The sequence below is a fragment of the Erythranthe guttata genome, chromosome 3 (genome assembly GCF_056151865.1).
Source record: "Erythranthe guttata isolate IM_541 chromosome 3, IM_541, whole genome shotgun sequence".
Taxonomy (NCBI): domain Eukaryota; kingdom Viridiplantae; phylum Streptophyta; class Magnoliopsida; order Lamiales; family Phrymaceae; genus Erythranthe; species Erythranthe guttata.
Window position 1 is genome coordinate 13092895 of NC_142535.1, and position 60948 is coordinate 13153842.

Here is a 60948-nt window from a genome sequence, read left to right on the forward strand (position 1 = left end):
AAAATATTTGTTTAGAAGTTACCTTCTTTTTAGGTGCCGCCAAATCGCGTGAAGATAGAGAGAGGGTGAGAGAGAGATTGCTGATCAATGGTGGAATTCTATGGGAACTTGGAAAGCGGCGGTAAACAGACTTTTAACCTAGCCTATTAATTTCTGGGCCGGACTTCATCAACCAAAAACGGTGAGTGCTTATATTCCGTAATTACTTGGCCATTAAAATAAAAAATAAAAAATAAAAAATAAAAAATAAAAAATAAAAAATAAAAAATAAAAAAATTTCTCGGATCGTATTCCAATTAGAACCATTGAAAAAAAATACCGATTATTTTCAAAAGTGAAAATTTAATTCCAATAACATTATAAATTATAAAACTTCGAAACCAAAATTTAGGAAATTCGATTAAAAAAACTTGTTCCAAATTGAAAATTCCGGATCCACTTTTATCACGAGTTTCACCTCTAGCCTACCTTGCTTCCGCCACTGTACCAATAGCATCTTCTGCTACGGTTTGAGCAATCATTTGTTATGCCTCACATCCGAAATAAGATTTTTCTTAGGTCGGCAAAATTCAAAATTTCTATTTCTTTTATTCATCTATGACATAAAATACGTAATAATATTCATATTATATAAGTGTAATTTCGTTTAGAAGAAGAAAAAAATAAATTTTTTTTAAATAATTAAAATTGAATCCAAAATTGGAATCTGATGTGTATTACAATCTCGTTCCGGGCAAATCACAAAAATGAGAAAGCGGAACTGTGGAATTCGGAACGGAAATATTTTTCCAAAATAAAAAAAAAATACTCGTATCGAAATGGGTGGGATTCGGTAATTATGTTTAAATTTCCAAACCTAGTCGCAATGGTGTTCGACTGTAGCGACGTTTACAAAAAGAATGAAACTAATATTTATTTACGATCAACCTTCTACGAATTCACCATATTCATCGCAACAATGAAGTGGAATTAAAATAAATAAAAATGCAACGATTGTTCATTTTTCGTCACTACGTGAATTATACAAATAATTGTATTGTAAATACTTTAGTATTTCACAAAATTTTAATTAAAAAAACTCTAGTATTTCATCGCAAGTAAGATAAATTGATTTTTTTAGTCAATATTTTTTGCGCATATATTAGACATTCATAGCAAGAGTTAATAACACAAAAAAAATAATGATAATAACAATGCAAAAACATAGAAGCGTTTGCGACGATAAAAAAATATTTTGTCGCAATATCGTTCTAACTATTACGACGAATATAATCAATCATTGCAATAATTTGTCTCTATATCGTTTACATACAGAAAATTGTGTAATTGCACATCATGCAACGATATTTTTATACGAAGTACACAAAATTAAATGGAGACGTTTTCGTCGCAACTTAAAATATGGGCAATATTGATATTTGGCCTAGTGAGGGTGAATGGTTTGGTTACGAAATGGTACTAATTAGGGGTGAATTTACGCAAATCCGAGGTGGATTTTACTCCACAACATATGCAATGCTACACCCGAGTATAGGTTGTTTGATGCTACACTCGGTAAAATACACTGGGTGATTATTAACCATTGATCTGCACACAATCACATACACACCCATGTATATGTGTACTTAATTAGTGAAAAGTTATTTCACCACATCAACGATTAATAATTACCCGGTGTATTTCACCAGGAGTAGTGTCACAGGGGTTTCTTTACTCAAGAAATTTTCGCCCGTGCGGCCTGATTTGCCCACCAAATCAGTCTGTCTTCCTTACGATTTTCTTCGCACAAAACGTACAACACCGAGTCTTTTAAGCCAACGTAAACGAGAACAAGAGTATGCAGCAGAAATCGAACAACACAAGCACGTTTACGGGCAATGCCCAACCTTTATATTAATTCCCACAAAGAATACAAAGGAGACTAAGGTGCATACACAAAATCCTCACTCAGAATGCCCAACAATTGCAATCTGAACTCTCATATGCTAGATAATGCTAGATAATTCGGATTTGTGCACTCATAGCCCAATAAATACAAGGAAAAGGTAATTTTCACATAAAACTACCTAAGGACACATGGCAGCATACATACATGACACTTGGCCAACTATTACAAGTAATAAGGGGCAGTTTTTATGCATTTCCAGGCCTCAACCGCTCCGTAACTTCCCTCAAATCCGCCCCTAAGGCTGATTTTCGAAGCCCATCTTGATCGGGCCAGCCGGCGCGCGCCAAACGGCCCAAACAGCCCGGCCGGTTGCTAGGCAGCCCATCTGCCTTGCCTTTTCCGCACGTTTGCTTGCCTTTACCGATTACTTGCCAGTTCCTTGCCCACACGGTCATTAGCACGCCCGCTCATCGGGCTGCCTTGCTTGACTTCCCAATTTGCCCACACTTGTCAAGTCGTGGTCGATTTCCTTCGAACGTTCGTTTGCCCACGTTATCGGCCCCATGCCGATTATTGCTCACGCTTGTCCGCATTCGCTGCCGAGCAACGCCCGTGCCAGCCACTTAGTACTTTCGATCACCGTTCCCACTTGAATCAAGCCGATCCTTGCTTTCTCGGCCAAACACCCCAAATGCTTGCCGAACACTCGACCACTCATTGGCCGATTGTGTGGCTGTCTTATGCCAACCCTTGCTTGGCACCCATTCTCGGCCATGACTCGGCCACACTCGAGTCATAACCGATATCACCGACTAAGGGGGTAACAGACCTCCCCCACCAACGGTGTTCGACGCCCTCGTCGAACCAACACCATCGGCTTCAGCTTTCCACTTGTCTTGCTACCGTCTTCGATTGTGCTTGAGCACCAGCACCACATCAAAACCCAAAATATCCCAAGTCTGATCCCACGAACATCCCACATATTCTCTCAGCCCTCGGAAAAACGCACGCCAACCACGTTCAAACGGCAGCACCCAACCACAAGTGAAAATGCTAGTTTTTGGCACAACTAGCATTTTATCTCGATTATCTCTCCAATCAAGAAAGGAGACCTCCAACTCATAGAAATCACCCGAACACGGCTTCCATTTCATCAACAACCGAAACCAGCCCAACAAAAACCCAACATGCCACATAAATTCAGAAAATACCACATTTCGAACACACGAGTTATGCCACACACGGCAGCAACTTGGAACAAAAGTAAGGCCATAATGCCCATTCATAAGCCCAAATGAATACCTTAACTTGCATTCGGCCCTCGTCTCATTTCTCGGCAACGCACGTACAAGCAAACCAGCCCGAGAATTCACCATCTTGTTTCCAACAGCTGCAATTAGGCTCGATGACTCCTCGTCGTTCGATTCTGCCTCCAATTGCACCGCAGCCAACAATCCCACCGGTTTCTTTCCCGCCTTTGCTTTCATCACGTACGAGCATTCAACGAAGCATGGACGCTCTTCGTCCATAATCATCAACCCACCGAGAAACGGAATCACCGCAGCCTTGGCAGCAAGTAGGAACTCTTGCCCCAATATCACGTCGTAATCATCTAGTGGTACGGCAGTCAATCCGCACTGCCCTTTCCAAGAACCGATCACTAGATCGACATCGGTTCTGCCTCTCACCGGCCCCGCTTATGAATTTACAGCCTTTACTTGACTTGCATGTTTTGAGAGAGTCAAGTCCAGCTTCTTGACTTCTCTCTCGGCAACGAAGTTGTGAGTTGCTCCCGAATCAACCATCGCTTTCACTTATTTGCCATTGATCAGCACCGAAGCATACATCAAGCCCTTGGTGTCGTTGGGTGCCTTGTCCACGACCAAAGCACTCAACAATTGAATCGGATTCGCTCTCCTCGTCTCGTCCGACTCTTCCTCACTATCCGACTCCCGCATCAAAGCATTCAACTTGCTCCTCTTCGGACAGTCCCTCATTCGGTGGTTGTCATCACATAGAAAGCAGCCCCGGTTTTGTTTGTTGACGACGGGCTGTTCACCGGTCTTGGCATGCGCCGGGGGTCCCTCGCCATCACCGCTCTCTTTTTGCTTCCAATTACGGCCACCCTTGCCACCAAACTTCTTTCCCTTGGACTTATCCTTCTTCGAGCCTTCCTTATCGCAATCATCGGCCCCCATCACCTTGTAATCGACAAGTCGGTCTGCTGCCGAGATGGCACTTGGCAGATCCTTCGCTTCTGCTCGCCGCTGGCGCACCTCTCCACCTTGTCTTCGCAACTCGGTTTGGGCCCATGGCTGCAATCCAGCCATGAAGTTGAACAGCTTATCTTCATCAGACATATCACGTATGTCAAGGAGCAGAGAACTGAATTCCTTGACATACTCCCTCACGGTTCCCTTGTGCTTCAATTGCCGAAGGGATTCCCTTGGGATCCAGCCCACGTTGCAAGGTAGGAATTGCTCTTTCAATTCCCTTTTCAGCACCTCCCAAGTCTCGATCTTGACTCGGTTGGCACTTGCATCGTCTGACAAACGAGCACGCCACCACAACTTTGCATCACCCACAAGATACATACTTGTAATGGTCACTTTCTCGCGATCCGGAACCTTGGCTGCCTCGAAGTAATTCTCCATATCCCACATGAAGTTTTCGACTTCTTTGGCGCTGCGCACACCATCAAACGCAGTCGGTTCCGGAACACGAACTTTGGATCCCGATGTTCTGCCCTCAGAACTTGATCCTTCATTTCGAACTGCCCTCTTAAGCATCGTCAAATCGGTAAGCATTCCCTCAAGCTTCGTCTCAACGGCATCAATGAGGAGTCCCATCTCCTCGGCAACGGACGTGAATCTTCCCTCCACAAATTGGGGCAGATCGTCCAACGATCTTGACAAGCGATCGATTTCTCGCTTCCCATCAGCGAGCTTTTGTAAGATCGGTGGATCCGTTAGATCTACGGGCGGCCCAACCAAGGCTTCAAGACGTTGCAGCCTTGATTCCATATCTAGAATCATCACACGAGTAGGATTTGGATTTGTCGAAGACCCAAAATCTTCAGCCATGCCGAACAGCAACACGTTCAGAACCCTTGAACCGGGCTTTGATACCAACTGTCACAGGGGTTTCTTTACTCAAGAAATTTTCGCCCGTGCGGCCTGATTTGCCCACCAAATCAGTCAGCCTTCCTCACGATTTTTTTCGCACAAAACGTACAACACCGAGTCTTTTAAGCCAACGTAAACGAGAACAAGAGCATGCAGCAGAAATCGAACAACACAAGCACGTTTACGGGCAATGCCCAACCTTTATATTAATTCCCACAAAGAATACAAAGGAGACTAAGGTGCACACACAAAATCCTCACTCAGAATGCCCAACAATTGCAATCTGTACTCTCATATGCTAGATAATGCTAGATAATTCGGATTTGTGCACTCATAGCCCAATAAATACAAGGAAAATGTAGTTTTCACATAAAACTACCCAAGGACACATGGCAGCATACATACATGACACTTGGCCAACTATTACAAGTGATAAGGGGCAGTTTTTATGCATTTCCAGGCCTCAACCGCTCCATAACTTCCCTCAAATCCGCCCCTAAGGCTGATTTTCGAAGCCCATCTTGATCGGGCCAGCCGGCGCGCGCCAAACGGCCCAAACAGCCCGGCCGGTTGCTAGGCAGCCCATCTGCCTTGCCTTTTCCGCACGTTTGCTTGCCTTTACCGATTACTTGCCAGTTCCTTGCCCACACGGTCATTAGCACGCCCGTTCATCGGGCTGCCTTGCTTGACTTGCCAATTTGCCCACACTTGTCAAGTCGTGGTCGATTTCCTTCAAACGTTCGTTTGCCCACGTTATCGGCCCCATGCCGATTATTGCCCATGCTTGTCCGCATTCGCTGCCGAGCAACGCCCGTGCCAGCCACTTAGCACTTTCGATCACCGTTCCCACTTGAATCAAGCCGATCATTGTTTTCTCGGCCAAACACCCCAAATGCTTGCCGAACACTCGACCACTCATTGGCCGATTGTGTGGCTGTCTTGTGCCAACCCTTGCTTGGCACCCATGACTCGGCCACACTCGAGTCATAACCGATATCACCGACTAAGGGGGTAACAAGTAGCATCTCAAAGACCTCCGATTATATTTTACCGGGTGTCTCCTTGTGACACGTGCCTAATTGTTGAGTTTATTTTTTTTTTCGAAAACAAACTTCTCTTTTATACGAAAGTTAGATTTATTTTCTCTCTCTTTATTCATTAATTATTCAAACTTTCACTCCATTTTTGTTAATTTTCTATTTTGTCCTACGTGTGTCTGATGATCCACGTCCGGTTGGATTTTATTTTTTTTTCATCCTCCAAGCTTATATTGTTTCCAAATTTATACTGTTACGTCCACATTTGTTCTTAACTAAATTATTCTTATTAATTAATTTTGGGCCTTTTGAGAAAAATCCCTCAAAATTATTATTAATAGAGAGAAGTTCAATCCATATTTCACTCTTTGAGATATATGTATACTTCTTTCACCTTCTCTCTAATTCTAAAATCGTTTTTCCACTGTCTTCTTCCCACTACTCCCATCCCAACTAGGCCAAAACAGGACACTGTCGACAAAATCTATCGTCGAAAACATAATATTCGCGACGAAAAATCAAAAATTACGACGAAACACAATCCTCGCAAAGGCTGCCAACAAATCGTCGCCAAAGCGGACGAATCTATTGTTTCGTCGCAACATATGGCGACGAATGCATGTTGAGTCGCAATAATTCGTTTTTCTTGGTTATTCATTTTGTAGCAAATAGCAACGATAACATTTTTCGTCGCAACTATTTATCCCTCAATTCGCTACGTTTTTAATATTTTTGTCGCAACTATATATTTATTCATTAATTTACCACTATAAAAACAACCAGACGAATAGTACTCATGAGCTCGCTCATGAATCATGTCATGTTTCGGTGATCTGGCGTCGTTTCGCCACTTAAAAATGAAATTTTGCTATTTTAGGAAAGTTTTAGAAAATTCATATCAATTCATTGAAACATCAAATGAGGATTCCGTCAATTGTGTTATTTCTGGAATTGTGAGTTCTATTAAAATTAGGTTTTAACTATTTTTCTATTTTTCCTTCAAAATGATCGTTTTTCCAGGTTTGTTAAGGTTTTTTGAGTTTTAATAGCAATTAAAAAACTCTACCCCTATAACAGCCAGACGAACAATACTCATGAACTTGCTCATGAACCACGTCAGGTTTCGATGATCTGATGTCGTTTCGCCACTTACAAATGAAATTTGAAAAGTTTTAAATTCATATCAATTCATTGAAACATTAGATGAGGATTCCGTCAGTTGCGTTGTTTATGGAATTGCGAATTCTATTAAAATCATTATTGACTCATTTTCTATTTTTCCTTCAAAATAATCGTTTTTCCAGGTTTATTAAGAGTACTTACTACGTAACTTTATATAATAAATACATATAAAAGTGAGAGATTTTTTTTTATTAGTTAGATATGGACGGTAAAATGCATAAACTTGAAATATTAAAAAAAAAAAAGCATAAACTGTTAAATACTTGAAAATTTGATTTGGGGATTGTATGAATGGTAATAACAAAAACAATTACGAAAAAAATTAGAATGTGGATTGTGATCCCTTGTGTATTATACGAAATGTGTATAATATAGATAGTGTACACTCCTATTTTTAGAGAAAACAGAAATATTTATCGAACAAATAACATGAATCGAGAAAACTAAATTAAATATATCATAAACAATAGTAAAAAAAATTGAAAAACGAATTATGAAAAAGAAAAATTGAGAGGAGACCGCCAATATTCTACCGATGTTGTCTCATATGCACAATTCATGTTAGCCATGAATCTATAAAAAAACATATATTAGATTTTTTTATATAAACAAATATTACAAAAAATTATAAACCGAAACTATAAACCAAACAACATACATAGAACGATATAAATGGTATGTTTTACAAACAATATCTCATAGCTAGATTACGAAAAGAAAAATACTATAACGTGCAGCAAGAATGTTCGTGTGTAAGTTAAAAAAATGTGTGGAGTAAAAATGTTATGGAACTGGTGAAATGGTAGGGGTATTTATACTTAATTTTTTAGGCTTTAAAAGGCACATAACATGTTGATAGGAAAAAATATAATTATTGTATTAATGACTGAAATTAAGTGATTTGATTTAATTTGATTTTGATTAGATGGATATTAAGTAGGCTAACATATAAATATTTGATTTGATTTGATTTTTTGATTATTAAATATGTTAATAATATAAAAACTAATAAAGTGGCATAAACCATTTAATTGGACTATTAACTTAAATATTGTATTCAAAATTAATGTAGCACCAAAACAACCAAATAATTAGAGAATTTAGATTCAAATATTAAATGCATTTCGGTTTTGGAAAATGAATGAAAAAAGGAATAGTTAATGCCACGTAGATGATGAGTAGGATGATATATAAGCGTGACACGTGTCGGATTTTAAAGGCACGAGGGTTTCAGTTTATCTATTATATAGATTAATTTGAATATAATAATGGGGAAATATGCAATACACCCCTCATTTAGAAAATATTTGGAACTAAACCCAATTGACTTTAAAGACTTTTCCCATAACCCAAACCTAATCCATACCGCAATCTAAATTAGTGAGACCCCCCTTACCAGCCATGATAAGACTAAAGTGCCCCTATGTTTTAGGTTTTTAAGTAATACAATTTTATTTATCTCTTTTATTCTCTCGCTTATTTCTTTCTCTCACCGCTTTCTCTCTCTCTTTCATTCTCTGGCCTCTTTCTCTCGTTCACAGTTCTTTCTTCTTTTTTTTTTTTTCCTTCTTCTTCAGATGTATAAACCGCCGCCGTCGGAGCCAACAATAGCCTTCTGATACGAACCCCGTAGAACTTGTTACGGGACCCAATAATCTTATGCAGAAGCAAGAACGGAACGTCCAAAAAATAAAAGATTCGATTGGCGGAATTCGGAATATTGACCCCGTAGCTAGAGAGAGCTAGAAACCAATATTATCAAGGTGGAAGTATTGACACTGTGATTATAATGAATCAGAAACCAATACTATATTGCTAAGAATAATTCACAAGAATCCACTCGCAAAATATCCCGAAGAGTTGTTGAAGAACAACGAAGGAGAATTTTAATCTCTCAAAATAATACTTAAAAACGTCCAAATAATAATGACCCTAAAACAACCTATTTATAAGTGTCAAAAGACCTAATCTAACAAGGAAAATAAATCCTAACTTATCTATTATAAAGAAATAACGAAATAAACTAAATCTAGTCCAAATAGGACTCTAAATAACAAGAAATAAATTGTCCAATAATAAAATACGAAAATTAATAATAATCATCTTTTCCAAGTCACGTCTTCTTGGCTGGATGACTAGTCAGGCTCAAGTCCTTGAGCTCGGCTTGCTTCACAATCTGGCCCGATAATTCGCTCCAATTAAGCTCAGCTGGGATCGAACTAGACTTCGTCAATTCTTCCTTTTGGAGCTCGTGTTCTACTTAAGCATGGCTGCTTCAATGCGCTTGCCCGAGCTCGGGTAATCGGTCCTCTTGGCACATGCAGCTCGTCCAAGTCATCAACTCCTTCATCCAGCTCGGAACTAACTCGCGTAATTGGCTGGATCGTATCACCTTCAAACGCCACCGGCCGAAACCCGCTGCAGGAGGCCCTCCTCCGCCGATGTTGGAGATCGTCTTCCCCATCGTCCAACACCACCACGGCGCCCGGTACAATTGGCGGCGGCGTCTCCCCCACCTTGTCGCCGCCTCCGTTGGGTGCGTGTTTCTACATGGAGACTCCCCTTCTCTCAACGCGGAATACCAATATATACTGTATTAATTGGTAATTTTTTTTATTGTGTGAGATTAGATCTATTGTCGCCGTTCAATCCTTGTGTGTTCATTGTCGGAGTTAAGCTTTGTATGAAGGTCAGAGGCTGTGCTTTAATTTTGTTGGTTTCGTAATTGGGGATGGGTTGTAGTGTGTATATTCACATATGTGCGTATGGGTATTTAGAACCGAATTTTTATTGTTTCTTTTTGGGTCGTCCAAATTGGATGTAAAAGATTGTTGTTGATTGAAAATTTTATATCGATTTACAGAGTCCCGTTGTAACTACTAAGTCGGTGATTGATTTAGTTAGCCTCTGAACATAAATATGTATATACGTTTGAAGAACACCAACTGAAAAGTTAGCCTCAAAGGGTTGTTTAAATTATTTTAATATTTACTTCATGGAACAACTTTTATCTCGACTATTTTAATTTCGAAGTGCTGCGGTTTTCATTCTTCTCGATGAATATTTGAACAAATTAATCCGCGTTTAACTTGCAGGGAGTGTTGAGAATGAAAATTATACCAGAATAGATGGATAATGCGTGATTCCTGGGCTACTGAATATTTAATTTGATTTAGATTTTAAATTGATCTGTGTGACTGATGTGTAAATCTTTTGTTCTTTTTGCATGAGTTGATATGTTAGTGTAATTTTATTGTATTTTTTTTTTTTTTGCGTTGCTTGATATGTTAGTGTAAGTTTCAATGTGTTTGTTGTGGCTGAATTGAATTCAAATAATATCATGTGAATTGTATTTACAAAATAGTGCAGATTCATACAGCAGAATTATTCACATAGTAGTCACATTCTCATGTTTTTTTGTAGTGCTGCACATCATATCGTCAACCTTGATGATTGTGTTGAAGTATGGAGGGTCGTTTGGGGTGAAGATATGCCAGGGTGATTTTGGTGTATGGAGACCTCGTCAACTCCCATCCCTCTCTCTCGTTATTTTTCTATCTTTATTTATGTATTTTTCGATTTTTTTTCCAGATCTGAACAGCAGTAGTAACATGACTATAGTCATATTCGAATATGACTATAGTCATATTTATGTATTTTTCGAATATGACTATTCAAATTGACTTCTAATAACAAGATTCAAATTGTGATTTTTTGTGTGGATGTTGATTGAATTATTTTCCTAAACAATAGGGAATCTTCGTTGTTTTATATGATTTGGTAAACATGACTATGTCATATAATCGGAATTTTTAAGTTCAAAACGTAAAAAAAACAATATAAAGAAAGAATATGACTACAGTTTATAGTCACATATAGTCATATTCAACTAGAGTCATATTCGGCGTTGCAAACCTGTTGAGAAAAAAAAATTCATTTTTTTGTTTAAAAAAAATAAAAAAAAATTAAATAATATTTTTATTAAAATATATTAAAAATAAAAATAAATAAAAAATGGCTAAATAAAATCCGAAAATAATATAAAAGATAAAATAAAAATAAAGTTCGAAAATTCCTTCTTTTTTTTTTGGTAGCAATTTTTTAGGAATGTGGAAGCAGATTTTTAGGAATTAAATTATTGTTATGGAAAGAGAGAGAAAAGGAATAATTGAGATAAATTATACTAATTAATCATAATTAGCGGAATTTAGGTGCCTCATTAATACGAATTTTGTAAATAGTGGATAATTATTAAAAAAAACCTAATGGGTAGTATAAGGGTAAGATTGGAAATAAATATTTTATGGGGTTTTCACAAAGGAAGAATTATGGTATAGACATATCACCATTTTTTATCTATAGGAGGGGTGTATTGCTAATGACCCCTATAATAATATAGGAAAATTATTAATATTGCATTTACCTCTTTACGTTTTTTTTATCAAACTATTGATTATAAAAAGGAAACTCATTAACGAATAAAAAGACACTATTTTGACATGTAGGAGAGATAAAATTTGAAAATCAATAATGTGAAACTAATTCATTAATAATATGGGTGACTATGGAAGTTAGGGTTTTTTTGAATTATTGAAACAATGTGGACTCAATCTCCTAATTAGAAAATTTTGATTTTGTATCTTAGTTTTATATATAATATAGTAAATTCGAACATCTATATTTCTTTCATACAGATAATATTAATATACAATATTAAATTAGTTTAAAATAAAAACATATTGTCTGGTGTAAATTTATAATATCAAATGGTTTAATATACAATATTTTTTAATACAAGTCCAAGTTTATGTATTAAAAAACACAATTTCCGTAACACCACCAATCATCCAATTATAATAAGAGAAAATTTTAAATTGAATTTAACTAAATTCAGACTAAATTAATTACTTTTAAAATTAAATTCAAAAATAAATATATTTACAGTTTCCAAGAAAGTTGATATATTTAGAGCATTTTTATTAATGGTGGGATATAATTTCAGTTTCAGTCAAAATCTTGTTAATGGCCGTTCCAACCTGCGACTAGCGCGACGACATCGCGGGCATTCAACGTAAAACGATTTTTGCTTCGATTATTTAAATATTAAATAACAAGAAAAAAAAAAGTTTACAATCTCAAAGCTGGGAAAACAATTCCCTCATAATTGAACGCGGCCTAATGTTGGCCGCAAGTGGTTGAGCCTTGCACATTGCAAGACCCGAACCTTCGCTCATATCCACCATCTCTCCGCCGAACAAGCGACCCCACCGTCAATCCAACCACCTGCATAGCCAAATTCTCTCCGGGGCACCTTCTCCTTCCGTACCCAAACGGCAAAAACCCGAAACCCCCTCGGTTTTCTTGATCAGCATCCACAAACCTTTCGGGCCTAAACTTTTCAGGTTGGTCCCACAATTTGGGATCGTTTTGTATGGCCCATGCGTTCACTAGCAGCATTGTCCCTCGAGGGACACTGTATCCCTCGACGGTGCAGTGCGCTGATGACTCGTGCGGGACCAGCATGGGGCCCGCCGGGTACATCCGGAGGGTTTCGTTTATGATCCCTTGGAGATACGGTAGCTTCGGGAGATCGGAATCTTCGACTAGTCTTGAGTTTCCTACAACGCTGTCGATTTAATTCGTTTTGCGCCTTGGTTAGTGTCTCCGGATTGTTGGGTAGGCTTGACATTGCCCATTCCATGGTTGTTACTGAAGTGTCTGTCCCTGCTGATAACATCACCTACGTATACAAATTTAGGGTAAATTACACCTATACCCTTGAGGTATGTTAAAATAAATTTAAGGTCCCTGTAATATTGGTAATTATATCCACACCCCTGAATCAATTGCCGAATCAGTTACCGGAGCCGATTTCATGTCCCGGGACCGTATTCACTATATTTGTTTTCCACGGGGCCGAGCATCTCCGACCGGTCACTATATCGCCGTTTTTCATCTAATTTAGGTGTTTTTAGCTCCCACCCAAAATTCATAGGGCATCTTCCACCCATCACTATTTTCTATTTTTTTCATCTAATTCAGGTGTTTTTAACCTCCCAACTTAAATCACTAAATCACCATTACACCTAAAATTATGATGATTTAGTTTTAGTCTCCCATTGTGGTCAACCCACATATCACCATATTACCAAATCCTATATTTTCACCAAATTTTTTGGTGAAGAAATTTGCAACTCCCACCCTATCACTATTTTACCAATTTTTTCACCAAATCCTATTTTTTCTATCAAATATAGAAATTAAAATAGGATTTGGAGTAATTAACACCATTTTATAATTAGTATATAAAATTATTATATTAACTAATTTCATGTGATTACCAATTTATAAACATATTTATAGAAAATATATCAGTGTTAATTAACGAATTAGTGTTCAAAAGATAAATACATTACTTATTATTATTATTATTATTATTATTATTATTATTATTATTATTATTATTATTATTATTATTATTATTATTATTATTATTATTATTATTATTATTATTATTATTATTATTATTATTATTATTATTATTATTATTATTATTATTATTATTATTATTATTATTATTATTATTATTATTATTATTATTATTATTATTATTATTATTATTATTATTATTATTATTATTATTATTATTATTATTATTATTATTATTATTATTATTATTATTATTATTATTATTATTAAATAAATATAAATATGTTTGGCTCTAGCTAATAAGTTATATGTTTAAACAATAAACATGTTTATTATCAAAAACCAACAAAAACATAACATTATAACGTAACATAATAAATTACAAGACAAAATATATAAATGAAATACGCATAAACTACTTAGCAAGTTTTTTTTTCTTTTCTAGCCAAAAAAAAAATTTATTGATGTAATTAACACCATTTTATTAATTAGTATATAGATGATGATTTTAATTAATTGCACCTAATTACCGACTGGTGTTTGCAAATGCTTTTCCAAAGCGATTATGAATGTTTTTTAGTTCAAAATCAGTTTTTTTTTAAGATTAAAAAGCTCATAATTACTTTGAAAAAGCGTTTGCAAACACCGCCTTATTAGCATGTATTATTATAAAAAAAAATTAATTCTAATAATATAAATATGCTTATTTTTTATTAATTTGTACAATTTATATGTTGTAATGTTTTTATTTATAAAATAATTTATGAGATTATTGTTTATGTACGATTTTATTATATAAAAAATAATTTGAGTTCATGTTAATTCATGTTTAGATAATTTTTTTAAAATTGATAACATAATTTTAAATTTATATAGTTAAAAAAATATTACTTAAAATTGGATATATAATTAATATTTAGGAAATAAAATTTAATTTTATTTCCTATAAGTGGTGAAATTGTGTAATATTATTATTTTAATATTTGATCTAAATTTTGGTGAAATCCATGGGAGACCAAAAACACATCTTCCATAAAAAATGGTGAAACGGTAAAATAGTGCGCTATCAGTCGGAGATGAACCAATTTTTTCACTACAAAGAAGGGATTTGGTGAAACAATTGTGAAACTGTTGGAGATGCTCTAAGAGAATTTATATATCTTATAAATCTACCTTAAATAAAAAATTATAAAATCTTATATATAAAATAAAAGGAATTTAAGAAATGTTGGGTGAGGCATGTCACTTCCTAACTTCATGTTGTCTCCACCACTTTTTGAAACTAATATTATATTAGAAACCTAACGAAATAATGTATCCAATGCATTATACCATTAGAGTTTCTAACAATATTTCAAGGGTGGTCATTACATTACCGATACCACAGAGACCTTAAAATTATTTTAGCATACCTCAGGGATGTAATTGTAATTTACCTAAAAAATTATTCGAAGTGAAAAAAAATAAAACAGAGCACGCGTAATCACTAATCCAATTAGAGAAAAAGGTAATTATGAGCAAAAATACCTGCATGAGGCCTCTGATAATTTGGTCTGTGTAAGATTGAGGATCGGTTTCTTGAAGCGACAAAAGTATTAAGATTTATAATTGTGGAATTTTGGGAACCGCCATTAACGGCTTAGAGAGAATGAAGAAGAACAGATATTTTATTCTGATTGTGGAGAAAAGTTTTACAAGTGAATTGAATACACGTCATATGTGATGTGTAGTATATATAGCTATAAAGACTAACAACTAACTTAAACTTAAAAAGGGAGAAAAGCGTGTTTTACATAAACACGTCTTCTGTAAAACAATAAAAATAAAATATATATAACTTCTGTAAATTTCTTGTTCCATTGCCTGGAGGCTTGTCTCAAGCCATAAAGTGACTTGTTGAGCCGGCATACTGATCGAGGCTGATTTTCAGAGGTGGACAATTTTGGCTGATAACCTTGTGGTAAATCCATAAAAATTTCTTCTTTGAGGTCACCATTTAAGAAGGCATTATTTACATCCAACTGGTGAAGTTCCCATTTATGGATAGCAGCTAGAGCTAACAAGACTTTGACAGTAACCAACTTAGCCACAGGGGAGAATGTATCAATAAAGTCCACTCCTTCTTGCTGAGTGAAACCTCGGGCCACCAACCGGGCCTTGAACCTGTCAACAGTACCGTCATGCTTTCTTTTGATTTTGTACACCCACTTACAACTGATAGTGTGCTTATCTTGAGGTAATGGCACCACTGTCCAAGTGTGATTTTCCTCAAGCGCTGTGAGCTCTTCATTCATAGCTGTAATCCAAGCAGGATTTTTAATGGCCTGTTTGTATGTAGCTGGCTCAATATCTGAAGAAATATTTAAAGTATAGCCTAGAAAATTGGGTGAGAGTTTACTATAGTTCAGATAATTTTTAATAGGATATAAGGAACCATAAACTATATTGCACTTGAAATCTTGTAAATAAGCAGGAGGTTTTACAGTTCTGGAGGATTTTCTTGGCTGCGGTTGAGCATTCCCATGAGGAACATTACCATTATTTGTGACTTGACGCTGAGAAGTACTAGGAATATTACCAGGAAGCTGATATGGATCAGCATCAAGATATAACTCATCAATAGGTAATTTAAAAGAAGGAATAACAGGAGATGTATCAAACTGATTTGCAGAAAGAAAATTATGATTTTTAGAGGCAAAAGGAAAAATAGTTTCATGAAAAACAACATCCCGAGAGACAATAACTTGATGAGTTTGTAAATCATAAACTTTATAACCTTTAACGCCAATAGGGTAGCCAATGAAAACACAAGGAGTGGCTCTTGGCTCAAATTTTGATTTTTGAACTGGAGAAGAGACAAAAGCTAAACAACCAAAAACCTTTAGAGAAGTATAATCAAAGGACTTTCCTGCATAAAGTAATTCAAAAGGACATAAATTGTTAAGATTATAGGCTGGAGTTCTATTAATCAAAAACACTGCTGTAGAGACACAATCACTCCAGAATTCAATAGGCATTTTAGATTGAAAAAACAAAGATCTAGCCACATTTAAAATGTGTTGATGTTTTCTCTCCACAACAGCATTTTGTTGTGGAGTATACACACAACTAAATTGATGTAAAACACCTAGATCAGCAAATAACTGTTTAAATTGCAACTCTTGAGCATTATCAGACCTAAAAACTTTAATTTTGGTTCCAAACTGAGTTTCAACCATTTTAAAAAATGCAGGTATAATAGACAAAACATCAGATTTAGCTCTTAGAAGATGAATCCAAGTAAATCTAGAGAAATCATCAACCAAAGTTACAAAATATCTGAAACCAGCATGAGATGAGATTTTGTAAGGACCCCAAATATCGCAGTGAATAAGATCAAATATTTTTGAAGAAGAAGAGATACTGGCAGAAAATTTTAATCTTTTCTGTTTAGCCAAAGGGCAAATATAGCAACAAGAGTTATCAACAGCTTTGCTCATAGGCAAGGAAAACTTGTGAACTAACAAATCAAGTTTAGGCTTAGGAATGTGGCCCAATCTATTATGCCAAACAGTGGCAGAAACTTTATTACAAAAAGAGATATGAGTTTTATTACAAAACACTGAATCAGAAACAGCAGAAACAGCAGAAACAGCATAATCCAGAACATACAATCCATCAATTTTGTTACCCTTGCCAATCTTCGTCAAAGACTTGGCCTGATAAATGAGAAAGGAAGCATCACCAAAAAGAACATGAAACTGAGTTTTGTATAAAAGAGCACTAACAGAAATTAAATTGAACTTAAACGATGGAACATAGAAGACATTGGTCAATATCAAATCTTGAGATAATTTGACAGTACCAATGAACATAACTTGAACCATAGAAGAATCTGGCAAAATAACTCGAGCATTGGATATAGGAATCAAATCAGTAAAATAAAATTTATTATTGCAAATGTGCCTAGAAGCCCCAGAGTCAATTATCCAATGACTGGGCAAAAACGAGGAATGTAAAAGAGCTGCATAACAGATACCTGACACACATGAAATGTGGGAAGTCTCAGCTGCAGAATTGGTCATGTTGTTCTGTGTAGCACTGGGTTGTTGGCTTGTCAATTGATTTGACAAGTAAGCAAGTAACTGCTGACATTGGTTAGCAGACATATTGGGAAACAAAGTAGGAGATATATTCTGAGTTTGAAGAACACTTCCTGAATTAGATGAACAGTCTAGAGGAGATTCAAATTCAGAAACTTGATTGACTGAGAAATTGTTGTGTTGAGCTGAGTTATAACCCTGAGCAGTGGCTGGAGGAAGTCGTGGCTTAACCTTGTATCCAGGTGGATATCCATGAAGTTTATAACACTTTTCTATGGTGTGACCATAGATATTACAGTGAGTACAAAAACCTCTTGATTTTCTTGTAGGGCCTGAATTGTAGAATTGATTATTTGTAGAACGCCTTGAGTATGTATCACCCTTGGCCGAAAATGCCATGGAACTAGATGCATCAGAAGTAGATGCTTGAATTGATCTCTGTCTTTCTTCTTGGGAAACTAGAGAGAACACCTTGTTGATAGGTGGCAGAGGATCCATCAGAAGAATTTGCCCTCGAGTAGAAGTCAAAGATTCATTTAATCCCATCAAGAAAGCCATTACATACTCCTGGTCATAGTGAGCAGTCAGTTTTGCCACACCACCACAGGTGCAAGAACCACAAGTGCAAGAAGGCCTAAAATGTGAAAGTTCATCCCAGATGGACTTCAATCTTGTAAAGTAGACATTAATCGACTGTTGCTCCTGGGTGAGATTTGATAAATCTCTCCTTAATTGAAAAATTCTAGGTCCATTAGTCTGAGAAAACCTAGTATGGAGATCATTCCATATTTCTTGGGCAGATTCAGAGTACATGATACTCGGTTGAATAGCTGGTGAAACAGCGTTTAAAATCCAGGAAATTACTATACTATTGTTGCGTACCCAAGCATTTCGGAGAGCAGCATCTTCCGTGATTGGAAGAGGAATTGTGCCATCAACAAACCCCAATTTATTCTTCACTGTAAGCGAAATCTTCATCGCACGACTCCAGGAGGCGAAGTTATCTTCTGTGAGTAATTGCGAGACTAAAATAAGACCGGGACCATCAGAGGGATGAAGATAGTAAGGGCTCGAAACATCATCCACTCGGCGAGTCGCCATGGATAAACAGAGATCCAGATGCGAAAAACTTGAATTGGCGCAAAATTGAGATGAAAAATTGATTCAGAGGTGCGGAAGAACGAAAGAAATCAACTAAACTGATACCATATTAAGATTTATAATTGTGGAATTTTGGGAACCGCCATTAACGGCTTAGAGAGAATGAAGAAGAACAGATATTTTATTCTGATTGTGGAGAAAAGTTTTACAAGTGAATTGAATACACGTCATATGTGATGTGTAGTATATATAGCTATAAAGACTAACAACTAACTTAAACTTAAAAGGGAGAAAAGCGTGTTTTACATAAACACGTCTTCTGTAAAACAATAAAAATAAAATATATATAAAAAGAGGTAAAATCCAATATGCTAATAAAAAGAACATCAATCAGCGTTTTATTATTACAACTAATTGTATCAAATTTATTATTCTTTTTGTGCTCATTAATCAAATCTTGCATGAAACTATTCCTTTTCTCCTGCAACACTTCCAACCTCTTCTCCAGTTTATCCACTCCGATCCACCGCAAAATCGGCAAAAAATCGCCCACGTTACTCGCGCCGCTCAGCTCGAAAGTTTCTTTCACAATCTTGCTAAACCTCCTCCCCTCTTCGGTATTCGCCGAATCGCCACCGCCGCCGCCGCCGCTGGTGTAGTATCTTTTCCCACAGATCATCCTCATAATAATATTCAGCACCATCTCGAAAAGGGCCGACCTAATTTCGCCGCCGCCAGGCGCTTGACGAGCGACCGGACCTCGTCGCTCCGGACGCCGTCGGACATTTGGATGCGGCGGGGGGAGAGGAGCTCGAGGGAGGCCAAGCGGCGGAGGTTGCGCCAGTGGTCGCCGTACGGGGCCCACGCGATGGTGGTGTAGTTGTAGCCCAGGTGTTTTCCGGCGAGCAGCCTGGGGCGGTTGGCGAAGACGGCGTCGTTACGGGTGAGGCACTCCTCGGCTGCTGTGGGGGAGGACACGTGGAGAACCGGACGGGAGCCGAACTGGAGAAGCATGACCGGTCCGTACTTGTCGGAGAGATTTGCTAGGGTTCGATGGAGGGGTTTCTTGAGGAGATAGAGGTGGCCTATGATGGGTAAGGAGAGAGGGGGGCTCGGAGGGTATTTTCGTTATTTTCTTAGGAGAAAGCAACACAGTGTATAGAGAAAGGCGAGGAGAAACAACAAGTGTAGAAACTCCATTAAAATTGAGAGTGCAATTTGTAGTGTAACTGTGTAAACTGTAAAGTGATGGTGCCCGATATTGTACGAAATCTCGTTTTAGGGGTTTTTGTTAGGGATGGCAATTTGTGCCCGCACTCTGCATTTTATAGAGTGGTTTCATAAACCATAAACAAATTTTGCACCGGATCTCTTTTTTATTTATTAGGGTAAAATTCATCTATGTTTTAATGGTCATCTGTCAGAATTTTAACGGTGTTAAATTTGAGCATGTAATTCTAGTTTATGCCTCATAGAAATCTTAATTTGTTTACGTCATTTACTTTCTAAACAACTCTCTCTCTCCCTTGGACGTCTCTCTCTTTGATTTTTAATCGGGGAAACAACACCTACAAAATCTCTACATTTTATGCTTAGACCCAACTGGATTTTGATTTTCACCTTTGTTTACGTTTGCGCCTTTTTTTTTTTTTTTTTTTTTCTTACTGATATATTAAAATTTAGTATTTGGTTGCGTAGGATGGGGTTTTCGTGCATAAATATCTGACCAACCATCTTTATTATTCTAGATTCATGGGCTATATCTCTTTCGCGAATAAACACATACTTTTAATATATTATATATTATAAATAAATGGAAAATTAATGTATATGACAAAATTACCCCCAACCATTTACACTCAATTCTTAATTGTAACCCCAATTTAATCAAATTTGACCACAAAAATTCAATTTTAACTTCTTATTTTTTTTTTACTTTTTTTTTTTCAGAAGTTATTTTCTTGCCGCCGGTTTCCGGCATTGACTTTTCGATATTTTTTTTTCTGGTCTGTTTTTTCCACCGCCAGTCTCTGGCGTTGACTTTTACGATTTTTTTTTCAGGTCTGTTTTTTTTGCCGCCGGTCTCGGCATTGACTTTTTTTAGTGGTCTTTTTGTTTGATTGTTTTTGTTTTGTTTTTTTTTTATTTACGCTCGCCGCTAAACGTTGACTGTAATTGTGTTGTCATTAACAGTAATACCTATCACTGAAAGGAAATTCACGTAATTATACTGTCGTTGACAGAACATTTATGTAATTGCACTGTCAATTAGAGTCAACGACAGTATTATTATTTTTTTGGTTAATTTTTTTTCATATTTTTTTTTGTTGTATATTACTGTAGTTGACAGTAAAATAACTGCAAACACAATAATATTACTATAAACAACATCAATATTATTATTTTTTGGGGTTTTTTGTTTTGTTTGAGTTATTGACTGAGTAACGTAATAATATTATTGTCTATTATTGTAATATTACTGTAAACACAATAATATTACTGTGGTTGGCGGTAATACTACTCATGTTGTTACAGTAATATTACTATCAACCACAATAATATTAATTCTTTTGGCTTTTTATTATGTTTACCTTTGTTGAATTGTCAACATATTAATGTTACTTTATTACATAATAATACTGACCTTTGTTGTGTTAATATTATTGTGCTAGAGATTAATATAGCAATATTACTGTGTTAAACTGTAGTATAGTCATTTTTACTGTGTTTAACAGTAATATTGTTAATATTACCGTCAACCAAAGAAAGACTGTTATTTAAACGGGGGGCAAAAAGATATTAAAGAAAAATAAAATCAAAAAAAATCACAAAAGTCAACGCCAGAGACCGGCGTTAACCGGCAACTGGTGGAAAAATCGGAAAAAAAAAAATCAACGCCGAAGACCGACGATGAACGGCGGCAACGGACGAAATTAGAATTGTTTTATAAAAGAATTGTTTGTCTAATCTAGGATAAGCCTAGATAAGACGATTGCCACTGTAAAATTAGGAATATTACTCAATACAATGTTTATTATTAAATTTTGGATTTCTTATCTCATCATTTACTAATAGTGTTGATATTTGGTTTTCTTTACATCACCCCCAATTGTTTTAAAATGACTGAATTTCCCTTCTCTTTTGGACAGTCATTTTAAGTAACTCTATTTATTAAAAAAAAAGTTACTTGTTTTGTTTTTTTATATATTTTAATTATTTTTTAGAAAAAATAGTTTAAAAAACTTATTTTAAGAGAAGCAAAAACAAAAATTGATTTTGCAAACACCTAAAAACAGATTATGAGCAAAAAAAAAACTCATAAACTGTTTATAAAAGCTTTCGTAAACACCATCTTAGCAACGGATTTCTAACGAATTGAATACCCAAATTTCAGCGGCTGAAAAAAGTGGTTGAAAACATAAAAGCTCCCAAATAGTTAGGAGTTAGGACGGTGGGCTATAGTCAGATTTTAATTAAATGTCTTGTTAATGGAAGCAACATCAATAATTAGAGGGCATCTAAAAATTTAACCCGCTTATGAAGGCATCTAAACATTGTCAACTTCTTCCATTATGGGGGAGAATTAAATTTTTGGTCTTTCATGTTTAGCCCAATTCCACTTTTTGAGCTCGTTGTTTCAAGTGAACAAAGTTAACCTCCTAGGTTCAAGTTTAAACACTTTCTATCCCTGCCGTCACATGCCCGTTACCAAGTAATGGAAAAGACTAATTTGGGGCCAAAATTGAAATTGAAATTTTTTTTGCAGCTGAAAAATAATTAAAAATTTAAACTATGCTACTTATAATTCAATTTTTAATAGTAAAAAAAGAAATTAACTGAACAAATTATTTTTAATAATAAGAAACTCTCTGACACCATAAACAAAATTCCCGAACCTTAAAAACTAAACCAAAAACAAAAATAGTTTGGAATTTTTTTTATCTTTTTTTATTATTTCTTTTGTGGTTGGTTTTTGAGGAGTTTTAAGTGTGGGGATTTGTCTTTATGACGTCAGAGAGTTTTTAATTCTTAAAAATAGTTTGTTAAGTTGATTTTTTTTTTATTATTAAAATTTTTAAGTTATTTTTCAGCCCCAAAAAGTTTTAAATTTCAATTTTGACGCCAAAAATAGTGTGTTCGTTACTTGCTAACAGACATGTGACGGCAGGGACCGAAAGTGTTTAAAATTGAACCTTGGAGGTGAACTTTGTTCACTTTGGAACAACAGGGACCCAAAGTGCAATCAAGCCAAATATGAGGGACCAAAAGTGTAATTCTCCCTCTATTATCCTTTTCACACTAGACATATATAATTGGAACCGAGTTTTTTGTAAATATATCATGGGCTTGAACTTGACTCCAAGCGAAGTAATATACGATTAGGGTTGGGACTTGGTTGAGTCGGATGATTCAAACAGCTGTTAGTTAACAGTTGAGAAATGCAAAGTCGGTTTTTGGAAATGGATAGGTTCACGGGTATATCTGCCATCTAGTTAACTTTAAAAAAATTCCAAATTTTGGAATAAAAATATGCACATTATACCAGGGGCAAACCAATTATCAAAACGTGGGGGCGAGTCAATTTTTTGAGAATCAGGGCAGCTCCTTGATTTTTTTTATTAGGTTCACGAGACATTGAAAAAATAGGATAATCATATTGCTATATTTTATTTAAAATAGTGTATATTATCATCTTATCATATTTCAAGCATGCAAAAAAAACATCTAATTAATCCAAATAATTCTAATCATGTATTGCACTTAATATTTTGAGGATTCAGGTTATCGTCCCAGATTACTTTTTTAGAGGTATTCATAAAAACAAAAAGTATATTAATAAATTTTATTTAAAATTGTACAAGTATATATATATATATATATATATATATATATATATATATATATATATATATATATATATATATATATATATATATATATATATTATTTTTTCCGAAAAACATAAAATATTTTTTTTTTCAATTTTAATTTTTTGTTCAAAAATTAAAAAAATAAGTCCGAAAAACATCCCACTTCACCAAATGGTAATCTCAAAATTACCAATTAAAAAATCAATTTGCCCTACTACTTTTTTTATAAAAGAACAAAAAAAAAAAATGCAAACATATTTCAAATATTCCTAAACCCACTACACCAACCACACAAACTACCAATGTTTGATGGTGGGGGAGATTTTTTTTTTTCTTAAATGTGTCTCTTCATCTACAAACCCTACAAACTGTACAATATGGAATCAGCAGACAATGATTTTGAGGATTTGTATCAAGATAATACGAGAGTGGTGAGTATTTTGTGAGTTCATTTTATGTTCGTGTGGTTTTATGAGTCGAGTTTCGCAATTACACCTCGTTTTCGCAATGTGTAATTTCTGCACTTACAGTCGGATAATAAAAAATTTCAGTACTGAAAATTTCCTAAATTTTATGGACCGAGAGTTTTGCAAGAATTCCGTACTGACGAACGGGAAGCCGACGAACGGTGGGGATGATGGCAAATGGGCAACAAACGGAAAGCCGACGAACGGAAAGACGACGACCAGACGGCGAATGGGTGACGATGGTGAGGCGGAGTGGGCCTGAGGAAGGATTTTTTTTTCTTCCCTTCTTCCACCCTGTGACTCACCACGGGATTGTAGAGTATGGTCATGTTTTTTGATGGAATGTGAATTAAGAATTTGAGTGAAGTGAGTAAAGGGTATAGTTAAAATAAAAAGTATTTTTTTTAAAAGGACTTCAATTTAAAGTTTGAAAAAAATTGATGAAGTGGGATGAGCAAAATGGTGAGCCTATATTATTTTATAAAGTAAAAGATATATTATTTTGACGAATCGCCACCTATGTTTATTGGGGCTATTAGTAAGAACCTCTCTAGCATTATTTTAATGATCATGAGTCTAACTCTTTTTCATTTATTAGTGAGAGATCGATTTTTTTTTTTTTAATTTACCCTTCCTCTATTCACTACCTTTATAACCTACTTTGATGCACTTTTTATTTTTATTTTTTAATTTTAATTTTTGTTTTTTTATTTCTTATTTAAAAAATAATATTTTAAAAAAAAATATATTTTTTGAACTTTTTATTATAATTTTTATAAATATTTTTTTTAATATTTTTTTGGTCTTAAGTTAAAACAACCATATTTCAATAAAACAACTATTATTAAAAACAACTACTATTAAAATTACTATATTAAAGAACTGTTATTAAAACAATTATAATTAAAATAACTATATATCTCCAACAACTCTCATTTATTAAAATTAACTATTTTTAAATCAACTATTTATTAATATCAACCAAAAGGTAATATAAATAACTATGTTGTTGTACGAAAACAAGTATATTGTTGTACGATCAAACAACTATATGTATGTAAATAACACCAACACAATTTCAACAAAAACAAACATCCATTATACTATTGATTGAACACAAAATTAGCCTTCAATATAAGAATTCAACCAAAATCTCCAAGCAAGAAAATTGAGATTCGAGAATTGGGTTCCAAAAAAAAAAAATCAGAGAAGAAGAACAACAACAATCAAATAATATTGGCGGTGGTCTCTATTGAAATCTCTGACGCAATATCAACACTAGCGCCGCTGCGTAGTCTCGTCATTCTCCCTACCAAAAACCCTAACGCCGTCTTTGACGAGAGAATTACAGGGGTGGAGACCGCCTTCTTTTCGCTGCGGTGGAGGGAGGAACGCCGATGGGAGAGAGTAGACGACGGCACAGGGATGGAAGAGGGTTGGAGGTGGCGGCAGTGGCAGCGCAAAGATGGAGAGGGTTGGAGGCGGCGGTCTATAAAGAAAAAGGGAGAGGGGAATAAGAGAAATAGAGATAACGTGAAATATGTTTGGTTATTTTAAATATAACAAGAAGGGCAAGTTAGGTATATTAGTCCTGTTAAATTAGGGATGGTACGGGTTTGGCGGGTCTTGAACCCGGAACCGACCTGTTTGGGGCGGGTCTGGGTCAGCTAAATGGTTTTGGGTCGGGAAATGGGTTTAAGTTTCTAGAACCGGATGGTTCTGGGTCGGGTTACGGGTCTTATTGGAATCGACCCAGAACCGACCCCGTATATATATATATATATATATATATATATATATATATATATATATATATATATATATATATATATATATATGATTTCATTTATCAAACTATCAATTTTCATCTTATCTATTCTCATTTACCTATTTTCAATCATTTATTTGTTGAATCTCATTTTCGTGAGTAATATTTATCATGTGTCGACCACCGCTAATTGTTTTGCATTTTGAATTTTACTTATTATCGAAGTTAAATATAATTCATTGTAATGTTCACGTTATATCACTTGTAGAGATTTTTTAAAATATTGTATTTTAGTATTGAGATTATTTCGTAAAAATATACAAGCAAAATGTTATCAAAGTTAAAAATATTAAACTTTTTGTATGTTAATGAGTCTAGCGGGTCTGGCGGGTTTGAACCGTTTAGTTAGGGTCTGGGTTGGGGCGGGTCTGAGTCGAAGCTAAAACGGGTAGGGGCAGGTCTTGGGTTTATATATTTTTCGTGGGTCGAGTCTTGGGTTTAGGCAAACCCGGCCCTAAACCGACCCGTTGCCATCCCTATGTTAAATACAATATTAATTAGGCGGCGGATATATGCAAGTTCATTTTTTTATTAGTTTAAGACCTCCAACATAAAAATACTAATTTACCCGTAATGAAATTCAAAACCAAATAAAAAACATAAATCATAAAAAAAAACAAAAAAAAAACGGCGTTACAACGCCGATTTTGGCTTGTAAAGTCGGCGTTGTGTCACCGATTTGGTTAACAAAAATCGGCATTGTGACGCCGATTTTCGTGTACAAAATCGGTGTGGATAAACCGATTTGGGAAACCAACGAAAACAAACAAAAAAATCAATTTCAATCTCAATTTTTTTTCCAAAATCGGCTAAAGCATTGCAACCCAACAAGAAGTAAGCGTAGATTAATGTTCATCCACGCATATTTATCAAGAATCGATGCTCGATTAATTTTTTTGAATTGACAAACAAAATTTGAGTAAAAAGGACTTGTTGGTAGTGGTGGGGTGGTGGTGATGGTGCGGTGGAGGTGGTGCAGTGGGTGGTCGCTGGTCGTCGCCGGCGCAGTGGAAGTCCCGCTGATTGGTTTCTCGGCGGTCTGGTGGCGGCAATTGCGAGTTTTTTCTATATTTTTTTTCTATTTTTTTTTGTGTTTTTTTTTTTACTTTTTTATTTTTATTTTTTGGTCTTGAACAAATTAAAAATAGAGTTTGTTTGTATTTTGGTATTATTTATTAATAATGGTATATTCGTCATGTTTGGTCTTGATGTAATAAAATTAAATTAATTTACAGGATTGAACTAATAAACTCATTTATGTGGGTTTGAACTTATAAAAAAATGGGTTTACATATATCCGTCGCCTATTAATTAAAAAACAAATTATTTAATATAAAGTGGGGGGTCTCACTAATAATGAAAAGAAGGTTATATCCACCCAAATAAAAGTAAATGAGTTGGGGAATTTTCATTAATTATCCCTTGTTTATTTGTCTATGTTAAATCCTTCTATATAAATATACAATATACGTACAATTATATAAACTTAATAAAGGAACGCGGTAAGCCAATATTAGTGACACCCCACTCAATTTGTTTTAATAGAACTAACCCTACTTTACTATTTGTAATTGAAACAACCCCTAACTTCTCATAATCCCATTTTACCCTTACATTATTTCAATTTTCCATCCCTCTTATCCCTATTTATATATCATTATATATCTACATTTTTCTTTTTTTCTTTTTAATAAATTTATTTTTTAATAAATGAATTTTTAATAAATTATTTTTTTAAATAAATTCATTTTTTTTTCATGACAGATTTACCATATTGCATAAACAACTTCAAATTATAATAATCAATTACAATTACTAAATTGTAATTGACTACAAATTTCAGTAATCAACTACAAAATTATAACACAACTATAATTTATAATAAAAACAACTATAAAAAGTATTCAATCCAACTAACAATTTTAGCAATCAACTACAAGCTACAATTAATAGTAGTCCACTACAATTTACCAAAAACAACTACAAATTCATCGAAACCAACTACAAAATCATCGAAACCAACTACATTATTATCGTAATCTACTACGGAAATAGTGAAACAAACTACAAAAATCACCGAAACCAACTACTATTATAGAAATGAATTACAAAAGAATAAATTAACTTGTACCGCACGACTAAATTGTAAGAGAAGGGCCGCAACCAATACCAAACCCTAGTCTCGCCGTGTCAAAACCATCGACGCCACCAAAACCTAGATAGCGACCAATACCAAACCCTACAGCCGTCTCATGAAAATATTAACACTGTTGCGCGAAAAACATTAAAAAAAAGCCACCAATCGCGTTGTACCACCTAATCCATGGATATCTAGATCACACATCTCGTCGTTGTCGGAATAGAGGAACGTCTTACCAAGAAACGTCGTGGCTTTAAAGTTTAATATGATCGCCCGCGTGGAAAAGCACCTTTGTGGAAGTCGTTTAGATTGTTTCCACCGCCGAAGATTTCATCACAGTCGCACAAACCCTAGCCGCCGGCTTAACGCAGCAGATGCAAAAACAAAATGGACTTGAAGAAATGCAATTGTGTTTTGAGGGGGTCTCCCTAATTAACCCATCTTTGTTACCACACACCTATATCTAGATGGCACCAATGTATTCGGAACTTCTCTTCTATTAGGGTTCGCATGATATGATCATATGCCACTCCTTTTAAACATGGATAAGGTGTAAAATCAATCTCAAGAGTTGAGGCGCAAACTCGTTAGATTTGAGGCAACGTGGGCTCGCAGAGAATAGAGTGAATAAATTGTTAAGCAACAATGGGGTGAAAATACGGGATCAAATAATTTTGAAGTTATTAAAAAAGGAAAAGAAAATAGATTGTCGAGTTGCTCTAACACAATTGAGCCAATCAACTTTGAATCACCCGAAGAAAAGAATTGAGGAAATTTGTTGGGTATCCGCCCGGAGAAGACAAACCACACAAAATCAAAATACTCATATTTTATTAGAAACAATTAAAAATATAATATAATATAATAAATCAACACAATCAATTAATAATTATATAATATGACACCAATTACCGGAAAAACAATAATCAGCAACAAATAAACATGAATATAGGAATCATTAAACAAATCCAAAACTCCTAATTAATAATAATCAGAAGTAAGAATTTCGGAGTAGTTGCAAATTAGCGGCAATTAAAAAAGGAAAAGAAAATAGAACCGTAGGCAGAATATAAATTCTGCAATGGGGAAGCTCCAGCGGTGGTTTGATTTTCCGGCTCAGCCCTCAATCTTCAAGTCCTCGTCCAAGATCCACGTGGGGCCTCCAAACACTCACGGCAACCACACACACACACAGTGTATTCCAACGAAAAACAAAGAAAACGAAACCCAAATTCAAACCCTAATCTCACCGGTTTATCCCTAAAGAAGTAAGCTCGAAATCATAGAAAAGAATCGAGCTATTCTTCACAAAAAAGGTTCTCGCTTTCACTCTAGTTTTTCCTCCCAAAATTACACGAAATATTCTCCTCTTTCTCGACACTATTTTTCGTCCTTTCCACAGAAACGGAATAGGGTGCACTTATACGCACAAATCTTCCACCAAACTCACGAAGAATCAGGTAACCAATCACCAAGATTTGTTGAGGATAATAAGAAAGATTTGTTGAGAGAAAAGGGGCAAGTTAGAAAATGAATCTGCTGAAAAAACGAGAGTAGTAAAACGGTGAAGAGAGAGAGAAAAATGGGAAAACCTAGTGAGATTGGACTGACTTTAATTTTGGGCTCAAATTGTGTGTGGGCTGCTCATAAGTGGGTTGCAAGGTGGAATTTTAATGGGTCATTCACAAAGAATTCATTTGGGCCATACACTCTACAAAATTCATAAAAAAAATAAAAAAAAATAACACTCCATAAAATTGAGTTTGAAAACCGAGACAATTGACGTGGCAGCACGTCAGAAGGAGTTGAAAGATGCCTATATAATTATTGGGTGAAATTGTGTTCTTGGATTTTGATTAGTAATAATGGGCCCTTGAAAATACACGTGTGGGAATGACAAGAAAATGAAGAAGCAGAGAATTGAAAATTTGACTCAATCACTAGCAGGGTCACTTGATAAGTTTATTAGCAGGGACAAAAATACAGTTGCTTCAAGTTCATGATTGGATGAAAATCTCAGGAATATTGACTTTTCGGTTGAGACAGAAAATAATACAAGTATCAACGAAGAACAAGATCACTCGAATGAAGATAAAGACTTGGTGAGTGAAAGCAAAAATTCGAACGAGGATTATCAAGATCAAGATTGTCGCGAAGATTGTGAAATGAGACCTTTGAACATTTATGATCCAGGGAATTGGGATAAGATTGATCACAATCTTAGAAATATTTTGGTAGAAAAAGGCCCAGTTAGAATAACAGATGATGATATTAATTTCCCAACAGACGAAGGTGGCAGACATTTTTCTCGTATATTTTACGTTCGAGATCTATTAAATGGGGAAAAAGAAGATAGAAAATGGCTAGTATATTCACTTGTTGCGGAATAGAGTATTTCGTTTTTGTTGTAAATTATTCAGACAAGATAAATGCAATTCTCATCTCACAGCTGAAGGATATAAGGATTGGAGAAATCTCGGTAAGCGACTTAAAAGTCATGAAACTATTAGAGATCATCTTACTTGCATGAGTAAATGGATTGATTTGCAAATAAGATTGAAAAAGAACGAGACAATAACAGAGGTCTGCAAGAGAGGATCAACAAAGAGAGGGAGCATTGGAAGCAAGTATTAACGAGAGTAATTGCGCTTGTCAAAACTCTTGCAAGTACTAATTTAGCATTTCGAGGAAATAATGAAAAATTTGACCAAGAGAACAATGGCAATTTTTTGAGCTTCATTCAAATGATTGCAGAGTTCGATCCGGTTATGCAAGATCACCTTCGACGTGTTAAGGATGAACTTATTCGTCATCATTATCTTAGTCACAAAATTCAAAATGAGTTGATTCAGATGTTAGCTAGTGAAACTAGAACTGCAATTATTAAAATAGTCAAAGATGCAAAATACTTTTCCGTAATACTTGATTGCACTCCTAATATCAGTCATCAAGAACAAATGACTCTGGTCGTTCGATGTGTAGATATTTCAGTTGTACCGATAATAGTAAAAGAGTTTTTCGTGCAATTTGTGAAAGTGAATGACACAACTGGCTTGGGACATTTTAATGTACTTAAGGATGCATTGGAGGCTCTTGGACTTGATATTGTTGACATATGAGGGCAAGGGTATGATAACGGAGCTAATATGAAAGGAAAACACAAAGGTGTTCAGAAAAGACTGCTGGAAGTCAATCCGAGAGCCTTTTATACACCATGTGGTTGTCATAGCCTAAATCTTACACTTTGTGATATGGCAAGTTGTTGTACCAGAGCTGAATCAATTTTTGGAGTAGTGCAACGCATTTACACCTTATTTGCATCTTCTACAAAGCGGTGGGATATTTTGAAACGTCATGTGCAAGAGCTTACACTTAAACCATTATCTCAAACTCGTTGGGAAAGTCGTATTGGAAGTCTTAAAGCTATTAGATATCAAGCGCCAAAAATCCAGGATGCATTACTGGACTTGGCAAATAGTGGGGAAGATGCCAAAACAAAGAGTGAAGCTAATTCTTTGGTGATACATGAACTTGAAAATTTTGAGTTCTTGTTTGGCATGGTTATTTGGCATAATTTATTGTTTACGATAAATGTTGCTAGTAAAATGTTTCAAGCTGAAGATATGGATATTGATGTTGGTATTAAACAACTTAAGAGACTTATTTGCCTTTTTTGAAAGTTACAGAGAGACTAGATTTTTAGCGGCAAAGATTGAAGCTATTGAAATTGCAAATACAATGGGAATTGAGCCTGTATTTCCTCAAAAGCGCATCATTCACAAGAAAAAAACAATTTATGAGAGTTCTAGTGAAAATGTGTTACAAGCAGCCGAAGAGAGCTTTAGAGTTAACTATTCTCTATGTGGTGGATCAAGCTCTTTTGTCACTTAGTACGAGGTTTGAACAACTTCAAATATATGAAGAGAACTTTGGTTTTTTGTTTGACTTGAAAAGGCTAAAATCTATTGATGATAAAACTTTGAATGATTATTGTGTCAAGCTTGAAGAGTATTTGAAATATGACGGTTGCGATATTGATGGGATTGATTTGTCTATGGAATTGAAAGTTTTGAGATGTACTCTACCACAAGAACTGAAAAGGCCAATCGAAGTGTTGAATATTTACAAGTTATAGATGGTGATTTTCCGAATACATGGATTGCTTACAGGATCTTGCTGACGATTCCAATTACTGTTGCGTCAGCTGAGAGGTCTTTTTCAAAGTTGAAGTTGATTAAGTCTTCTCTCCGATCAACCATGTCGCAAGAAAGATTAAATGGACTAGCTATGTTGTCGATAGAAAAGGATATAGTGATTTTGCTTCAAAAAAAATACTAGAAGAGTAATGTTTAAGTAGTTTTTTTTTAGTTGCGAAAGTTATACATTATTATCATCTCTGTTATTGATTTTTTTTGCTTATTTTAGTGATTTAATTGTAATTTATTAAGTTAATGAGAGATTTGTAAAAAACATATATACAATGAAAAAAATGTTAAATAATATTAAAATACGTGAGGGCCACATTTTTTTAGTTCACTTAGGGCCTTGAAAATGTTAGGACCGGCTCTGGAACATGCGCTCGAACGTGTTCATGGGGACGTTGATATTTTTTTTTGGCAAGGAAGTCGTGTACAATGGATTATTAAGGAGTCGACCGTAATCTTAAAATGAACGGTCCCGATTAATCCTAATCTAATGGACACTCTTCAATTCCAGAATATTCTGAAGGTTTATTGGGCATAAAGTATAAGGTGGACTGCACAAGTTGGTCAATTTATTGAGCCATTTCTTTTAGTAATCATTTTGGGCCACAACAGATATAAATCTTTGGATCCTAAAACGTGTGATTTATTGAAGCATTATGTTTGGCAACTTTTATTTAATAAATGAGTTTCGATATTTAAATTTAAAAAAAAAAACTATTTAAAGATAAGAAAAATACAAGAATCGTATTCCAATAAAGAAGATTGCAAGGGAAAACCACCTGGAAATGGAAGCAAACTGTGGGTGAGAAGAGAAATTGCAGAAGGGAAAGAGAAAGTGACACGTGTGAAGGATTCGTACGTGGGAGTAGCAGCGCAAGTTCAGTGTTAGTTTGCAGTAAAACAAAGTCCCAAGTTTCGCCAACCTTTTTTCAGTTCAGTTCTCATAAAAAGATTTTTGGCGCTGCTTTCGTTTGTGCCTTAAATCAGGAAAAAAGCATCTCCCATTGCCGCCTTTTTTCCGGTTTTCTAGTTCTTTATTTTTTTTAATTTTTTTTCCCAATTTTATATTACTTTTTTTTGTTAAAAGATAACAATATTTGGTGGAATATAATTATGGTCATTGAGATGAAACAACCAATGGAACACATTAGCTGATTTTTAACTATTGATGTGGTTAAATAACTTTTATTTAAAGATACATACACACAGGTGTGTGTGATTGTGTGTAGATCGATGATTAATAATTACCTGATATATTTCATCGGGGTTGCATCAAATAATCCGTGGCTATATTGGATTGAAAAATTGATTATGTTTCCAAATCGTGTATCGTGATGCCAATAAATATGGAAATTGGATAAACCATTTTCTTTTGTTTTGCTATTAGAAATAGTTATTTTCATGGGTCAATTTAGCCATTCACTTTGGTTCAGTATCACTTTACCCCTTTCTACTCTTGATTGTATTGATTTACCCCCTGCACTTGAAAAATTGTCTCAATGTGGCTCTTGTTGTTAGCTGTCAGACATTTGACCTTAACATCATTTGATCTAAGCTCTGAAATTACAGAAACGCCACCTCTTCCAGTTAAATAATTATTAAGAAAAACAAGAAAAAAACAAAAAAAAAATAATAAAAAAATTCAAGACATGCGAGAAAACACTGTCCACGACGCCAGTCACAATTTATTTATTTTTTATTTTTTTAATAATTATTTAAACTGGGAGGGTGGTTTTTTTTTGGGTTAACTGCAAAAAATCCCCTAAACTTTGGACGTTTTTGCGCTTTACCCCCTGAACGGAAAAAAGTTGCACGAGCATACCTAAACTTACGTATTTTTAGCACCGATTAAGAAATAGTCCATTTTTGGACATTTCTGGCCGGAATCAAAATCACGTGCCTTGCACGTGAATATAGCAGGGGTAAAATAGTATTTTCCCATCAACCTCCTTCATATTTACAATCCTTCTTCTTCCCACCTCCCTTAACCGTCACTCTCACTTTCTCTCTCACACACCCACACACACACACACTCACAAATTCACCTTCCAGCTTAATTGCAACTGAGAATTTCAAAAAAAAGAAAAAGAAAAGAAAAACCCAGTTGTTGATAATCAATCAATCATCTCCTCTGTTTGTTAAATCAAAGACAGAGGAATGAGTTCAACTCTGCTCTACAACCCAATCAACCCATCAACAGCGCTGTATTCAAGAACCCCTTTTCTAATTCCCAAGGATTTTCCGGCGGGGTTGTCACCGAACCAGAAACCCCTCTCGAGGAATCCAGAAAATGGGTTCTCCAAGAAATTTACAACCAGAGCCAAGGCCGCCGCCGCCGTGGCCGAGCCGGCAAGAGCCGAGCCGCCGTCTAAGGAAAAGAAGAAGATGAGGGTTTTGGTGGCCGGCGGCGGAATTGGGGGGCTGGTTTTCGCTTTGGCGGCGAAGAGGAGAGGGTTTGACGTGGTGGTGTTCGAGAAGGATTTGAGTGCAATTAGAGGGGAGGGGCAATATAGGGGGCCGATTCAGATACAGAGCAACGCATTGGCTGCTTTGGAAGCCATTGATATGGATGTTGCTGATGAGGTTTTGAGCTCCGGCTGTATCACCGGTGATCGGATTAATGGCTTGGTTGATGGCATTTCTATTACATTTTTTAGGGGAAAATACTATTTTAACCCTGCTATATTCACGTGCAAGGCACGTGATTTTGATTCCGGCCAGAAATGTCCAAAAATGGACTATTTCTTAATCGGTGCTAAAAATAGGTAAGTTGAGGTATGCTCGTGCAACTTTTTTCCGTTCAGGGGGTAAAGCGCAAAAACGTCCAAAGTTTAGGGGATTTTTTGCAGTTAAGGTCACAGGTCTTGAAACTAACGCCGATGACCACATTTAGAAATTTTTTGAAGTACAATGGGATAAATCAATGCAATCGAATGTAAAAGGGAGTAAAGTGATATCAAGCCAAAGTACAAGGGAAAGTAGAATTTACCCTATTTTCATTTATTTGATGATTATATTATAAACCACAAGTGAGAACAAGTAGCTTTACCATTTATCCTCATCTTACATTGTAAGGAAATCAGGTAGTATTATATAATGGGGAAATTAGTTGAAAGCTCCTCAAAAATATTTTCTATAGCTATAATGTCAGGCGGATTTTGTCGTTTTTGCTAAAAATTCTTGTGTATTTTCGCACTCTGAGTCTGGCGCTAGCTTTGGAGTATCTCTAACGAGATTGCTTAGGAAAACTAACAAGACCGGCGGCCCGGTGATTTGCATAACTTAGTTATATTAACAAGTAACAATTTACTTATATATATTAATAAGTAACAGTTTACTTATATATATTAATAAGTAACGGTTTAGTTATATTAATAAGCAACATTTTAACTAAAAATAAACTGAAAAAAAACTAAAATAAGAATAGATGCATCCCACAACGCACACAACTTACACAGACAACTTACAAAACTTATTTACATAGCTTAGTTACATTAACGAATAATAATTTAGAAAGAAAAAAATATGTTTTTTCATGTATTTAACTATGAAGTTAGATATTTTAGAAATATTATTTGCATAGCTTAGTTACACAGCTAATTAATTAAAATAAGCTGAAGAAAAAAAATTTAAATCTCGGGTTCGTAAATCACCACCAATAATACCATCACTATCACTGTCACCAAACATTTCTTCATATTTTTCCATTTTGGTTTTCATGATTAGGTTGCAGCGGAGATAAATGAGTGTAATCAAAATCGTATTTGTGTGCATGTGTGTGGTTGCGTATGTGTGTATGTAGGTGTATGACTGTGTGGTTGTGTAGCAAAGCTTCGATGAGGGCAGCAACAGAGAGCGAGAGTGGAGCAGATTTGACGGATTGTAGTGGAGTTGGAAGAAATTTGACATAAAACAGTTAGGGTAGAAGCGATGAAGGCGCGTGTGAAGAACGAAAGACTTTTAGCAAATTGCAAAAGTTCAACTGTCCTGATCCGAAAAACTATTAACCCTCATGTTGTTTACCAAATTACCCCTTGTACTATAATATATTATGGTCTCAATATTCTCTTTCCAATATTGATGTATTTTTTGTTCGTAACTATACATTATTGAACAATATAAAAATTCTTGCTAACTAATTACAATATCGGAAGCAATTTGACGGGGAACATTTAGGATAAACACGATGAGGGTGTGTGTGAAGAACGAAAGACTTTTAGCAAACTCTAGAAGTCCGACTGTCATAATTAGAAAAATTATTAGCGCTCATGGTTGTTTAGCAAATTGCCCCTTGTACTATAATATATTATGGTCTCAATATTCTCTTTACAATATTGACGTATAACATGAATTTTTTTGTTGTAACTATAAATTATTGAACAATATAAAAATTATTGTTAATTAAATTACGAGTAATACATATGAATAAATTGTAGTTTTCTAATATGACCCAATTAACTAATTAAATGTTCTAATTTGATGGCCGTTAAACCCTTCATATAGATTAAATTTCATGTATTTAATGTAGACATGGTATAAATGCAAAGTATTGACTATTGAATCAATAAAGTAACACAATAACATTTTCAATAGTTAAAGTTAAACAATAAGAAGTATTTAATATGTCTCTTCATTTTGAGTGCTTTAAATTGGACTTATACTAGGGCTCAGCAAGTTGGACTTCTTAACATGTTAAAGCGGTCAAACTCGAGAAAAATCACCCCGTTGGTACCAGATGAGTACATCCATCGATAGTATTGAGTCAAGAAATGAAGAAGATCCACGAATCTGGATAAAAGACGGGTTCAATTTTTTTTAATATCCATCCCGCTCCGTGATACAAAACAACGTCAATTTATTTATATAATGTAGTATAATAAATTAATAATTTATAGTACATAAATAAAATAGCTCTTGTATTTATATTTATAACAACGACTGTGTCTCGTATTGTCTATAGTGTTAGAATCTAATTGGATTCTAATAAACAAGGGATGAGTAAAGACTTGTGCAACAAGTCCTATGTACCGTGACACAAAAGGGAAGTCTCCTTGTTTACTTAAATTCTTTAATTTGTCATTAATTGTTTCTTTTATATAGAAAACTATTTTATTAATCAAAAAGAGTTTTTGTACACCAAGACTATCCAATAGTCCTTGTGCGTATAATTTTTCAAGAAGGAAAAGATTTCCTTGATTATCTTTTATATTTTATTGTCATTAATTGGTTGTTTGTTTACATGGGAATTCCCATTAAATTAGGATGACAATATTTTAATAAGGCATGGACTTTTATTCCATATCTTTTAACAAGATAATTCCTTCTACGTCTCTAACCTTGTAAAACCTAATACAGGAGTGTTCCTAAACTATAAAAGAAGAAGCAGGAACATAATACGGCGAGTGCGTTTTTTTTGGAGAGAAGTCCATCTCTCTCTTCTTGGTTGCTGTTGCACGCCTTTTGTTGGAGAAGAAAAATTATATTTTTCTGCTCTTATTTTTGCTGCACCTGGAGCGTCTTTTTCATCGAGAGAAGATTTCAGAGAAATATTTTTTCCTCTCGTTTTTTTATTGCTCCATCGTGATACGTGATTTTCATCGAAAATATATCGGCTTCAAGGCTTTGTGGTGAAGACACCAAGATTCAACGAGTATCACAAGTTTGCTTCTTCTATACAAAAAGAAGATCGGTTCTTCGGGAGAGGGGCTTAAACAGATCTCGGGAGGAGATCGATCCGCCGACTGAGGGATTCAGCGTTGAAGGGAGTTCAACCGTGCGGAGCAAGGGACGTGCTGCAAATTGAAGATTTATAATTCAGCGTAGTATACAAGAACGGCGTCAACAAAGAGGGAGTCTTTGTATTTTGATTAAGTCCTATTATTGTATTCGTAAAACTAAAAATTAGTAAATTTTATTTGCAGGTCCCCGTGGATGTAGGGTACAGTTGTATCCGAACCACATTAAAATTTGTGTCTCGTTTATTACTGTTTTTTACGAACTGCTTCACGAACTGTTGCAACACTTCACGCAACAGTAACGAAAAACTGAATCTGACACAAATAATTTAATATCTGCACGAAATAAATTCTATCAATTGGCATCAAGAGCCTGTCACTAGATACACTTAGTGAGATTTTGGGATTTAATTCTTTTTTATTTTTTTTGTGCAGATATGAATAATCATCGTGAAGGCGCATTCCTACCACCTGTCTTGGGTGAATTGAACTACTCTGATTGGAAAATAAGGATGAAGATGTTCATCAAATCTATTGATGAATGGGCCTGGCGCGCGATTCTAATTGGTTGGACACCTCCTACCTCGATGAATGAGTCACACGAGATCATTCAAACGCCAAAAGAGAAGTGGAGTGATGAAGAAGTACGAATAGCAGATTATAATTCCAAGGCAACCAATGCTATCTTGAGTTGTATCGATGAAGACCAATTCAAATTGATATCAATGTGCAAATCAGCAAAGGAGGCATGGGATGTTCTACAAGAGGCCTACGAAGGAACTACTCTGATAAGCGAGTGCAAAGAGACTGTCGCTGAAACTATTACAACAGTTGGACAAACAGTTCAGACAGAACTTAGGTATGATAAGCTGCATTCAATACCTGATAAAAGATTAACTCCGTTAAATGTTGCAGGTGATGATGGGGATTCAGAAAACAGCAGCGATGATGACGTGTCGTCCTTGGAAGAATTAAAGGAGTGCTATGAAAGGATGTACGAAAAATTTCTTCAGGTATGCGAGTCGAATAAATTCTTAGAAAAAGAGAAGCTTGTCCTAATTGAGGAAAACAAAGTGTTGAAGGTAAGAATTTCTACTCTTGAACAAAATGCTATTTCTGCTAGTAGAGAAACATATAGTTTGAAGGCTAAATTTGCTCAAACCCAAGATGTTATTTCTAAGTTTAATACTGGTAGAGTAAATTTGAATGAAATTTTGAAAACAAATCAGCCAAACTATGGTCATCTAGGTGTAAGGGGTAATAAACTATCTGATGATTCTTTGAAACAGAAAGAAGATCCAATAGGAAAAATCAATTTTGTTAAACAATGCACTGTTTCACAGACTGTTGCGACAGTTGCGCCAAAACAGTCATTTCAAAGAAAACGTTTTGTGCCTATTTGTCATTTTTGTCATGTTGCTGGTCATATTCGACCCATGTGTTTTAAGTACTTGAAAATGGTTAAAAGAATGATGGCCCGCTCACCACTTTCCGCTAAAATTGATCACACTTTTGTGTCGTCTCAAAAACCCAAGATAAAGGTTGATTTAGTGAATAGAACTCAACAAAAAATCTGGGTAAAGAAATCTGATCTTAATTGTTTATCTGCCATTACTTCTTTAAAATCGTGTGATGATAGTACTAACTGTTCCAACAGTTCTGTTGACAAAATTAGATTGGGGCATAAGAAACTTGATCTTCTGAATTTTGATAATTTGAGTGCGAAAAATAATTCGATGAATCCAATTCAGCATGCGAGAACTAAGCTTACTGATATTTGTCATTGTTTCATAAGGGGCTTGGTTGAAAAGGGGGTTGTCTCAATTGATTATGCTGCAACGGAGAATGAATTAACTGATGTTTTTGCAAAAACCCTTGATGCACAGAGATTTGATTCCTTGCGAAAATCGCTGGGAATTTATGTTGCTTAATCTGATGCAGTTGCATGAACTGTTGCAACAGTCTGTGTGTCCAGACTTGCAACTTTTAGGGGTAGGACACTTCATATGTTTTTGCATCTCATATAGGACCTGCATTAAGCATACTGCATATGATTATATTGAGACAAATGTGAATTTGATACTTCGTGTATTTCTAAAATTTGTGGGGGTAGAACTTCACCAATTCCCGAAATGATTACTTAAAAGGCTCCAACTTATTTATTTCTCTGAATAGTCTTGTCATGGTTGGATGTTTTTATAGGGAAAAGCTGCCTCTTTTAATGAGTGAAAGCTACTCTTGAACTACTGTTACTAATATATATATCTACAACCATTTGGTCAGTGAATAGTTCGAAGCCTTTTTGAGTCGAGTCAGTAAATCACATGGCCGAAAGCTCGCTACACGGCTCAATTAGAAAGCCCAGGGGACTACACATTGCACGGCCAATATAAATTATACATATGGTTAGTGAATAGTTCGAAGCCTAGTTGAGTCGAGCCAGTAAACCACTTGATCGAACACTCACTACAAGGCTCAATTAGAAAGCCCAGGGGACTACACGTTGCACGACCACCATAATCTCGTTCCTTTTAATTGCTCTATTTTTCATGGGAAAAAGCTACCATTAGACGTGTGTGTACGCTACCTAATAAGAGCATCTTTGTGTTTGACTTGGGATTATTAAGTTTATTGGTTGCACTGGCAGTCGGATTTTTGGGGATTGCGCTTATCGTGAATGTGAAGATAAATCCCATATGTTTTGTTTGTCCATGCAGGATCCTATTCACATATGTCTCTTCACTCATGTTTATTTCTCATGTTTACTTCTTGTCTTGCATTAGGCATTATTTAAAAAAAAAAAAAAAAAAAAAAAAAAAAAAAAAAAAAAAAAAGAGAAAGAGAGACGGGATTTTTGTTTATGTGCCGGTTAAATTTAATTTTTTGTTGCAGCCGGATCTATTGAGTTTACTCCTCTCATCTCCACGTTTCGTATGAAGTTTGGCAAAGTCTGTAGTCTTTGTTATTTAATGCTGGATTTGATATCACTATCCTTTTGATTTCGCATTGCAATTATCGTGTGTTATTGAGTGTGTGAGTTTGTGATTTTGTGTTCCCGTCATGTATGGTGATTCTTCTTACTTACTTTCAAAATTCTCTCTACGAAATAAATTCTATCATATAGTTATCTATTTTTTTTTTATTCTTGTCTTATAAGCTTTGAATTGAGTTACTCTTCAATTGATTCTGGTTAGAATTTGTATTAATTTTAATTTACTCACGACATTTATCATCGACGTTATTCACGTTAGTTTCAATTTCAGATTTTATGTTCGGCCATTCATTTTAATTTATAAATAGTTTCTCGTAAAACTTAGAAATTATTAAAAAAATAAAATAAATAACAACTCTTCAGTGGTGAAAGTTGGGTTCTAAAATCTGTTGAAAACTCACAAATTTGACTCCTTAAAATCAAGAATCGTAGTTCGATGGGATGAGAATGGATTACGTTACAACCCGCGGATTTACGACTTGCGCAAAAAACTATCAAATATATTAAAAAATAAATTATATATACAATATTTTATCCATAAAATCAAAATATCACACACCAAAAACTAGGATTTTGATTTTCCGAAAGATCAACTCAATTAAAATAAAAAAAAAAAAATTAAAAAAAATGGAAAAAGAGAGAGAAAGCGCACTGATTACCACGAAAACAGCGCACCAGAAAACCAAAACACGATGACGATGAATGAAATTAAGCAGGACAATATTAACAGCCGCTTTGGTACGTGTCTTAATATTGCTTCTTCAATTTTTTCCCAACCAACTTGTATGTGTATCACCGATATATACATACACACACACACACACACCGCCATCACTATTTTTTTCTCTCTCTCGTCACCTTTCTGCACATTTGCCTGACACTGCCAAAATACCTTTGCTACCTGATCTTCTCAACCCCTTTATTTTCTTTTCTTTTTTAATTAATATATTTCTCTACTAATAATAAATGTTTCCACGAAACCAGTAATTTCTCTTACATATATACATACATATATATATATATATATATATATATATATATATATATATATATATATATATATTATGTATATATATACATACATGTTATTCTTGGTATCAGAAAGACAGACAGACAGACACTGAATATACTTGACGATCCTTTGTTATAATTGTGTGTTCTTAGTTCTTACATATATACTTAATTACATAAATACATATATATTTATCATCGTAATTTCCGAAAAAAAGAAAAAGAATGGGGAGAGTGAAATTACAGATAAAGAAAATAGAGAACACAACAAATAGGCAGGTGACTTTTTCAAAGAGAAGAAATGGGCTTATCAAGAAAGCTTATGAACTCTCTGTGCTTTGTGATGTTGATGTTGCCCTTCTCATGTTTTCCCCTTCTGGCAGAGTTAGCATCTTCTCTGGCAATAGCAGGTTTTCTCTCTCCTCTTTCATCTCTCCTCTTTCTCTCTCTACTCTAATTTCTTGGTAATTTTTTTTTTTTTTTTAAATTTTTTTTTAATGTTTTGTTAATTTGTTTTGTTGTAGCATCGAAGAAATCATGGCACGATATGTCAATCTTCCCGAACATGAAAGAGGAAGGTAATTAATAAATATTAAATACTAATTAACCAATGAATATTCTTATTATATATTTTGTTTGTAATTTTAACTTGTTTTATCTAATTAATTTTGTGTTGATATGTGTATATATCTCTTGACGCAAATTACTCTTACAATAACAGGCTACAAAATCAAGAGGTAATAATAAATAATACTTTGTTGATTTTTGTCTTTAATTTTAATATTGTAAATATATTATAAAATTGAATTAATTGAAGTATATATATTATAAAATTGTAGTATCTACAAAGGGCTCTTGGAAAGTTGAAATCTGAAGCAAATCCAACTTATCAAGCAGCTACAAGGTACAAAGATCATATCCATTTTTATTTTTTATTTTTCAATTTTTTTTAATATTTGATAATTCATATATGTATATATGATAACACAATCGAATTAATTTTCGTTTTTACGATTGTTTTCTTGTTGCCATGGAATATATATATGCAGCAGCCCAGCTAGCATGATTGATTCTCAAGTTGAGGTTTGTTGCAATATATATTGATCATCTTCTTATGTTTAATTTTATTTTATTTTTTATTATTATTTTTTTATTTTTTTCGATTTAGAGAGATTAAATTATGTGACGGATGATGAAATTAAATACAGGAAATGCAACAAGAGTTACACAAATGCAAGTGCCAAATTGAAGACATGGAGAAAAGGCTAAGGTACTTAATTAATATAGAGCAAATAAATCTTGTACCCTGTCATCCAATTTTTCTGAGTTGCCCTGTACTAATTATCTTTTAAAAAAAAAAGAAACTACAATTTATTTTATTTTATGTTATTTATTATTATTTTATTTCATTTTTGCTATTATGTACAGGATTTACGAAGGCGATCCATCGGAAATCACCACATTCTGTGAGGCTGATTACAGGGAACAAGTTCTTGAAGAAAACCTGAAGCAAATCAGGGTACGCAAGGCAAGTAAACTTTTGTTTTATATATATATTATATTACAAGTAACCTATTTATTAATTTAATTTCCTATGGCTAATAATCTTGTTTTTTTTTTTTTTAAATTCAACAGCATGTTCTTCAGGACCAGTATACATCCCCAGTTGCACAAACATCACAGGTTCTTTGCTAAATTTCAGAAAGAAAAAAAGAATATCTTGTTGCCGAGTTTCGTGTAATAATCGATATATATGTGGAAATCGTAGTTAATTAGTAACATTGGAGACGGGGGCGGATCCAGACCATATTGTAAGGGGGGTGGATTTTTTTTTGGAAATAATACATGTAGCTGTAGGCAGGGCGGACCTAGGGGCTTTTTGGTGGGGGACTAATATATGGGTGTGAATTAAGAGAAGAAAAAAAATATTTTTCATGGGCTAAAATGTACTAAAATTTAAATCTTGGGTGTGTAAAAGTCTATAAATGAATAGATAAACACCAAAATAAAATAATAATAATAATAATAATAATAATAATAATAAATAATTCTACAGGTGCGGGGCCCCCCAAGCCTACATATGGGTCCGCCCCTGGCTGTAGGTTAAATTTTTCAGGGGTTCAGGGGCAACGCCCTGATTTTTTTTAGAGTTATTCATAAAAAGTTGCTAAGATAAGTAAATTCACATAAAAGAATAGAGAAGAAAAAAAAATTGGGGGGAAAAACACATATTTATAAAATATATATCATGTCAAAAAGTAATTAAAAAAAATTGGTTTTTCGCCTTTTGATTCGTTACGCCGCTGATTGGAGATATATATTTGTGTGTGTGTAAAGGTGATGAATCTAGCGACCGAAAGTAGAGATATAAATGTTTTGGGGACAAGTAATCAAGACAGCTTATTGGATTGGCTCCCACAGAGAGATCCACAAGTTCAAATCCTCAACTTCTTGGATTCGAATGGCCTTCTTCCTATGAGGTTCGATTTATATTTATTTATTTATTTAACTAAAAAAAATGAACACCATATATATTTATTCGACTTTGACAAATGATTTATATGCAGGGATCAGAATCAACGGATGGATAATATGATGCCGTCATCACTAACGCTAGTCCATGCACCTACGATGCACGTTTACAATCATTTGAGCCCGGCCCGAAGCATGGAGGATGATGCACAGAGGCCCGAATTCGGGCAGGCCATCGATGTTAATCTTTCTCCGTGGGCCGAATTATATCCTACAGGTTTCTCACTTAATTAGCCGATCATGAAACTATATTATATATGATCATAATTGTTATTGATCCTAAGATAAAAATTAGTAGAGTTTATTGCATTCAGCACCCCCTGTGTTTACTCTAATTACTAAATAAAGGACTCCTCGTTTTATTAACATTAGCAAACGCCCCTTAGAGTCTCGTCATTAATTAGGTGACTGTATGCCAAAAGAAAATAACATCATAGAGGGGGTGTTTGCTAATAATGGATACGCGAGGACCTTTTTAGCAATTCTACATAACACATGGGTTTTAAATGTATGAACTCATAAAACTATTATGTTCGTTGATGATAGATACTGTCCGTCTGATCTACATAAATAACTACGCACAAAGCATACATACACATAGGTGTCACCAAACACACATACACATGGGTGTGTGTGTTACTATGTGTAGATCAATGGTGTATTTCATCAGGTGTAGGTTCTACAAAACTGTCTATAGATATATTGTGTCGGCATGGATTCTTTATTCCTTTCGATACTAATTCAACTCCGAAAATGAAATCCCGCATTTCGTTTTGAGTTTCATAATTTTAATTTTTACGATATACATATCTAATTAATCAAGATGGAAAAATATATTGTGCATCGTTTGAAAATTGAGCTTCGATATGAGGCATACTTAAAATCTTTCCATTTGGAATATTGACAGGAAATGACCCTTTTCCGACGTCGCAACCGAGAGAACGGGCGCTTCTTGAACTATTTCTCTCCCAGCTTACACCTGTGAATCAAGATCATATTTGATATTTTCCACATTATTTGGGTAGATTGCAATAATTTACGAAGTTCCTGGATATCGATCTATCTATCTAGTTTAAAATCGGCTTTCTTATAGTGAATACTTTATAATGTATAAGAAATTGCTTTATAATATTCAGTTAAGATGTACTTCTGCTCTTATTGTTAATTTGGGCTAGTTTCAAATTTTATCTTTTATTGGTATGTAGTTTTACTTCACTACATCGTTTCAATTTTATTGGTACCGTTCACAATATCATTTTTCTTTCTCTCTATTAAACCTCTCCCTTTATCACTTCTCTTTAAAATTAATTCAAATGCTCTTATTAAAGAGAATCATCAATGTACTTTTGTCTCCCCTTTTGTTAATAAATATCAATAGATGTATGTTTGTTTTTTCGATTATGATGAACCGTAGGTACAAAAAGGTTTTTTTTTTCTTTTCGAAAAAGTAATAGTTGCCGTGCTATATTAATAATTAGCATGCATAATGAGCCAACTTGAAATGTAATTTTGACCTAATAGTTTGAATTTGGGAACATTTAAAACATCACATTTATAGTCTTTTGAGTTAATTTTTTTAATAAAATTTTAATCAGTTAGATTGAATGTTGGGTGAGAAAGTTGTGCATGAGTCATGACTAAACAAACACAATAATAAGGTCATTTCATGATTTTGCCTATCTTATAATTCGATTTTGGAAAGAAAAATAACTCATCAAAGTCGTAGTCTTTTGAGTTAGCTTTTCAACCCATATTAAATGAGTTAAATTAAAGACATTTTGAGAGGGTTTTGCATAATTTTAACGGACATTGTCCCATGTTTAAATCGGCTGTTGCTCTTATTTAACTCGCGCCCAAAGCAGGCGTGGATCTTCTCCGCCCGTGCTTAGAATGGTCTTTGCTCCCTCTCCACTTGCGTCTAAAACGGTCATGGATCTCTGCCCACGCCCAATTTATTGCAGCGCAGTTTTGTGCTAACGATTCTTCATTAGAAGGTCTAACAATTTTAGTCTAGATGATTGCAATGTTAACCGCTAAGGCATCGCCTGAGTGGTATTGGGGGTTGGAAGGATAGTATAAGATCAACGATTTTATACCCTTTGAATTTCAATTGTAGGCCAATTATAAGTTCAATTTTTAAAAGAAAAACATGCACTATTAAATTTTACTTGACCTTTCGGTTGATTCGTATGCGATAACTAACGCATTTTTTCAATTTCAACAATGGCAAGATACAAAAGATGCGATAACGAACGCATTTTATACGACCCTTTGTTTACCCGACGGTTTTAGAACCGTCGTATAAACACGTATTTATGACGCTTTTCAAAATATTGTTGGCGCTATAAAACCGTCATATAAAGGTGTATTGTCGACGCTTTTTTAAACACTCCCAGCTAACTTTTTCACCGTCATATTCCAAATTTGATGAAAATCCATTTTCAGTAGCAAAAGAATAATTCCAAATTTGTTCGAAAAATTGAGGAAAAATGGAAACAAGAATGAAAAATGCAAATCATAATGCAAATTTGGAATGAAAAAAACTTGTCTCAAAGTCGGAAATTTTCAGATCGTAATCGTCGTAATTCGAAAATTCTAATTTTTTCGTCACCTATAATACAAAATGCATAATAATATTTATACTTTATAATAACTTTCAGGGGAAGAAAAAGTCGGAATTTTTGGAAATTAAAATTTGGGCCGGAAATTGAAATCTAATATGTATTAGATCTCGGAATGAAAAATAAGCATTGTTCCAGAACCGAAATCTTTTGGATCGATATCGCCATAATTCAGAATATTTATTCTACTTTTCACTCATAGAAGGAATGATTAAGTCTAGGGGTGTGCACGACTCGGTTCAATTGATTTTTTTGGCTAAAACCGAACATGAACCGAATATATCGGTTTTTGTAACATTAAAACGTGTATGTCGGTTTTTTATCTGTTCGGTTTCTTTCGATTTCGATTTGGTTTCGGTTTTTTTCAGTTCGGTTTCGGTTATTTTTCGATTCAAGAGTAACTATATATTCAAGTTGTACAAACAAAAGAATACAATTACAATTACGTACTTTCACAACTTACTAATGCAATGAAAATATAAAATCTTTAATCCCATAGGACTTAACGTAATTTAGATGATGTATTATGCTTCATTATTTTCCTTACTTTCATCTACCACATAATTAAAACCATGAACTCAAGTAAATTTTTAATTACTAAATAAATAAAATACAATGTCTCAATTTATGAACGAACGCTTAGAATGAGACAAGTAATTGAAAGATAGAAAATAAAAAATAGGGTAAAATAATACATATATTTATAAAATGAAGTCATTTTATAGTTTCGGTTCGGTTCGGTTTTTCGGTTCGGTTATTTACCTTTCCACCATACCGAACCGGATAATTCGGTATTTCAAAAATGAAAAACCGTACATGCGGTTTACTATTCGATACGGTTTGAAACGGCTTGATTTTTTGGTTCGGTTTTTCGGTTTTTTTGCTCACCCGTAATTAAGTCTTGGTGGTGCAATTTCACCTCCAAATTATCTTAATTTACCGCCAAATTCACATAAAATATCATAAATACCCTTCAAATTTCTAATACCCCATATTTGCTTAACCCTCCTCATATTAAGTTATTAATTTTTTATTTTATTTTGCACTGAAGCCTAAAAGGAGGATAAAACAAGTTTCTAATAAATAATAATCATCAAATTTGAATTAGTTTCTGGGCAGATTGTACTTAATGAAAAGTAACTCCTTTTTCTAAATTTTAATCCGCAGAAAACAATAATATCAAAAATATCTCTTTTTTTTTTTCAATACAAGCGATCTTAATTTATTTCTTAAAAAACGTAAATTTCTGCTCTTTTTTACCTTCCGGTGTTTTCTTAGACGAATGTATTGTTCACTTAAGGTGCATAGGATGTGACCGTGTGATTATGTGGTCAAGATTCTTGTGAAAAATGGTAGAGTTTTTTTGTAAAAAATAGTTTGGTGATGGATAGGGGTGGAAATCGGAACAAAATTTCCGATTTCCGCCGAATCCGATCCGAAAAATTCCGATTTTGGAAGGATTTTTTCAATTTCGAATTCCGAAATTCCGAATTCCGAAATTTCCGAAAAAAATCGGATCGGAATCGGAAATACATAACAGAATTTCGGAATTTCCGAATTCCGATCCGAAATTATTTCCAATTATTTCCGATTATTTCCGAATATTTCCAAATATTTCCGATTATTATTATAATATATATATTCACACACAGTAACAAGTAAAGTGGACAAATATATTATTATTTATTACTTTATTTTCTAAACAATTAAAATGTAAATTCTAACCCTAATTGAAGTTACTCTCTCATTCTCACCCCAGTCCTCACGCCGCTCCCCACTATCTTCTCTCTGCCTTTTGCTTTTCTCCCACCAACACCACCCTCAATTCTCCGTCAACCACCACCCGCGCCTCCTCTTCTCTCCGCCAGCACCAGCGCCGCCCTCTTCCTCTCCATCGAGCACCAGCGCTGCGCTGCCCTCGTTATTCTCTCCACCTTTTGAACCGGCAGCGCCGCCCTCTTTCTCTCCACCGAAAACCAGCCCCACCGCCCTCGTTCTCTCCGCCGAGCACCAGCCCCGCCGCCCTCGTTCTCTCCGCTGAGCACCAGCCCCGCCGCCCTCGTTCTCTCCATCGAGCTCCAGCCACGCCGCTCTCGTTCTCTCGACGAGCACCAGCCCCGCTGCCCTTTATTTTGTTTTCATTTTTTTTCTTTTTTAAATCCGGAAATTCCGAAAAATCCGAAAATGAAGGATTCCGAAAAAATCCGATTTTCCGAAATTTCCGAAAAAATCGGAATCGGAATCGATTCTTGAATTCCGAAAAAATCGGAATCGGAATCGGAAGGCATTTTAGCCTTCCGAAAAAAATCGGAAATTTTCCGAAACACCCAAATCCGATCCGATCCGTCAGATTTCCACCCCTAGTGATGGACAATTTATGAATTTATACAAAATATAAGTAAAAGATAAAAAAATATCATAAATTAAGAAATATATTTAATTTAGATATTTTAAAGATGAAAATAGCAGAATCGTTTTTCTTTTTAAAGAATTCTTAAACTCTTATAAGAAAATTTATTAAGGCAACGGCGGTTCTTACCTATTGGATGAAGAAAAGGTATCTTATAGAAATATAATTTTTTTATGAGAAAATTATAATTCTTAAAATAGAAATATAATTATTTTATTTGTTATATATTCGTTGTAGATTACAATAACAAGAAATCCTTAATTAAGTTTTAGAATGTAACTAGTATCCCCATGACCGGGTAACCAAAACTAATCTCCCGCCCAAATTCCAATAAATGTTATCATTTTCCAATTCAAAGACAAAGAAAATAGAGTAAATTACAACCATCTCCCTGATATAAAGTTTAATTACAAAACTCCCTTTCGTTTAAAAATTACATCAAATCCCCTAAAGTTTGTAAATTTCTTACATCCACCTCCTTACGAAAGGGTGTTAATGCAAGAAATCTACAAACTGTGGTGAGTGAATGTAATTATGGAAATATAAGGGGTTTTTTCGTAAAAAAACATTATCTAAGGGGCGGTTGTAATTAAAGAAAAGAAATAAAAAATAAAAAATTCACATCCCAATTAGTTTCTACTCTCGGCGGGCACTCCCAAAAATTGAAATTAAACAACAAAAATGAAATCAAAGTCAAAAGCCTTTTTCAGTATTTGTTTCAAAGTTTTTTCCAAAAAAAAAAACATCCCTCCCACCTCAAAAAATTTCAAATACTATTACAATGGCGGTCGAAATTCGAAACCCTTATTTCATATCAACCTTATAAACACACACACTCAAACCCTTTCTCTCACACTCACAACAAACAAATTCGATCGATCTACCTTCCTATAATTTTTTTTTTGGTTTCAGTTTCCTCCATTTAACAGTTGTTTGCAATGGCCGACCAAGGAAACTGCGTGAGAGTCACGCGCTTGGCGGCGAGGAAGAGAGCTGCCGGAGAGGCAATGCAACCGCAGGAGAACAAGAAGAAGCGAGTGGTTTTGGGCGAGATCCAAAACATTTTGTCCGGTCTGGATGGTAAAAATCAGAATAATTACCCAAAGGCGAAAGAGAAGAAAAGGAAAGAGATTCGTGTGAAGGTGACGAAGAGTTTGAAGGAGCGAAATGCTTCTGGAATTGACGTTAATGGCGAACGAGATGACCCACAGATGTGCGAAGCCTATGTTTCTGATATTTATGATTATCTTCGTAATATGGAGGTGAGATATTCAATTGGGTTCTCTTCCTCTCTCTCTCTCTCTCTCTCTCTCTCTCTCTCTCTCTCTCTCTCTCTCTCTCTCTCTCTCTCTCTCTCTCTCTCTCTCTCTCTCTCTCTCTCTCTCTCTCTCTCTCTCTCTCTCTCTCTCTCTCTCTCTCTCTCTCTCTCTCTCTCTCTCTCTCTCTCTCTCTCTCTCTCTTAATTTGTGAAGATCTAATTTTAATGTTTTCTCAGTCTAAATGTAGTTCTATCCTGAATTGAAATTGAAATTTTAATTCCAAATCATAATTAATTTGGGGGTTTAATTTAATTTTTAAATTGCAGATGGAGGCAAAGAGAAGGCCACTGTCGAATTACTTGGAAAAAATACAAAAAGTGATGACACCGAACATGAGAGGGATCTTGATCGATTGGTTAGTCGAAGTCGCGGAGCAGTACAAGCTTTTATCGGATACGTTATACCTAACCGTTTCTTACATCGATCGATTCTTGTCTACAAACACTGTTGTTCTGAAAAACCTCCAGCTTCTTGGTGTTTCTTCAATGCTCATTGCCTCGTAAGCGCGCCACGTCATCGCCCCCCTGAATCTCTTCCGTTTAACCAAACATGTTGCATTTTTTTTTACTTTGCTGATTTTTTACTTTTTTACAGGAAATACGAGGAGATTAGTCCGCCGCACGTGGAGGATTTTTGTTACATCACCGATAACACGTATACGAAGGACGATGTACTGAAAATGGAAGCCGACGTGCTCAAATCGTTAAATTTTGAGATCGGAAATCCTACGGTGAAGACATTTCTTAGGTAAAAATCGAAATTAATATTTTTATTTTATTTTCGATTTATTGGATTCTTTTTTCAATGTGGCTGAAAAAATGTTTTCATTTTTTTTTTTTTGAATTTTGGCAGAAGATTCACCAGAACTATTCAAGAAGATTATGAGGTGGGCTTACAAAATTATTTTCGATTTTTTTTGTCGAAAATTGAAAAATGATGTAATTCTAATATATGTATATTTCGTCTTCTTACAGAGTCCCGATTTGCAGTTTGAGTTCTTGGGTTATTACTTAGCAGAGCTAAGCTTGCTAAATTACAACTGCGTGAAATTCTTGCCTTCGTTAGTGGCTGCATCGGTCGTATTTCTCTCAAGATTTACGCTCAATCCTAAGCTAAATCCATGGGTACGAACTAGACAATATTTTGAAATCCAATTAACCCGCTTTATTTTTTATCGTACCTAAACGAATTTGCGACTCGCCTGCAGAACGAAGCTCTACAACGTTGTACGGGATACAAAGCTTCGGAACTTAAAGAATGTGTCGGAATTCTTCACGGCTTGCAAACGAAAAAAATATCCCCATCTTTGGTTGCTGTGAGAGACAAATACAAGCAGCTAAAGGTTTGTATTAATTTAAATCTCGTCCTTGATTTTCTATTTTTTTCTTTTTTGGTCTATGCGATGAATTTTATAGTGGTTGATGATTGTGTAACTAAAGCATTGGTTCGTTTTTCGAACAGTTCAAATCTGTGGCCGCACTTTCTTTGCCTTCGGAAGTACTGCGTTCCGTTTTCGATGGGATCAAAGATGAATAATTCGACATTTTGAAGTTGTGACGAAGATGTATATAATGATGATGTCAAGTTAGATTAGTGCCCTCTGCCCATTGCATTCATTAGTCATTACTCATTACTAACACAGACAGTAATTTTTTTATATTTTGTATTTTTTTTCTCGTATTTTTATTGTATTCGTATTCGTTTTCGGTTGTGCCTTTGATATATGTTGGCAATTTTGGTCTCAAAGCTCTAATATTGGTCCTCTGGATATGTTGAATGCTCACTCATTTCAGTGTACATAAATCTCAATTAGCTCAAAAACTAAAATTAACGAAGAAGTTTCGATATATACAACGTTAATTATTTGAAGGCACGTACTTTAAGTGAACAAGGACAATATTTTCTTTCACCTAGCAAATTTTTGGGTACAAATATGAAATCCCTAGAGTACAAACTCATTAATTTGTATTTTGTTTGAAGATAAGTTTCTTTGCAATTACTTCCATTAATATTATAACTTTTAATCACCTTTTTCTCTATAATTTTTGTTTTCTAAAATATATTTAGCACATCTTCGGTGGTATCATTAGCTTGTTGATGATTGATTATTTGCAGTTAAAGTTTTGTATTCTTTTTTATAGAAAAACTAAATTTTATGTAAATACTTGTTTAAACCAGAGAATTCTTGTTAACGCAAATACGTATTCACTTATTTTATTTTATGTTAATATTCCTAAAACAATTCGGGGGCACTGTTTCTGAACCCCTATTATCTTTCATACCACCCTCGCCACTGGCAATGGATCAGAGAATCATTTCTCGGAGAATACCTATGGCTTCTAGATGTGCTTGCCGCCAAAACCCATAGTCTCGGGGAAGATTTGATCCATTTTTTCCTCAAATCAGATATTGCTCGTGAGGTTTGGTGACATTTTGGGAAGATGTTCACATTAGATTAGTCTTTTCACTCCGTAAAGCATGCATTATGGGTTTGATACCTCAAACCCAGAGACGATCGTATTATGATGCGGCTCGGATTAGTGTGGTGGGCCACATCATTTGAGAAATCTGGATCGGTCGATGTTAAGTGATATATGAGGAGGGCAAGATGATAAGTCGGATATTATTCATAGAGTACATTACCACATGCAAACCTTGGCTCTTAGTTTTGTTCCCACGCAACATTGTACTAAATTTCAACGATTTCAACTTGAGGCGGAAGGAATTAGCTTGGTGAGTGTTGCTGTCAACAGAGATTGTTGGTATAAATGGGATTTTCCGAATCTGGGGAGAGTATAAGTTGAATATTGATGGTTCGGCGGAAAAATGATTATTAGGCTGACTCCATGAGAGTGGGCTACAAAAGGAGTAGTGAGCTTGGTTGGTTATAGTAAAAGCATTTGGGCCCAAAGTCCAGCATATGAAGAGAGATTTTCAATCAATACACGAGCCACACATAGTGAAAATATATGAAGTAGTTGATTTTCTATTGTCCCTATCATTAGCATATTTATAATCCATATATCGAATTACTTGAAGACCCTCACTAGATTTGAAAAAATAATCTTAAGTTCAAAGACCCTTTCAAATAACGAAGAAGCCATTCAAGCGCTTCCCAATGTAGCATACCAGGAGTTGACATATGTTGGAACCACGGCTGCAATTTGACGATTGATCACGAAACATGTGGATTGAGGCTTGGACTCCATTTGTTCTCCAATTTTATAGGTAACAAGTTGCTGCAATAAAAACCACGATAATATGGAGATAGGCAAGGTGAGGCGCGGACTAGGTCGCTTTCTTAAGACGAATTTCACGACCCCTTCTCTAATGAGGTGCAAAAAAGTTCCGATCGTGTCGCCTATGGGATACAACAACCCAGCCTATCTCTCCGCTGTAACTTCACCGAAATTGCACGTTCGAGTGAAGTAGAAGCTTACACCCGACACACAACAAGAGCTCTAAATATATGTATATAGTATAGAAGAAAAGTGTTTCTTTTTCTCTTCACTCTCCCTTTTTCATGCAAAGCCACAATACCCCATTTATATAATATATAATATGGCCCCATAAAACCTCAATTGAATATAGAATTTATGGTGTTTTATGTAGGAGAATAATGACTTTGAAAGTTTCAAAATAGTGGTCTAATGACCCTCATAAAAGTGGTCAAAGTCATTATTATATTTTATAATAAAATATAATATTTTTATTAAAATAACCCAACAACATATATCTACTCAAAAAACTAATTGCAATTGCAATATCGAGCTAAACCATAAGATACATATCACTGGTCCAATTGCATTTGAGTAAGGAACTAATATAGATTTCATTACAGATTCGGTCTTAGGCGACTAAGTATTACTTAACAAGAAATGACCAACTAAAGGCACATAAGCAGACTTGGGAGTATTCGTAGAATTTGTTTTCCGAAATCTTTTCAACATGTGAAATTTGATTCAGAAATAAGGTGTGATCATCTCGGTTCCTATCGATATTAATTCCAAGAATTTTCTTGGTATTTCCTAAGTACATCAAATTAATTGTTCACTTAGACATTTTTTAATATAATCAATTGATTTCATGCAATGACTAGTTAAGAGCATATCATCGACATAAATCAATATAAATATAAGAACAAACAAATTATCCTTAAAGTAAATGCATGGATCATATGCACTTCTTTCAAATTTCAAAAAAAACATACAAGAGTCAAATTTCTTATTTAATTGCCTATGAGATTGTTTCAAGCCATATAAAGACTTTTTAAGCGAACATGCATGTTCACTTTTATTAGGATCTACAAAGCCCTTAGGTTGTTTCATATACATCCTCACTTTTAATTCAACATGCAAGAAAAAAAATTTAACATTCATTTGCTTCATTTTCCAATTATAATGCGCAACTACTGCAAGTATAATGCTAACGATGGCGAAGTTAACTATAGGAGCCCAAAAATTTCAGTATAGTTAACGCCCTCCTTTTGGGTAAAACTCTTAGATACAAGCCTAGGTATATAACAAATAGAATTTACTTCATTTTGTTTCCCTAAACAACCATTTCCAATCGGCTAATGAGCAATTAATAGGATTAAACACAAGAATCCAAATATGGTTTTTTTTTTTTAGGAATAACTGAAAATTTATTAGGCAATATGAGCCAAGTTCAAAGGCAGAACATTACCGCCAATACAACCAAGATCAGAAGTGGTAGCAATAGCGTGGGCAAGAAGATTTCCCGAACGCTTGACAAAAGCAAAATTGCATAAATTAAAAAGACTAGAAATACGTAAACATTCATCAATGATGGCTCCAAACGATGCTTCGCAGGCATTACGTTCCCGTAGTGCCGTCATAATTTGAAGGTTATCTCCTTCTAGAGTCACATCCGATGAGCCAAGTTCATGCGCCTTTGAAATTGCATGAAGTGCCGCATGGGCTTCTCCTTCGACAACCTTGGGTCGTCCTTGAACTGTTTTGGCATGCCACCAAAGGCATTTTCCTTGCCAATCACGAGCGACATTTGCCAGAACATAGTAATCTTTCTCCTTGGGAAATGCGACATTAAAGTTGATTTTAATCTCTCCGTGCTCCGGTGGTTTCCAGACGGCTGGGTGCATATTCTCCTTGCTATGAGTGACTCGGATTTGGGCTGCCTTATAAGTATTCAGATAATTAAAACACCAGCTTATTACTTCTGACGTTGGGCTCCCCTCCTCGCCATGCATTACTTTGTTCCAATTATCCCACAATTTCCACATGATAACAATTGCTAGGTGAAAAGTATTGGGATCTAAACTTTGTTGCAGCTGCGTCATCCAAACCCAGGTGGACAGAGGTGGGTTACCAGCAACCTTACAAAACACAGGTGAACGCCATATCTCTTACGATTCGTGGCAGCATTTAATAATATGGAGAAAGGTCTCCGACACATAACCGCATCGTCGACATAAAGGGTCTGCCACTATTTTCCTCCGATATAACTCCGCTCTCGTTGGTAAAATATTAGAGCAGGCTCTCCAAATAAAGATGCGAATCTTAGGAGGGATAGGAAGATTCCACAAAGTTTCCAATTAATCGTAGTTACCCCGCTAGTCGATTCCCCAGTGGGGGGTCGCCCGCCAGTAATTGTTTGACATCTAGAGAGCAAAGTGTGATAGCATGAATGAACGGTAAACTTGCCATGTGTAGTATAATGCCATATCCATCTATCCTATGTCGTCGAACCTCCGATCGGAACCGCTAATATTATGTCCTAGTCGATTGGTCATAACCATTCTTCTAAAGCCGCAATATTCCATGAACCTGTATTGGCATCTATCATGTCTGAAACTGTGTTCGGAAAGGAGGAATAAATCGGTCTTTTTGTAAAAACTTGAAAAGCGCCATCGTCGGAGAGCCATGGATCCGCCCAAATAGAAGTAGATTGCCCATTACCAATCCTCCTTCTAATTCCCAGCCGTAAATAATCTCGAGCCATCCATATGCTCCGCCATGTCGTCGATGGGCGCCTCCCAATATCAGCCGTAAGCACATCGCAACGGGGAAAATAGCGAGCTTTCAAAATCTTAGAGAGCAGAAGATGGGGCTGAGTCAAGATCCTCCAGACTTGCTTGGCCAGCAACGCAATATTGAACCATTTCATGTCCCGAAAACCTAATCCTCCGTCGGCCTTTGATTTGCATAGTTGGTTCCACGCCAACCAGTGAATTTTTCGGTTCTCACCATCACCCCACCAGTACCTTCTGATAGCTGTTTCCATTTCCTTGAGGATACTATCCGGAAGCAAGAAACAACTCATAATATATGATGGGATCGCTTGCAAGACTGCCTTGATTAAAACCTCTTTCCCGGCTTGTGAAAGTTGCTTCTCGCCCCATCCTTTGATTTTGGACCAGATCCTATCCCGGAGAAAAGCAAAAATATCTTTCCTCGATCGGCCCATGTTAGAGGGCATACCCAAATACTTTTCGTGTCGATCAACAATTTGAAACCCCAAGATTTGCTGAATTGCGTCTAGTCTCTCCTGTGTAGTCGTTGGGCAGAAAGTCATCGTTGATTTTTCAAAATTGATCACTTGCCCATAAGTTCTTGCGTATTTATTCAAAATGGTTTGAAGAGTGGTAGCATTCGCCTCCGTTGCTTGGCAGAAAATAAGAATATCATCGGCAAAACAGAGATTGGAAATAACCGGGGCCGATGGCGCAACCTGTACACCTTTTAATTCGCCATGCTCAGTTGCTTTTTTAATCATTGCAATAAATGCTTCTGCACAACAAATGAATAGATATGAGGAAAGGGGATCGCCTTGGCGAAGTCCTCTCGATGGGCACAAGGAACCAAACAGTGAGCCATTGAACAGAAAAGAGTAAGAGACAGTCGAAACACACATCATAACGAGATCAATAAAAGAAGAAGGAATGCCAAAACGACAAAGAACTTTTTGAAGAAAAATCCACTCAATCCGACCGTATGCTTTACTAATGTCAAGCTTAATTGCCATAAAATTAGTCCTATGTTTGGTGTTTGTCTTAATAAAGTGGTTAACTTCATACGCAACAAGGACATTATCAGAAATAAGACGTTTGGTGACAAAGGCAGATTGAGTAGGGGATATCAGATCCTGTAGAATGGATTTGAGACGATTAACAAGGATCTTGGACCCAAATTTGTAGATGACATTACACAGGCTTATTGGACGATAATCAGTCATTTTTTTCCGGGTGACTAACTTTTGGAATGAGAACTATGAATGTGGAATTTAAAACATGGGGAAGATTTTTATTATTAAGAAACTCAAGGACGCAAGAAGTTACATCAGTTCCTAAAATATGCCAATATTTAGAAAAGAAAGCAACGGGTAGGCCATCGGGGCCGGGAGATTTAAGTGGGGCCATTTGAGAAATAACTTTTGTTATCTCACTGGCCGTGAAGGGCAGGGAAAGGCTTTGGGCAGCCGCGTTGGATAACCTAGCGCCAATGTGCTCCATAATCTCGTCTATCTCTTCTTTCCTTGGGTTCGAAGATTTGAACAGCTGATGATAATATTCGGAAATGATCAGTTCGATGTCTTCATTCTTGTCCTTCCTAACTCCAAACCTATCATTTACCCTATGGACTTGATTGTTACGTTTACGAGTGGTAGCCTTGGCATGAAAAAAATTTGTGTTCCGGTCACCTTCCTTGATCCACTGAACCTTGCTCCTCTGTCTCCAGTAGGTGTCGTTGTCTTCGTACAATTTTTCCAGCTCCTCCTTAAGCTTTCGGATTTCCCTGGCAGAAGATTCTGATTGAGTTCCAATGTATAGTTGTTGAAGCCTCGCCTGAATAATCTTAATGGACCTCCCTGGCAGACCCCCAATGGACCTTTCCCAATTAATCAATGCAAGACGACAACTATCTTTTTTGGATAAGAGATCATTGATCGGATTCAACCCACTATGATTTTCCCAGTTGAGTCTCACAATATCCTCGCATTCCTCCCTTCTAAGCCACATAGCCTCAAATCGAAAGGGACGTTTCCGCTTCTGCACATGTTGAGTAGCTTGTTCTTCTATAGCAAGTCTAAGTGGACAGTGATCGGAACCTTGAAAAGCAAGATGGTGAACTCTGGAATTGGGAAACAAATCTAGCCAATCATTATTCGCACACAATCTATCCAACCGGCTCCGAACTGTCCATGGGTTTTTTCTATTGTTCGACCAAGTGTATGGGAAGCCATCAAACCCAAGGTCAGTGAGGTTGCAATAATCCAGAGCCTCCCGAAAAGCTTCAATATGGCTTGGAAGCTTCCTATTACCACCCTTTTTTCGTGATTGCTCAAGATCTCGTTAAAATCTCCTCCAACTAACCACGGTAGATTCCTCGCATTCCGAAGCTCACGAAGGAGGTTCCAAGAAAGATAGCGGCGTGAGACTTCAGGGTTCCCATAAAAGCCTGTCACTCTGCCTTTATGGTTCGTGCCAGGAATAATCACCTCAACATCAACATGATTAGATGAGAGACTAATCAGCTTAACATTGATTTCTTTAACCCAGAGTAGCGCGAGCCCGCCTGATTGCCCGATTTTGTCCACAGCTAAACCAAACATATTCCACTTCCTTTTCAATTTTTCGATCGTTTGTGGTGAAGCCCTCGTTTCCGAGAGAAACACCAAGTGGGGTTTATGTTCTCGGAGGATCTCTCCGAGCGTATGAATTGTCAAGGGAGCCCCGAGCCCTTGACAATTCCAGAATATGCAAATCATTGGGGTCGGCGGGACTGCTGAGCAGTCTCCGCCGTTGAGCTATCTTCTTCATCCCTTAGGCGCAAACACGATTTTTTGCACGATCTGTCCACCTCCGGTAATATAGTTTGATCTGCCTTCTTCTTACGGTTCTTTGACGAAATAATAATTTGTCGTCGAGGCGTAGCATCCATATTATCAAGAGGGGTCAAACGAATATCATGAGTTACCAGATTTGATTCATCGATCACCATCAGCCTGTCATTTTCATGTCCTTCATTCTGGGAATTTGGGGTTGTAGCTGTCTCTTTTTGTGCCGAAAAATTAAAAATGTTTGCACCTCTAGTGGTGAGCGCTCACCGCTCATCTCTTTTTGGACTCCTATGTGCAACGGCCGAAGTGGTATTCGATGGCCTTCCCCTTCTTTAGATGTCGTTGCCCTAAGCCAAATTTCGTACGGAAGATCACCGCCGGGTTCCACGAAATTATCCTCATATCGAAGAGGGCATCTTGAGTCACCATGCCCAATAATTCAACACAAGAAGCAAAAATTTGGTAACCGCTCATACGTAAACGAGACCCATGTTTTTGAGCCGCTGCCACTGTGTAGGTACATCCCCCGTTTCAGACTCTTCAAAACATCAATTTTTACCTTTATACGCATAAATTGGCCGAACATGATCTGCTTCTCATTTATCACCTGCATAAGTTCCCCAATCCTATTCCCAATCTGTGATGCCACTACCATTGATCGCTCAGTGACAGGAACCTGGTGAAGACGAACGATGATGGCCATCTGGTTAATCTCCATCGTCGTAGGATCCGAGTCTGGTAGTAAGTCTTGAAATATGAGAGCGTTCTTATCCAACAGCCACGGACAACCCTCTTTAGCATGCTTTAGATCCAGGTGGTGGTCGAAGGTCACCACGAATCTATTTGGACCAACGAAACTAAAGTTGCAGCCTTTGACAGGTTGAAGGAGACGAAGAAAGTTTGCCTTGATCGTATGGGATGATATTTCTTTACTCGAGACGACTCTACCCACCAAGGAATAACTCTTGCTGGAAATCCGAGTTTCCATGGAGGCAGGGGCCACCACTATCCCATCCTCCTCATCAGCCGTCAACGTAAACTTACTTGAAAGGTTTTCCGTGAGACCCTCCATAACCCCTAGAACGAGATAGACGAGATTAGAAGACACACTGAGGTAGGGCTCAGCGACGGCGGCCCTAGGAGGCTGCAATAT

At 35.6% G+C, this 60948-nt stretch overlaps 3 protein-coding genes, 1 non-coding gene and 1 pseudogene across 8 annotated transcripts; 3 read left to right on the forward strand and 2 right to left on the reverse strand.

Annotated features, from left to right (window-relative positions):
- Nucleotides 1-12241: 12241 nt before the first annotated feature.
- On the reverse strand, nt 12242-20071 carry LOC105971244 (cytochrome P450 81Q32). Its single transcript, XR_016030313.1, has 3 exons — nt 19231-20071; nt 15189-15258; nt 12242-12972 (listed from the first exon to the last, which is right to left on the reverse strand). It is a non-coding gene; the product is annotated as a cytochrome P450 81Q32 (transcript).
- Nucleotides 20072-25607: 5536 nt separating this feature from the next.
- LOC148771840 (uncharacterized) lies at nt 25608-33244 on the forward strand (annotated as a pseudogene).
- Nucleotides 33245-41633: 8389 nt separating this feature from the next.
- On the forward strand, nt 41634-45875 carry LOC105971243 (agamous-like MADS-box protein AGL104). Of its 5 annotated transcripts, none has more exons than XM_088815545.1 (12): nt 41634-41820; nt 42340-42503; nt 42618-42671; nt 42815-42830; nt 42933-42997; nt 43143-43176; nt 43302-43363; nt 43522-43612; nt 43729-43776; nt 44431-44573; nt 44661-44842; nt 45533-45875. In XM_088815545.1, exons 1-12 carry the CDS (start codon nt 41785-41787, stop codon nt 45625-45627), a joined length of 990 nt encoding a protein of 329 aa, XP_088671671.1. In that variant the 5' UTR covers nt 41634-41784; the 3' UTR covers nt 45628-45875. The 5 variants fall into 5 exon arrangements, with proteins under 5 accessions (XP_088671671.1, XP_088671670.1, XP_088671669.1 ...); XM_088815544.1 differs by having other exon boundaries at nt 41635-41820; nt 43146-43176; nt 43522-43621; XM_088815543.1 differs by having other exon boundaries at nt 41636-41820; nt 43522-43621.
- Nucleotides 45876-50333: 4458 nt separating this feature from the next.
- LOC105971287 (G2/mitotic-specific cyclin C13-1) lies at nt 50334-52728 on the forward strand. The gene is made up of 7 exons (XM_012996134.2): nt 50334-50918; nt 51242-51474; nt 51570-51722; nt 51828-51861; nt 51950-52099; nt 52183-52317; nt 52437-52728. The coding sequence occupies exons 1-7, from the start codon at nt 50595-50597 to the stop codon at nt 52509-52511; spliced, it is 1104 nt and encodes a 367-aa protein (XP_012851588.2). The 5' UTR covers nt 50334-50594; the 3' UTR covers nt 52512-52728.
- A 2895-nt stretch (nt 52729-55623) lies between these two features.
- LOC148771841 (uncharacterized) lies at nt 55624-56238 on the reverse strand. Its single transcript, XM_088815253.1, has one exon. It carries the CDS (start codon nt 56236-56238, stop codon nt 55624-55626), a length of 615 nt encoding a protein of 204 aa, XP_088671379.1.
- Nucleotides 56239-60948: the final 4710 nt, after the last annotated feature.

Coding starts and splice junctions, on each gene's coding strand:
- LOC105971243 (XM_088815543.1), top strand. CDS start 41,785: ATGAAATTAAGCAGGACAATATTAACAGCCGCTTTG. Junction 43,177..43,301: donor TGATTGATTCTCAAGTTGAG/GTTTGTTGCAAT, acceptor AATTAAATACAG/GAAATGCAACAAGAGTTACA. Junction 43,364..43,521: donor GACATGGAGAAAAGGCTAAG/GTACTTAATTAA, acceptor TATTATGTACAG/GATTTACGAAGGCGATCCAT.
- LOC105971287 (XM_012996134.2), top strand. CDS start 50,595: ATGGCCGACCAAGGAAACTGCGTGAGAGTCACGCGCTTGGCGGCGAGG. Junction 51,475..51,569: donor TCTTCAATGCTCATTGCCTC/GTAAGCGCGCCA, acceptor ACTTTTTTACAG/GAAATACGAGGAGATTAGTC. Junction 52,100..52,182: donor ATCCTAAGCTAAATCCATGG/GTACGAACTAGA, acceptor ACTCGCCTGCAG/AACGAAGCTCTACAACGTTG.
- LOC148771841 (XM_088815253.1), bottom strand. CDS start 56,238: ATGTGGAAATTGTGGGATAATTGGAACAAAGTAATGCATGGCGAGGAG.